Source organism: Ictalurus punctatus, chromosome 13 (assembly GCF_001660625.3).
Source record: "Ictalurus punctatus breed USDA103 chromosome 13, Coco_2.0, whole genome shotgun sequence".
Taxonomy (NCBI): domain Eukaryota; kingdom Metazoa; phylum Chordata; class Actinopteri; order Siluriformes; family Ictaluridae; genus Ictalurus; species Ictalurus punctatus.
The window spans coordinates 18,214,230-18,286,318 of NC_030428.2; the positions used below are offsets into that span (position 1 = coordinate 18,214,230).

A 72,089-nucleotide genomic window follows, 5' to 3' on the forward strand; every position below is an offset into this window, starting at 1 on the left:
TCTGGTTTTTATTTAATAAGACATTGTTTATTTTTTTTTAGTAGATATAGATGTTCATGGCAATAAGAGTGTAAGCTCGCTAACTTTTTGTTGGGGCAAGCTAAACTGGCTATTTTGAAATCCCACCAGTGCAAGAATGAAAATCAAAATGTTGACTTGGTGACGTTGCTTAGGTCTTTGGTGGAATCTGAAGTAGTCACTGAATACACATTTGACCAGCAAACAAAAAATGTGAATTTCTATAAAATGATGAAGAGTGTTAAAGAGGCAATTGTTAGTGTTCATGAATGTGGCACTCTTGTGTTTCACTGGTAATCAATCAATCAATCAATCAATCAATCAATCAATCAATCAATCAATCAATCAATCAATTAATTAATTCTTATATTTATTTTTTTATTTCAAAAATGCATATTTTAAATGTAATGTTTTAAAACAAAAGTTTTGAATGTCAAGTCTTTCTCTCTCCAACAACACATGCATACACATTCACTTAGTGGCCACTTCATTAGGTAAACCTACCATATCGGTGCACTTTGTACTTATACAATTACTGACTGGAGGCCATCTGTTATGCACAGTTTGTCATCTGGTCCACAAACTTCGCACACACAGTGCAGATGTAGGATTCAAACTCCCAACCCTGGAGGTGTGAGGCAAATGTGTTAACATTCTCTCTCAGTAAAATGAGAATAGAACTGTAGGTAAAAGGATAAAATTAGTTCATAGTCCTACACTGTCCATCTCTTTCAGTCCTTAAAAACAACTATTAGCTTACTTTCTCTTCTCTCTGTCAGACTTCCCATTCTCTCTACATACTAAAAATCTGTGGTGTGAAAAGCTTGCTGTTTCTTTAATGCGCTTATGCAAGTTTGAAAGGCAGCCTGGCAGTCAGACAAGTGTTAAGTGATTATTGCTTTGGACAGGATTCAGGTACACAGTTTCATGCATGTCATTTCTCACTTGAATGGGGATAGTGTAATGATGGAACCAATCCCAGATAAAGGCTAAGAGATAAGAGACAAATCTTCAAAGACTGTTATATTCCCTTAACAAAAAGAGACATTTATGTTGTATGGGGACTAATAGCCTATTTGAGAAAGATATAGATCTCCAAAGATAATTTCAATGTAATTACATTAGGGAGAACCTCTTTCCTGTCGAGGGAGAGACAGTTAATAAGAGCCAGTTTAGTGCTAATCTCACATGAACTCTAAAAATACAAAGCATTATATATAATATTATAATATAATATAAAGCTTCTTTTATTAAACGATATACAAACAGACTATGAACAGACTATAATTTTTGGCACATCAGCATTGCCACTTCTGTATGTTCCTGTACCCCACAATGCACCTCCCTAGCTCATTATGGCAGTTTGTACATAATTTAACTAGTATACTCAGCAAAAAGAAACGTCCCTTTTTGAGAAGACTGTATTTTAAAGATAATTTTGTAAAATCCAAATAAGCTTTACAGATCTTTATTGGAAAAGGTTTAAACAATGTTTTTCATGCTTGTTCAATGAACCATAAACAATTATTGCACATGCACCTGTGGAACATTCCGTAAGACACTAACAGTTTACAGGTGGTAGGCAATTAAAGTCACAGTTACAATAGGACACTAAAGAGACCTTTCTACTGACTCTGAAAAACACCAGAAGTAAGCTGCCTAGGGTTCCTGCTCACCTGCATGAACATGCCATAGACCTGCTGCAGGGAGGCATGAGGACTGCAGATGTGGCCAAGGCAATGAACTGCAACATATACAGTGTAAGACATCTAAGACAGTGCTCCAGGGAGACAAGAAGGACAGCTGATTGTCCTTGCAGTGGAAAATTACATGTAACCATGTGTCCTCCCAGACGTGATCGAGAACTTGCAAATGACTTGGTGGAAGAGTGGAGTAACATCTCACAGCAAGAACTGACAAATCTGGTGCAGTCCATGAGGATGAGATGCACTGTAGTACTTAAAGCATCTAATGGCCAGCAGATACTGACTGTAACTTTTGATATGGACCCTCCATTTTTTCAGGGACTCATTATTCCAGTTCTGTTCATCAAATGTCTGTGAAACTTGTTCAGTTTATTGAATATTTTTATGTTAATACAAATATATAGATATGTTAAGAAATTTGCTGGAAATAAAAGCAGTTGAATGTGACGTGTCTTTTTTTGCTGAGTATATAAGCTAGCCAAGGTTAGCACTCATTGTGCTGAAATAGCCAAATGTTACCCAGCAAACACTGAAGAAAACTTAAATGAATGATTTTTTTTTCTATGTAAGACAGCTCAACAATTGTACATACTAGGTTTAACTATAAAATAACTATAAAATAATGGAATTCAAATATTCCTACTACATAATCAAATTTCTTTCTCCAGGTATCATGTTTGCAAATACAGTCCTTCAGTCCTTTTTATTTATTTTATCCTTATTCTAAATGAGTAAAAATAGCGTTTTGTGCCTATATGTTATGTCACATGCTGGGAAAAATGCTTTTAAATGTATATGCATAATTGTATTGCTTAAAATGTGTAGTCAAATATACCCAACAAGTATGGTCAAATTTATTATATAATTGCACTTTTTGATTATTTAGATAGATAAGCATTTCAATGCATTTGGATATTAATTATCCTATAATTTTAGGTTATAGATTTTCATAACCCCTACTATTAATCTGTTTTGAATATGCAATGGCAGCTGGTTCTCCTTTCACTACCGAGCTATTACTATAGAGGGCGCCGTGTAGCATCTGAAGGGAATCCGGCCTTTCCTCTGGTGTAGCATCTCTACTCACATTTTCACTGTGTTTTCTGCACACTGTCATTCTGCTTTGTGACACTCACTGACTGAGAGTTGTCTGAGAGCAGAGCAATCTAAACACACAGAGACAGAACAACAAGCTTGCGCCACAATGAACGGCTAGAATACAAAATTGTAAAGATAATTTTAAAATCGTATCTTAAAGATCATTTTTTAAAAACTCTTGATTATAACAAAGCTGACTATATTCCATTATGTAATAACAGCCATTTCATTCTACCATATATCATGATCACCATAGCAGGAAAAATGACTTCTTACTAAATTTAATATCTGATTTGATGTTGAGAATGAATCAGGTGATGATCATTAAAGTTAGAAGAAGACAGTGTGTGATGAATCTGCTAATCTACAATACTTCTTACATTCACCCTTTAATTAAAGCTATCCCATAGAACGTAATTAATATCCGTTTGCATTCTTAAACCTGTCCTGCATGGACAGACCACCCAGTTGAATGTCTGTGGTTGGACTGTAATACACATTGTGTTAGCTGTAATCCCTAAACTAACACACATCAGATGGGGGTAGATTATAGGGTCAGTCAAGTGGAAGTGGAGGATGCATAGACATCAATGTTTAAGGCTGTTTTATACTACATAGACTGAGGATATATATATATATATATATATATATATATATATATATATATATATATATATATATATATATATATATACACACATATATATATATATATATATATATATACATATATATATATATATATATATATATATATATATATATATATATATATATATATATATATAGAGAGAGAGAGAGAGAGAGAGAGAGAGAGAGAGAGAGAGAGAGAGAGAGAGAGAGAGAGAGACAGACAGACAGAGAGAGAGATGGTAAACCCCCTAGAGGGTACAATGGATATAAAAAGTCTACAAACCCCTGTTACAATGGCTGACTTTTGTGAATTAAAATAAAGACACTAAGATAAATCATGTCAGATCTTTTCTCACCTTTATTGTGCAGTTGGAAAGTATAGAAATAAAGTGAAAAACAATCAGAAGCTTTTATAGGAAATAAAATCTTACAATAAGCTGATTGCTTAAGTGTGCACACTCGTAAACTAATACTTTACTGAATCACCTTTTGAATCCCAGCACTACCAAGCTGCCACTGCTAGGCCCTTGAGCAAGGCCCTTAACCCTCAACTGCTCAGTTGTATAAAATTAAATAAATGTAAGTCTCTCTGGATAAGGGTGTCTATCATATGCCATGAATGTAAAATGTTATTACACCACAGTTTATTTAGGTCTGGGCTCTGGCTTGGTCATTCAAAAACATCGATCTTCTTTTGATTAAGCCATTCCTTTGTTGATTTGGATGTATGTTTTGGGCCATTATACTCAAAGGTGAAATTCCTTTTCATCTTCAGCTTACTAGCAGACACCTGAAGATTTTGCACTAAAATCGACTAGTTCATCCATCCATCCATCTTCTATACCGCTTTATCCTTTTCAGGGTCACGGGGAAACCTGGAGCCTATCCCAGGGAGCATCAGGCACAAGGCGGGGTACATCCTGGACAGGGTGCCAATCAAAATCGACTAGTATTTGCAGCTATTCATGATTCCCTGCCCCTTGATAAAAGCCCCAGTTCAGGCTGAAGAAAAGCAGACATAAACCATGATTTGTATAGTATTCTTTTGTTGATGTATTTTTTTTTTTGCACCAAACATATCTTTTGGAATTATGGAATTATTATAACTTTTGCAATTGTTCTCATCAGACCATAACACATTTTGCAACATGTTTTAGGGTCATTTATTTGAGCTTGGATGTTTTTTGTGAGAAATGGCTTCCATCTAGTCACCCTACCCCAAAAGCCCATACTTCTGAAGAATACGAGAAATTGTTATCACATGCAGAGAGTATTCAGTACCTGTCAGATATTCCTGCAGCTTGTTTAATGTTGCCATAGATCTCTTGGCAGCCTCCCTGGTAAAGTTTTTTTGTTCTATTGTAAATTTTGGAGGACGCCATGTTCTTGATGATGTCATTGTGCTGCTCCATTTTTTCTCCATTTTCGTTGATGATGGCCTTCACTGTGTTCCATGGAACATCTAATGTTTTGGGAAAAAATTGTACCCCCTTCAACAGTGAGACCCTGTACAGGCTTTGTAAGCTCTTTGCGGACCATGGTTCCATCAGTCAGATGAAACCAAGAAGATGTTAAAAAAAAATCCTATGGAAACAGCTGGTTTTTATTTGTGGTTAATCAGAATAAATTAATTGATGACAACTGTATGATAATTACTTTTGAATATGAGACTGAATGCAATTTATTGTGTACATTATGAACATAGCCACATCCCGCACTTATGGAACCAGGTAATTGCAATTTTTTTATTTGACCTATTTTCACTAAAATGTTTCTGATTGTTTTCACTTCATTTTTATACTTTGTAATTTCAAATTGATGCTGGGAAAAGTTCGGACATGATTTATCTTAGTTTAATATTTTTCATCACGAAAACATGCAGTTTTAACAGGAATGTGTAGACATTTTATATCCACTGTATAAGAAGTTGGAGTAATGTGATTTAGGGAAGCAGATGAGTACTACAGAGACAGTGGTCCTGCTGTGTGTGTGTGTGTGTGTGTGTGCGCGCGCGCGCACATGCGCGTGTATACGCGTGTATGTGTGTGAGATGTGAAGACTGTAGGGAATCCAACTCATACTTCATTAGACTCCCAGGTGTAGATCATTAAATATGAACTAACACACTTGCATGAGTGCATTTACGCAAACGCGAACGCACGCACGCGCACACACACACACACACACACACACAGCTTCAGTTTATGAGAGCTTAAATGAATGAGTGCATGTGGAGGAGTGGAAGAATTACAAAGCCTCTATAAATAGATACTTTGAGTCATGCTGTGGGATCTATATAAATCCATGCCAACTATTCTATCTAAATATCTTTATCCTCAGAGAGCAGTAATTGTAATTCTGCAAGACACACAGTCAATAGCTATCGCCCCAGAGTACACTTCTTCCCACATAGATAGCAAACCACGGTGTACTCCACCCCCTTGCAAATAGTTTAGAGAATGGACACTTCTGTATGATAGTTACAAATTCAAGACGGTTAGACTCTTGGGATTTTTTTTATTTATTTATTTATTTTTTACGTGATATTATTTGGCTTGTTTCATTTCAGGGAAGACTTGATAACCTGTGCTAAAGAATCAAGTCAGAAAATGTCAAGAACTTCCCGCAGAGCTCAAGGGGTTCATTAAGCTCCTAGACTCTCAGCATCGAATGTAACAGTCCCAACTACGAAAAATGGTGTCAGTGATTTTTAAATTAAGTCAGAAATCTCCAGCCTCTGTAATGTCCCAGGTCCTATAAACAGGTTTTACTAACCTGTAGGTTCTGTAAATGGGTTCTAGTACTCTATCTTTGAGTTTCATGTTACATCACACTGTATATGCCATTTTGAGGACTGACTGCATCAGTGGTATTGTGGCTGTTCATTACAAAGAATCATATTCATATATATTTTTACATATACATATAATGCATCTTCAACAAGCAGCCAGCAGCGGATCCTCCCTGTTATACTGCCTTGTAGATGTTAGCTACTTAGATAACACATGTGTGTGCTAAGGTTATGGGACAACTGGGAAGTCTATCTAAGCAGCACAAATTATTAACATTTGCAAAAGAGAGACTTATTGACCCACACTCCCTATAATGATTAAAAGTTTTTTCCCCTCCTGATGAAATACCCATGGGTTCCTTTAAATGAAAGCTAAGCTCTTTCTCCAGAGCAGAGAGAGGGGGTGTGTATGAGATAAACATACAAATCAGTAAATGTCAATTTAATAAGGTCAGGAGTTTAGGGGAAAGTAGACAAAGATTACAACCTCTTTTATTGGCTTTGTCAGAGTACCATTTATTCTCTTCTGAAGTAAGTTGAGTAATTTTTGCCATCTATTACCTCTAGTTATAGTTGCGTTATGCAGCAAAACCAGAAATTTGTCCCAAATATGGCGGTGGCAACTGAAAAACCATGAGTCTGAAATACAAGGAATAAAAAGCTTCCCATCTTGTACTTGCATTATCACTTAGATGTTTTAGACATTGATGTGACCAGGTTTTTATACATGGTGTGGCAAAAGGTGTCATGATCTGATCATATATAGGACAAAGTTACATTTGCAGAATATATGATTTGTCCCTTATTTATTGGTGTCATAGTTGTTATAAACTTTCTGATGCTCAAGGGATTTGGTCAAAATACCCACAATGACGACATAATTTAACATAAGATAGATATACAGGGTGTCCCAAAAGCCATACAGAGGGGAGTATGTTTGCCAGCACCACGTCAGTTATGTCTTTGTCAGTGGATGTTCATGGACGTCCACTTCTCGGTCGGTCCACAACACTTCCAGTCTTTTTGAATTTGTTAAAATGTTTGACAACAGTGATATGATGTGCTTGCCATGTTTCCTGTTAAAGTCCATCACAACCTTGTGACAGCTTCCCGGTCCAGCCATGAGAATGGTTTCAATACATTATTTTTTAATCAAAGGCATTCTTAAAGGCTGTCTGAAAAATATATATAAAATAAACTAAGTATGAAAAATTTTGAAAGATATTCTGCTAAAAAGTGTTAATGTCCCCTATGTATACAGACTTTTGGGATACCATGTGGTTCATTAATTCATCAGCATTTAGCAATTCATCTGCATGAATTGCACAAGAGTAATAAACAGCAGTAAATAATTACAGGACATTTATTTGAGGTCAGAATAAAGGTGGCAATGTTTATTTTATGGCTTATTAGCATAGTCAGCACATGTCCATCTGTTTTTGGGGAGTACCTTAAGAGTGAATACTGAAGCAAGTGGTTGTATTTGTTTACATTTTGAGTTTCAAAAGAGCTTCATCTAACCATCACAAAAATCTCTGACTAACATTATTACCACAATGTAACACAATAAAACAAAGCAAACAAGCAAAACTTCATTCAAGGTTTTTGCCACCAGCTCCTTCATCCAATTCAGTATGAGAAATGAAACTAATGTCTACTTTCAATTACAAACAATTCCAAAGAATAGAGTTTTTATATTAATGAGAAGACTGATTATGACAGTGCAGCAGAACATCCAGTTCCACTGATGATCCTCAGTCTGCTTTTTTCACTAAGATGCTTCTCATCGATCCATGTATTGATCAGCAGAACGTGGTTGTTCACCAAATTACTTCAGATTGATTTTTCCTTCCTTGTCTCTCATAGCAACACCACTGTCCAAAAAGAGGGTAAAACTGGTCTGTCAGAGCGAGGTCCTCTAACAATTTAGATCTATATATAAATGTAAACACATGGTAAAGTAGATCAGTAATGTTTCAGAAATGCATGTAGATAGGGCCAAAGGAGAATGGAACAGAACATCTGGTGAGAAGAGAAGAGAAGACAAGACAAGACAAGACAAGATGAGACAAGACGAGACGAGAGTGTGGAGAGGCCGGCAGTAAGATGGAGTAAGAGAGAAAACAGACACATGGAGTGGTACCTAGAGGAAGAGCATCTTTTCTGTTCTCAATCCCTTTAATCTCACAAAGAGCTTCTTTGTTGCTTTGTATATCTACTTGCTTAAAAACCAGTGGAGACATAGCATCTACCCCCAACCCTCCATCTCTTACTTTTCCCCATCTTCATCCCTCCCTCCACCCTCTCCCTTGTCCATTCGCTAAATGAGAGCTAGGCAGGTGCATGGCAAACAGAAGCTCTGTGTGTAAGCCCTCTCGATGATCAAGCCTCTCTTCTCTCTTTTTCTGTCTCTGAACAGGTGCATGCAAATCCCCTTTTTGGATGCCAAATAACGCTGCCAAATGTCGCAAACACTCCAATTTCATATTTTTTCGCATCCTGTTCATAGGTTTGTGATATGCAAAGAGCTAACCTTTGCTGTGTGACTCTGATGTTCACACATGTAGAAACAGAAACAGTCTTATTGACAGCTTCAATCATTATAAAGCCATTATTTAATGACCTTTGACCCTCAGTCTATGTAATCTGCCTAGATTGTAATCTGATGGTTTATGACCAATTCACATTAGGAAAAAGAAATCTTTTAGAGTGAAAGTAAAGAGTATCCTCTGTTTCAAAACCTGCTTAACATTCAGCCTTCATTATTATCATCACTGTTTGCTACTCACTGCCTCTCAGAGGAGTAACAGCATCCAGAGAAAAGAACTCTAGCTTTTGGCAATATAAACCAATAGAGTAAAGCAGCATTACTTAAATCCAGTCTGACACAAACTAAGCACATATCATTCATTTCATTCGATTTTATTTTTCTCACTGTGAAATGCATCTAGGAAGATACTACTCTCTTTCATGGCCTTCTAGAACTTAGAAGTAAACACTGGACGAAAGTGATTGAGATTTTGGTGATTGAGAAAGCAGTCTCTCCAGGATTTTGCAATTTTGAGATTATAGAAATGAATGTAAAATCAAGCAAACTCCACAATTTTCAGAGGAGCTTGCAAAATGATCGTAGACTTTCCACATATTTGGGCCAAGACGCATCATGTGACATCATCACAATGCGCATTCAGCCAAAGCCCTCTATAAGTCAAGTGCGTTGAACATGAGTACAGCTAAAAGTAAGAAAAGTAAGTAAGTAAGTACATTTTATTTATATAGCACATTTAACACAGCAAAGCTGGCCAAAGTGCTGAGCAGAGAAAGAAAAGTAAAATAGTAAACAGAATAAAACCAAATAAAGACAGACAATAGTAAACATTACATTCAAAATTAGGAGAAGAGATACGTTTTCAGCCTCTTTTTACAAATAATAATTGAGGGTGCAAGGTGAATGTCCACTGGCAATTGATTCCATAAACAAGGGGCGGCAACTGAAAAAGCTCTATATAAAAGGTCTCATTTACCACCAAACATGACAGTGAAAGACAGTGCAATAAAATTTCATGCAATTGTTTCAATTCAAGTAGTTTTTCGCAAAAAGCACCAAAACATTCTCACAATTTTTAAATCAAACCCGCAGCAAAATCAATCGCTCAAAAAAACAAACAAACAAACAAACAAAAAAAAAACACTCCGCGAAATTCTGCACTGACTGACAAAGTTTCCAACATATACGGTTTAACCATAATATTTATGATTTTTGATCCTTTGCTATGATGATATGGGAGACACCTGAAAACAATGCTTTTCTGTTTTTTCAGATAGTGATTAGACCAAATGTGAATAAATGTCACCCAGGGGAAAAGCCAGGAGGGACCTTCACAATATTGCATTTTGTATATTTTATGTTCCAATTTGAGCAGACATTTAAAGTGATTTATTGGAGGTTTTCCTGTCATGTCAGTGTAAAGATCTTTTTTAATTTAGGATTTTTTTCTAAATCTATATACTAGTGCTTAGATCTTCAAAAAGAAAAGTCAGTTAATCCTCATGTGCAACATGGACCAGACTGCAGAGCGAATATGCAGCTATTTAAATTTTCTTATGGCTGTATGAAGTAAGCTCATACACTCTGCTGGTTGTTCACAAATACAAACCTTCCCACAGATTGTGTTTAAAATGTTTGTATAACTTTGAGAATTGAGCTGCCCTGTCCACTAAAATACACCAAAAGGGTTTTAGTGTTCAAATTCATTTTTTTCACTCTGCCTGTTAGGATTGCTAGGATTGCTAGGAATTTCTTGTTAGAACTGTTGGCAGCTCTGTTTATTCATGCTGCACAGTTTCTCTTTACCCATCAGTCTCCATGTCTGTCTAGCTTTTCATTGTAGGGCTTGCATGAAACATTGATCTGCTTCAGTGGATCATTAATGAAAAAGAAGAGAAGACTTGTCTCAGCCAGTGGTTTAATACAAACTCAGAGTTGGTAACCAGGAGAACTGAGAAGATTTCTGATTGGCTGCTGTTTTTGTTGGACCAATCACAGGGTCGGCAAATGCAACGTTTGTAAATGGATCATTGTAGCTGTTTGTTGATGCAACATGTGCCACCTAATATGACATACACCCTGCTGAAGACATTTTCCCAGGGATGTGAATGATGCACTCTTTACATTGTTTTTGGTCTGAAGGTCTATAATAAAGACCTTCACTAATATTGGCACCCTTGGTAAATATGTCTATATACATGTAGACATATATAAAGAAAAATTGCCTTTATTGTTGAAAATTTTGATCTTTTGTTCAAAACATTCACAAAAATACTCTGCACTCATGGATATCAAACAATTGCAAACACAACACAGGTTTATAAAAAAAGATATCTTTGTTAAATATAGGTGTGCAACAATTATTGGCACTCCTATGAGCACTCATATTCATATGAGAAAAATATATTTGAAGTATATTTCCACTGATATTTTACATTTTTTAGTACACCTGGGTAACTAGGAACAGGAAATTGTTCAACCATGACTTCCTGTTTCACAGGGGTATAAATATGAGATGACCACATAGGCCAAATTCTTTTAGTCATTCATAACAATGGGTAAGACCCAGGAATATAGCTATGATGTGTGGCAAAAGGTCATTGAGCTTTGCAAAATGGGAAGTGGCTATAAGAAAATAGCACAAGCATTGAAAATGCCTATTTCCACCATCAGTGCAATAATTAAGAAGTTCCAGTCAACTGGAAATGTTATGACTCAACCTGGAATTGGACGTGTGTCTATATTGTCACAGTGCACTGTGAAGAGGATGGTTTGAGTGGCCAAAAATCTCCAAGGATCACAGCTGGAGAATCGCAGAAGTTAGTTGCATCTTGGGGTCAGAAAGTCTCCAAAACTACAATCCAAAGTCACCTACATTACCACAAGTTGTTTGGAAGGGTTTCAAGAAAAAAGCATCTACTCTCATCCAAAAACAAACTCAAGTGTGTTGAACTAAATAAACAAAAATAAACTCAAATTATGCTTTTCTTTGTTCATTAACAGATTCAGTTCAATAAATATTTAAAATTTTAATGTAATTATTGTAAGCCCTTGTGAATGAGCTGTTACTATATGATATACTGTTAAAAATGAATGAAAAAATGAACAGTTTCTGACCAATAAGATTAGAAAATTCAACACAGATATAGTATAAAGATATTATGTTTTCTGTTTAAATACAAATAAAAGTGCGTTTACAAATCACTCGTCTTTATTTTATTAGCATTTTCCAAACTGTCCCAACTTTTTTGGAATTGGGGTTGTATAAAGAATATACTTACATTTCACTTATGTTATTGAGATAACTAATATCTTATTAGTTTCCAAACCATTTATGTGTTCAGTAAAAGAATGGCTCATCAGCAGCAAAACAGCTCAGCTTCTAACCGATCAACTGGTATTGCCAGGGCTCCTGACCTGGACTGGATAAATTGGATAGATCCAAAACAAGGCATTTATTCCACACTTTCCTGTTTCTGTTTGATTCTGTATCTGACTGCTCCAAGTCTTTTCTTTGTTTGCAGATTCAGAGCGCTTTTGTTGACTTGTTGACTCATTGTTCGAAGTTTCAGGGTTTATTGACCAGGACATTTTAAATTCAAACAACCATGTTTATGTTCCTCTTTTCTGCCAGGGATGACTGACATGATGAAAGTTCTATACATAGCAGTGCCCTTTCGTAATATCACTATGGGCAATGTGTAAGCATTGTACCAGATGAGTATCTGGCAGGAACAAAAAAAGCATCAACACCATTAATACAGATGTTTTTCGTGTGTAGTGTGATTGCGATAATAGTCATGGGGAATTATAGTGTCTGTCTTTTTTTCTTTTCTGACCAAAAGAAGGAGCAACTCCTTCAAATCCTCCTCCTCCCTATTTGTCTCTTGGGACTAGCTGAAAGGTCATGTAATTCTTCTCACTCCTCAGTTGACAGTGAAGTGTAAGTCTTAAGAAAATCTCTCCCTCTTGCTCTCTCAAAAGTTTTTGAATGGTGGCCCTGAAGACTCAAAATATGGAGCACTGAGGCACTTATAATAGAAATGCCAAATAAACATGACTAATTTGCTTGTGTAAGCTGATAAATTGAACAAGTTGGTGTTATGATTGTGCCCTGTGATGGACTGGCACCCTGTCCAGGGTGTACCCCGCCTTGTGCCCAATGCTCCCTGGGATAGGCTCCAGGTTCCCCGTGACCCTGAAAAGGAGTAAGCGCTAGAAGATGGATGGATGGATGGAAGTTGGTGTCATGCTGCTGATTAACAAAGAATAAATGTGTAAAAAATATTTTAATCAGCACGTAAGCGTTGATTAAATGCAGTCAATTAAGTCCAGAGATACATCAAAAATTCTTGTTTTATTCCTTAATTAGTAAATTGTATTATTTGGTCTTCAAATAGTGAAAACAGCCTTACACATATATTATTTAATTGTTATTATTTCATGTTAACTGCTGTCCTCCTTCACTGCTCTTTATTTTCCTCTTTTATGTATAAATGCTCCAAATTACATCTTCATTCAAAGATATAATCCTCCTTTCAGTGGTTTATATCATTACACATCTGCTTTTTTTGTCAAAGCTCTTCTGTATTTCTGAAGCAACAATTATATTCACCATGGTATGTATGAACATCAAGGATTATTTTTATTTTCATTTGTAAACTCAGTTTTTGTGCATTAAACTTGCATTTTGACCTTGTTGTTAGAGTGATTTGAACCGAAAGAGACACCCCAATCCTATACAAATGATACACAAATGGTGCAGTGGATGCCTTTGGACAAAACTTTAGCCAGTCTAGTTGCCAACTGGAACTAGACCCTAACCCTAACGGTGCGCTCACACATACAGCGACTTGCAGCGACAAAGTGACTGGAAACCATTAATTTTCAATGAGACCTGGCGACTTCTGGCGACATGAGTGACAGCGACTGCTGGTGACTAAAGTTGAGAAAAATTTAACTTTTTTCTCAAATTTTTTTTTCGCAAATTTGGAGCGACTTGGTGCACTTGGTGCAGCGACTACCAAGTGGGAGTGAAGACAGTAGAGCACACGTGAGCCATAGCCACCCCTGCTGACTAGAAGAAGTAGCACCAATAGTAGCAATCGCCAATTAGCTTAGCTTATGGTCTTAGAGTGTTTAAAGCTAAATAATAATAATAATAATAATAATAATAATAATAAACACCCACTTTTTGCTGCAATCGAGAAAATCCCAGTGTAGCTCCTATCTTGGGGTCCTGGCCCACAGCTCCTCGGCTGCAGCCTCCATGTTTCCTGGATGAAATGTCCAGCTTGTTATGGTTTTTTTTGCCCAGGACCAAGCAACACTTCACCCAGGAAACATGAAGGCCGCGACTGAGGAGCTGTGGGCTGACTCCCAGTCAGCATTGAACAGATAGCGAATGACACCCTAATGTTGGTGCTACACTGTTGTTATTATTATTATAATTTTGCTTTAAACATACTAAGGCCATAAGCTAAGCTAAGCTCTTTCACTGCAAATAGATAGCTGCAGTGGCGAAGAACACACACACTGTTTCTCCTTCATCTCGTAGGATATGATTCATATATATACACATCAATTGTTGAATTTTATATACAATTGCTCTCCCTCTAGAATGTTTCATTTTAGTGGCAATAAAAATTGTTTGTTGTCAAAACTGGAATACTATTTTTGATACATAATACATGTTACTATGGCAACCAGTAACAGGATCAGCTTACATTTGATGTTGGCCAAACTGGTCTGAGGCAGGTTTAGCTGGTTACCACCTTAGCAGAGCTGGTCAGTGCAGTTCAGAGACCGGATCAACTCTCAGATGGAGAGAGCTGCACAACAGGTTTGGCCAAGTTGATGAGCCAGAACTGGTAAACACACACCCCACACAAACACACACCACTTGAGGCATCTCGTCTTTAATCCCAGCTTGTGGTTTGCACATCATGTTTCCCCCCTTCAGATCAAACAGCATGCTGAGAGCTCAGGCCTGGAGTGACAGTGTGACTCAGTGTGTCTACACTAACATAATCGAAACCACAGCATCTCTCTGTGACACACAGGTGAGGAGTCCTACAAAACATACAATTTCATCTAACGAGTTGGCCGAAGATCATCCAGTCACATGAACGCTCCACATGCACTGTGCAGTACGAGACCAACAGCAATTGCCTGTTTTCAATTGTTTTGTCATGTTTAATAAATGAGTTCATAGAACAGTGCTATTAAATTCTTGAATCACAGGTTAATAATAACACACTAGTTCTACTGTTATCAGTTCAATAGCAACAGCTGGTTCACAGGGATTTTTATGGTGGACAGGTATCCATAACCACTACTCTGTAAGTAATTTAATGTTGCTTCCAATTCACTGTAATGCATACTGAAAGTCTTGCTTTTGTCATCTAACCCTCACAGACTTTTAACCACCTTTAAACCCCTCTTGCTAAGTATGACATACATATCAGTTTGTCACCTGCCACAATTAAAAGAAAACATGACTTACTATATACGTGTATATATGTAATATATATATATATATATATATATATATATATATATATATATATATATATATATATACACACATACATACAATATATATATATACACACACACACACACACACATATATGCATACATACATACACTCTGGTGCATGAGACACACAGCTCAGCCCATTAGTTAAATAATGAAAGAGATCAACTTTAATGGGATTTCTACTCATCAAGCACTCCAGTGATGACATTTCGCTGAGACAGGCCTCACACCACTGATTTTCTCTGCTTCAGGCCGACATTTGGCAGTAGTGACCTTCAAACCCTCCAGGAGAAGTGTTCATCAACTGAATTAATAGTCAGCCTGTGTGTGTGCCTACCATGTCTTTATATCTTACTGGGGACCAAATGTCTCCACAAGGATAGGAATATCTGAACGTTTCAACCTTGTGGGGACAAACCAAATGTCCCCCACAATTGTTTTTTCTTTACAAAAAACTAAAATACTCAAAGGGTTTGTTTGGGTTACTGAGGTGAAGGTTAAGATTTAGGTGAAGCATAGCATTGATTAGCTGCATTAATAGTTGTGTCAAAAAAGGTCCTAACAAAAGGATAGGAAGATAACTTTGTGTGTGATGTGGTCACTCATGCTTAAAAATAGCACTTACAAAGATGTACAGACCATAAACCTGGTCAGCACAGGGAGTGGAACTCCTGTAGCCATGATAGTGTCCTTCCTTCCTTCATTCTCTCTCTCTCACACACACAAGGGATCATAATCTTGGCGTACTGAATAAGAACTAATCAGATCTCACATAAGCACAATACAATGCAACTGAATAAATGGAGGTAAACAAGTTTATATGCTTTATGTGCTTCTATGACTCACCTGCCTTTAAAAGAACCTACTATTTTTTTTTCTTCAAACTTCCACATAAGCTCCCATTCTGTTGTTGTAGGTCTGTACTCTAGGACATTGGCTTTTAAAATAAAACAGAAATGATTAAGGGCTTAAATATACTGAATACCTTAGCTTTACATGTACAGTAGTTGAGCTATAGAGACCTTAGAGTCCTCTTAATATCATCCTTAATTTTGCAAAGCTGTAATTAGTCACAAATCCTTTGCAAGTGATGACTGTTAACAGGTCTTACCCATTCCTACGAGCTGAGAAGATGCCATTTGTAAAGTTTCAAATGAGACAACAAACAAGAAGTTGCCTCACAAATTTTGGAAAAAAAGATACTTAGGAAAAAAAAACCCCACTGCAAAATCAAGCATTTTTGGCTGCAATAATTAGAAGAAAAAGAAAAAAAAAACCTCCGCGAAATCCTGTATGGATTGCAAAGTAATTAGACTGTTACTTTGGAGACAGGTTTAATCAGCTGTGTTATTTTGACATGAGAATGTATGCATTTGTTTACAGTTTCATTTATTAATTCAGTGTGGTGGTGGTACAGTTGTCCAACAGGTAGTGCTGGTGGTCCAGGGTTCTATCTTGAGCTCTAGGTCTTGTCTCACAAGCTGACTATTGGTTAAATAACTAATCTCTGAGCTTAGTTAGAGCTCAGAGAGGATTTTCTGTGTTCACAATGGTGGGTTAATTTTTACTAAGTTACATCTCTATAGTAACATGCTCATGGGCAAATTCAGGCCTGTAAACAGGCTTTGGACCAATCAGCTGTTAGCAGAATTACATTTCAGAGAATGACAAAATCATATATTCGGCAAATGCAACTTTCTCCTATATATGATCAGATCATGACACCCTTTGCCACACCATGTATAAAAACCTGTACACATCAATGTCTACCACCATTTATTCAGTTGCGTTATGTTGTGCTTATTAAGATCTGATTAGTTCTTATTCAGCACACCAAGATTATGATCCCTTGTGAGTGAGTGAGAGAATGAAAGACAGTATCATGGCTACAGGAGTTTCACTCCCTGTGCTGACCAGATTTGGGCAGAAACCCAAGTTACACTCACTTCCAGAAATGGGCTCTCTCTTACTGTCTGTGTGGAGTTTCCCAGTGTTCTTGTTGTGTCTGTGTGGGCTTTCTCCAAAAACTTTGGTTTCCTAAAAAATAAATAAATAAATAAAAATTAAGATCTGTGGATACCATGAACTGCCCATGAAGTCCTGCTGATCAAGTGATTGATCACTTTGTACTCCCATCTTAGTATCTGGGACAGGCTCAATGTCAATCAATGAAGATGAATAAATAACTGAATTAAGTATGTGGAAAATTGGGATTAAACAAAATTGTGCTATGGGAACAAAAATGTAAAGAGTAAGGCAACCATCATTCACTCATTTGAACAAAAGCACACAAAGATCTCTTCTCACATATAATAACCTGGGCTTTATTATCAGATTTCTGTGTGAATGGTCTCATCTTTTCCCCTCTTGATTTTCAATATGATTATCTTTTTTTTCCCCCCTCTCAATAGTTTAATTCTGTCAGCCACCAAGTTGGACTGGATGGTGGTTCAGTTCAGCCAGTGGATTGAATATTGGAGATCCGGGCTCTGGGCAATACAGGACCACAGAACTGCAGCCTTGCCCGAGAGCCATCCTCTTCATGGAAGAGATGAAGAAGCATATTCCCAAAGGAAGGCACACCTTTTTAACTTGTGGATTTAGGAAATGAAATAGTCTGGAGTCTGTTGGAGCTGGATGGCTCCTCCCGCTCCTATATCTCACGTGCCGTTTAGCTGAAATAATGACACGGGCACAGCAAGAATGGAAAGTCATTAGCATTCACTCATCAGTGAAAGGTACTGACATGGACAAAAAGTCTTCCACCATGCGAAGCACAAAGTCGCTTCACCACAAGAACAGAAACAAATTACACACACAAAATAAAAGATACAAAAATAATTGCCTCTTATACAAAGAAACTGTTATGGAAGGAGGAAGCTATATTTCAGAATATGAAAAAGGAACTGAAATTATACAAAAGCAGCAATAATCCTTACTTAAGTCAACATAAAACAAACACCAACAAAAAAAACAAAAACAGTGCTTAGCTGAAGTGGAAGCCACATATGCTTCCGAGTGAAGGCTTCATGACCTGTCTATCACTTGTTTTGGGATTATTAGTTAAATGGAAGCTTCCTACACACCACCCCACCCACCATTCTCAAACCCTCAGAGTGACAAACCTACATAGCCCATTCTAAACAAAGCCAACAGGCAAGATAACACAAAGGGGGATAAACAATTTAAAAGACAACAGGATGAATTAAAAAAAAAAAAAAAAAAAAAAGTTGCACTCATATGATTTGCAAAGATCCATCAGAAATGGAGAATGAAGAACCTGATGCTGTTCACAAAGTTAAAACAAAAAAAAACAAACAAACAAAAAAACCTGTAGCTACCCAAACACCAACTACACAGGAACAAATGACGGTACAGTGTTCATGGAAAAAGAAACGTGTAAACACAGCACAATAAATAGGTAAAACAGCAGGTTTCCTCACCATGCACAATGCAATGACTCGATACTCTCGCCTGCAACACGGCTCACTCGCACTCTCTCAGCAATATTTCTCCCCTTCTGCCCCCCCCCCCCCCCCCATTTTTTTTTTGTTTAATTTCTGTATTTCCCCAAGTGCAAAACATCACAAATGAACAAATCTGGATTCAAGTAACATATATACAAGATTTTGGTGGGGTGGAGTTTTTTTTTTTATACAAATATGCAGTTACTGTACATTGAATATTTGCCATATTCATAATTTACATTTGAATTTTCTCTAACAATAATGAATATATATTAAAAAGGGGGGAAAAAAGATGAGATTTGCTGTCAAGGCCTGACAGTTGCTGTGGAAACCGGCTGTCTCTTTGTATTCCCAAAAGTGATTGGTGCACAGCACCAAAAGAATGTAGTGGGCAGGGAAAAGATCGCCCAGGCAACGGTTACTACGTCACCTCCATAGCAACTGTGTTCTCCGCTATACTGTTGAGGGACTGCTTTTCTTGCTCATGATTCTCCCTGGGGGAGGAAGGAAAAAAAAGGACAATCAGTATATTTCCAAGTTTCCTTTCTTACTCTGGGAGTTTACATGCTAAAATATAACTTAATGATATATAGTTAATGAGTGAAACAAATCATGTGGTGTATGCGCACTCACCCAGTGGTGACTTTGGGAAGTTGACAATTGCTAGCAGCGGCTGCAAGTTTTAAGGCAGCAGGTGGCATGCCACCGAGACTTCTGGGCAGATGGCGAGAGTTGAGGCTGGCGATCTGGGGTGTGGCAACGCTCAGACGCAGACTGTTCCCAATCAGAAGCTGAGGGGCTGAGTTGGCAGTACTGTTCCCATGATTACTGAGCGGATTGTGTGTATTGTGGATAGAAGTGGTGGTGGAGTTCGTACTGTTAGAAGCAGATAAGCTAGCAGGGACAGAAGTCATGGTCACTGGTGATGGGCTTGTGAGCATTGAAGCAGATGTAGTAGAGTGTTGTAAGCCCTTGTAAACTCCTGGAATAGAATTAACACAATAAGACGACTTGAACACAATAAGATGATGGAATAATTACAAAAAAGGTAGTAACGAGAAGGCACCAGGTGTATGGTTTTGTTTGACCGGGCCACTAAAATACAGTTCCTGGTAAATCTGTTTTGTTTGAAGGGGTGGGAATGTGAAAAAACAAAACAAGAAATCTCACTTTTCTCAGCTCCATTCAAATCTAATTTATGAACATGTGACAATTTCCCCAATCAACCTCTTTTTTGTGTACTGTGCTTCTTAAACCTTTAACATGAAAACCAGAATTAAGGTAAGTCAGGGTAATAGTGCTAGTTAGTGACCGCAGCAAATGCTATATTTTGGTGGCACATGCTACCAAAATATATTTTTTTGTTAACAGTTTGTGTTACTGTTGTCTGCACCAAAATATGCTCTGTGCCACTTCGATATTGTGCCAATATTAAACAATCCATACTGAACTCTCCATGTTGGTCACTATGCACACCTATATTATAAAACTAAACCAGTGTGGATATGCAATCAAATAAGATTTTATTGCCCGTTTTTTTTGTTGGCAATCTAAAAAATAATTTGGTGTGTGTATCCATTCTTCTCACCTGAGGCCTGGAGGATGCCATTGACTCCACTTCCCACAACACCATCCTCTTTGACTTTTAGGGTCAACAGCTGATCAGAGGTGACCAGGGCAGAGGCTGCAAACTGGGCACGGGCTGAATCCAGCGTCTTAGACACGGAGACTAGAGACTAAATATAAATGAAAAGAAAGTTACTAAATGAAAAAGAAATACAATGTCTGCCTTATATCAGTCTTTTACTCGCACACACACCTGTGTGTTGTTGGAGCCTTCACTGGCCTGCTGTTGGATCTGCTCCAGCTGTTGCTTCTGCATGAGAGCCAGCTGTTCCTGGTGCTCTTGGAATTGTTCTGCTGTGAACACTGAAAAACACAAACATGACAATCATTAGCACAAAGAATAAATATTACCACCAAAGTATGTTATCCAGCATGTCTGTGTTCACCCTCCTATCCCCTTAATTGTGACCAGTCTGCCTGTGCATTAGCCATCTAGTAGACCAGCTGTTTTACTGAGCATCTGAAATGCACAAAAATGTAAACGTATTTAAAGTGGCACATTATGCCAAAGCTGTGCTACATTAAAGAACAACTTACCACCACTGCACAATTTATTTATGGAAAGCAACACACTGGTACTGTGTTCTTTTATTTTAAAAACAAGAATAAACAGCCGAAATCTAATTTAATATAAAGCAACAGCTCTTGAAAATCTATTAGCCAAGTTTGATCATGTGGACCAATACAACTCCATTCACTTTACGAGTGTGTGTATTCTATATGTGATGGAACTTTAACTCACCCTGAACTTTTTCACATTTCCTCATAAAAGTGGAAAAAGAACCCTTTAACCTCATCAGCATTAGCATCTGGTTGGCTGTTTGCAGTCTTGGATAAAATGTTTTTATTATACACTCACTTGTTTAATGAGGTTCATGTTCAAAGTGAAATCAAGATTTGAGCTTGTGCTGCTGGGAATAGGGAGAAAACCAAGCATCGTCTGCTTTCCCCTTTCCTTTTCACATTCATAATCAAAACATTTCCACTGTCATTTTTCATATGCCGATAATGCACAATACTGAAGTGGGTGTGAATACACAACACACACAAAAGAAAGTAGTGAGGTTGCAGATGGGTTTGCTAGTCACAGCCTCCCAAGATACCACAGCATGACCAAGCAGCAGACAATTTGCACAAATTAATTTTTCAACCCACACACTCTTCTTCCTCTCCAATTATGCCCACATACTGAGTCAAAGGTAAGGAAGATTAACAATGTTTACAAATGGGAAAACATACAATTCCTGTTTGTAGTAGTTTAATGTACTATTACTATGCACCATCTCAAAAGCTCAGAACCAAACTAAATATCATGGCTGTAGAATGCTCAATTTTATTATGATATTCTTCTCCAATAAAGGTGTTAAGGGCAAGAACTCAGACAGGTGAAGCCTGTATGTGTGAGTACATGCATACAAACTCACCCAGTGAAGAATTTATAGTAGCAGCTCCTCTGTTTGGTATGTTAATGCCTGATCCTAACGCTGTGGTTAAGGAGCGGCTGAAGCCTCTGAGACCGCAGTGGGACGAGCTACTCCTTGTGTCCGATTGGCTTTTTAGTGTCCGTGGTTTAAAGTGTCTCCAGCGGCAGCTCTTAATGTTTTGTAGGATTTGCCTCAGGTCAGGTGAGGAAGCAGAAGTCTGTGATGATGATGTGGGGAAAGAGGTGTTGCTATAAGAGGAGCTCTCTGGGAGAGGAGGAGGGGGAGGAGAAGGAGAAGCTGCGAAATCCCCTTCTGTGTGGGAATCTAGACTGTGGAAAATGCCGTCAAGTTCCGAGTGGGCCCGGTCCAGGAGCACTCTGTACATCACAGACACAAGGCATTACACATTTGGACAGAAGCACCTATGAATTAGCAAAAGGGTTCTGGCACTGTCCTGAACCAGGACCATACAGTTCAAGGACAAGTTTCTAGTTTGCATTTCCACCACACTTCAGGAACTGTGACCATCATTCAAAATAATTTGTGCAACAAGATGACATTTTAACATGTGGAAAAAGTACAGACACAACAAACATGGAGGCGGTTGAGATCAAAGTTGTGATATGAATCCTTTCTACTTTATTATATGAATATGGTGTTAACATTTGCCATACATTTAACACCAGCTATATTCGACAGGTCACACACACAGTCTTTTCCCCTCTATGAGCGGCATGCCACTGTATGCATGTTCTTGAAAAAGTTCCTAAAAAGGCTCCTGTGGTGGAAACGCGGCACTTGTTTCAGAGAGACTTGCCTGCCACCTCGTCCCACCCGACGTCGTGCCAACCCCAGGCAGCGGCGTGGTGCTGAAAGGCTGGTGAGGGAATATCGGAATCGTGGATCACATGACCCACCCTCAGCCTCACTACACCATGGCCAGCCACCCCTCTGATCCAAACGAGCCTAGAGAGAGAGAGAGAGAGAGAGAGAGAGAGAGAGAGAGAGAGAGAGGTGTACACAGGTTGTTTTAAAGCAATATCAATAAATGTGATGAATTACATTTTCATTTGAACAAAGCCTTGACAAATGATTAAAAACTAGCAAAAGATGAAAATGAACGAATGAGGGAGGAGAGGGGGACATACAGAGTGGTAAACACAGCCTGCTTTTCTTCTGAAAGCAAAAGCTCCATCAGGGTCATTCTCTTCCTCAGCCTCCGATGACCCAGAATGCATCTGCACAAGGAAGAAAAAGGGGAAGAAAAAAAAGAAAGAAAAGAAAAATCAGTATAAACAATTGAAAAAAGTTAATGTGTTCATAGAAAACTAAAAGCACTAAGAGTAGCACAAATTTTCATGAAGACGTCTTAAGATAAATGTGGAGTCGAAATGCAACGATGCATGCACTCCACTCATACCTGAGAGAAAGGATCTTCATCTGAGCTGGGAAAGTCGTATTGGTTGAGGTCTTTGAGGTTGAATAGGTGGGAGCCAGACTGCTGAGGAGTGGAGAATGGTTGGATCTTGGGCTTTTTCTCGTACTTCCTCTTTGTCCGGACCACCTCAATCTTCTCAGGCTGATGTAGTCAACCAAACAAACAAACAAAACAAAAGCACAAGAACCTTCTATAATTTTGTTTTACAGCAAATGATCAAGAAATTCTCAGTCTGTTAATTCTGAACTATGGAATTATGACTCCTGGATCTATACATTTACTTCACAGATGCGGCAACATCCATTATGTAGCCAAGGTTTAACCGCGGTACAATCAGATAAACCCTCACCTTAGTCCTATAGTCCTTGAGCTCAACATGGTCCTGGTGACGGTACTGGCTGCTGCTGGGTAAGGGAATGATGGGAATCTTGTAAATCGGCTTGGCCATGGCCAGTGCCTCCGCCATGACATCAGCACCAAAATCGGGTATGCTGTTCCTGGAGATACACATCATAGCGCTAGTCTTAATCTAATATCTTGCCCTCTTATGAAATATAATTATAAATATAAACCAAAATGCTTGGATTAGTAAGCTTCATAAACATCAAAAGCATTTCCTGCCTGTCTATAAAAATGTTAAACATTTTAGATTAATTAGTGTGCATGGATGACAGAGTACCTTTTCAGAATCAGTAATACATTAGCTGAAATCATTAATGAAACCAAGCGAAACAAAGTGTAGCATAAATTAGACATAAAATGACAGTCTATTTACTACAGTCACCTTATGGTTAAAACAGGTCAAGAGGAAAAAAAAAAAAACACTAGCCAGATACATGGTGTGTATTGTAAGAAAATAAGACCATAGCTGAACCGGAAAGCTTGGCCAACTTCCTGGACACAAACATGTGCTACGCTAGAAAATCAAGCATAAATCTTGATTCTTTTATGTGCTTTTGTGGAGGCTGAGCTTATTAAAACAAGGTTTACTAACGCTTTCTCCGAGGACACTTACACCCACATGGAACAGCAGTAGTAATTAATAGCTGAAGTTACTGTTAATATGAAGTCAGACTCTATGTGAGGTATGGAAGACTCAGTTGGGAACATTGGAAGAAAAAGTCCACTAACCAAATTCCACCCCTCCCTTTTTATTGCGAATTCTGTAACTGGACCTAGCGTCCTGAACACATTGTAAAATTAAAATCACACTTACTGGTAGAGAGTGAGTCAGTGTTCAGTGTGATGCTCACTACCATCAATCATTTGTTTGGAAACATGAAAAACCAAATATGCCATCTAGTATACTGGTGTCATACCTCTTCTCCACGATCTCCAGTGTGAGGTGCAGCAGCTCTCTTTTGCTCTTCTCACGTTTCTTGATCATTTCCAGGATGGTGACGGCCCTGCTCAGGTCTCTCCTCAGTTTCAGCATCTTCTCATATGATGCTTCGTCATTCTTACGGTTCTGTTATTAAAAAAAAAAAAACAAGAGGAGAAGTTATTCACCAATGTGTGTGGATCCTCAAATTATGGATTGAGGACATATGAAAATTCAGTTTTTATTTATTTAAAAGTTTAATACTCCTAAGTTTTGACATCCTGACCACGCTGTTTAGATGAAATAGGTCTGTACATTTTCACTCATTTTAACTTAAAAACTAAGAGCAGCCTCAGGACACTCACCTTCCTGGTCTGCATTTTCTCAGTCCTGCGCCTAAAGGCCACATAGGGGTCACTGGTGCTGGAACAATCTCTCTTCTCCTGCTTGACTACTGGCGCAAGTGATCCAGTTTTACATGATTTCCTCTTTCTGCTCCAGTACTCAAACACCTCCCTGATCAACTCATCATCCTCCTTAAGCAAGAGCTTTGCTTCCTGCAAAGTCACCAGCTGAAAAGCAAATGACATGGAATAGGTACTTAGGGATTTCACCAAGCAATAACAATTAACTATGTTTTTTTTCCATGAAAAAGGGGAAATTTTATTGACAAATAATAAAAATTGTCTAGAGGGTATTCAGTTTTGCCTTTCAAATTTTTACAATTAGGTAGCAGCCAAGCCGACAATTTTAAGAACTTTAAACTACAGAGAACACAATGAACATGATTGTTGTTGACACCAACAATAATAATTTAAAAAAAAAAAAAAAAAAAAAAAAAAAAAAACCCCATCAATCTTCAAAAAGTGAAGTCTTGGAACTTATTTTAAGACATTACAAATGGTGATACCTGCTGGCCACTGCCTTTCTCTAGCCGGTCAATCATTTGCTCGAACTGCAGCACCCCCACCTCCATTTTTTTCTTCAGCCTGTTCACAAACGCCTCATCCTCAGAGTCCAGGTCATAATCTGGCTGCTCTGCATCCAGACTGAAAGCTGTACAATGATTTATTTAAAAACAAACAATAAATAAATACATTTTAAAAAGCAGCATGTATTGCACGGTTCTTTCTGTGCTTAACAAGAACTCATTAACTTCTGCCTCAAACCTGGCATTTTTCCAAGGTTTACTTTGGAAGCCTTGGATTATGACAATGGCAAAAAAACAAACACAAGCAGCATGCCTCAAGGGACTAAGCAAACACACAGACCTGAGAACTATGGGAGGTTCCAGAAGGGGAATTCCCTGAATACATTATCACTGGAGTTTAACTAAAAAGACATTAATATGCATACTATATTTAGCAACAGACACACACACACACAAAATGGTGTTGAGATGACTAAATCAAGTCAGTGATGCAACACTTGACATTTCAGGAGTTCAGACAAGTGTAGCTGGAGTTAGAAAGAGTTGAATTTGTATTCATATCCCACATGCTGTATTTTTTTGTATATGTATATGTATATATATATATATATATATATATATATATATATATAAAAATGTTGGTGTGTTGGGGTGCTCAGATGCCCTCTGACAACAAGACACTTCCAGTTAGCAACGCATACACTGATTCTGGCCACACACACACCCATACTCACACACACACACACACACACACACACACACACACACACACACACACACACACACACACACACACACACACGAGTGTAAGAAACCAGAAAGACAACTAACAGAGGTACATGATTTCAGCTAAAGCACTATTGAGTATATGATAATACTACTGTACAGCATAAGCCCAATGTTGATGAGATGCAGAACCCAAGACAAACAGTAAATTGTGGACAGACCTGCACTCAGTTACCACATTTGGCTAGCTCCTTAAATGAAAACGAAACGCAGCAAAGGAACCGATCTGCTGTAAACCCTAAGCACCTCAACACATCATGAAAATATTTATGAAGCATTTAATGATTGATGCATTTACAAATCAGTATGATAACTAGCTCCCCAAGGGAGCACACAGCACTGCATGTGTGTGCTATTCAGGACATGCTGCTGAAAAGCACAGAAAACTCACACACAGCAGTAACCCCAGGGATTTTCAACTAGACTAAACTACATTAACATGCAGATAAAGACCAAGAAATCAATATCAATTTACACACACACACACACACACACACACACACACACACACACACACCTTATAAAATGAAAGAGATAAAATCATATACGTTTCTGTAAGAAGATAGTACCTCCAACCTCTTCACCTTCTCTCCTCCACAATAAAAGCCGACTTAATACCAGAGCTTCGCAGTGAAGCATCTAGGTCTTATAACCTTTCTGTTTTTTTGTTTGAGGAAAAAGAAAACTATGCTTTTGTGACTGAACTACCTTAAATACTTCAACGGGTAACACAAAAACAGCAGGCAGGCAATATTCCTGTATGTACAGATTATGGCCATAGACAGAAAAACAATATTTTGTAATTATTCAGCCACATGACCTTAAATATAGCTTAAGGTCATAGAGTTATAATGATCTGGTGTTGATTTTTTCAACATTTAGTTTACTGCGCACCATCTTAAATACCCTGCGTGACATCCCTCAGTGCTGTGTTAAAACCTTTAAATTTGGACATTTGGGGAGGGGAAAAACACTTTCCAGTGTTAAAAAAAAGGAGGCTTGCAGATGAGGAAATCCAGCTAGTGTGAAAATACACCCCAACAATTTGTGAACAGATGGACAAGTGGTTATTACTATACAACATGCACTCTTCACACAGAGCCTTGGTAATTACTACAACAATGGCATCCCACTAAGAAAAACCTTAAAGTGAGGGCTTAAAGGGAAGACGCAGATGGCTTCCAAACACCACCCTAAATGCATGTGCAACATGAACAAACTTCACACACAAAGTTGCTTCTGCATTCATAAGCTCTCCTGTTATTACTGGACTCACTAACTGCCCTTCTGCTTAATTAACATTCATATTAGGTCCACATGCTTGCCAACTCACGCTGTATGTGAATGAGCTGCTTTGGCATCTTGAAGTCGCCGGGGTACAGCGATTCGTAGTAGGAGATGTTGCTCTCTGCTTCGGGCACGGGAATCACCATGTTGTCCCTCTTCTCCCCATACACCTGCTGTGCCGAGATGGCCCGCTGGAGATGGTGCTCCTACAGCAAACCACACACACGGATCAGGACAGAGTTTCAGTACACAGGTTAAGCTGCCAAAAACACTTGCAGGTACAGTTTTATATGGCAAAAACAAAATCCTGCTCTGCTACTTTTCCTTTATGTCCTTCTGTGACATTACGTTAGGATTTAAGTTACTTCTTATGTACTGTAGTATTCTGTATTTCTGGTATGTCACAATCTTGCCTGGATTTTCCACAAAAAAAAAACAAAAAAACCCCACCCCAAAACAAACAAAAAAACCCCCGAGTCACATTTGTCTCTGTCAACCTGTTCCCACAATATCCTGCATGCAATACATCATATAATTAATGGAAAGCCTCATGAAAAAAACAATCATTATAATGTTATGATTAACCATGCACAAAGCTACAGATATCGTTCTTTTCCCACAATTTGGCCACAGAAGGTGTAAATCCTTGGAGAGAAAAAAAGAAAAGAAAGAAAAAAAAAGTGGTGGATTGAAGGACTATGACACCTAAAATAAGAATTATTAATACAGCCACCAAAGGAGATTCAAATGTTTTGGAGCCCAAAGTGATTTTTCTGCTCACTCATGTTCTAATGAAAACCATGCTTTCATCAATGTTCCACATAAAATTGACACCAAAGACATGTTACCAGCTTTCTCTAAGCATTTCTTAAAATGCTTTCAATGCTCAGCAACCATGTATAAACAGTCCAATGCATCTGATATTTCACAATCTGCTCAATTTATAAACTGAAACACATGATTTGTTGGTGGAGATGGCGATTGATGGAGGACTCATGGCTGCATAACACTAGGGCTTCATTGCACAAACATGTTTATTATCCAGTAAATGTGTGCAAGTATATGTTTAAACAGCATCTAGAAATAGATGTATAAGGATAGTTATACTATACAACATAGTTGTATAACATCTAATCTCAAAACACAACTGGTATGTCTTTCTCTCCTGCATACACATGTCCACATACACAACCTGACATCTTTTTGCAGCAAAATTCCCATACCAGGGATGTCAATGTACACAAATTCTGATGATTGTCATTTAAATTAATAATCAATTAATTGTCACCTTTAATACTGCAAGAGGAGTCTACTGCAGTGGCATACAGCCATGACATGGTGTGAGAATGCCACTCAAAAGTCCAGCACCCCACCCAAAAGAAAAGGCGCTTTTACTCCAAATAATAGGCTAGTAGGACTGCACGATGAATCTATGCGATTATGATCACTTGATAAAATAACTTCGTTAATAATCAACTATAAAGACTATAATATATAATGTGTCACTAGACAATGTCTCAGATGCACAATCTGGCAACATAGTGCATGTGAGCCTATTCATATTGCGTGCATCGATGTAAGTAAATAGGCTGTTTTGTTAAAGGCGTGTTATTTTTTAACCCAAATGTGCATAGGATATTGTGCATATTACGGCAAATAATGAGAATATAAAGAGGCGTACGTTTACTCATGAATAACGTAACATGTTATAGGCCTATACCATTTAGTTATTACTTCGGCGGGCCTTTGGCACACTTATTTAACTAAAGCCAAACATTCAATGACTATGCAGCTGTCACTGGTCTCAAAACAGCAGGATGAGCATCTGCATCCCTTTAGTCCAACAGTTAACTTACACCAGCTTGTTAACTTCAAACTGTGGTACAGCTTTAGGGGAAAACTAAAGTTGGCTGTAAAATGCTTTACATCACACAAGTTGCTGCAGTGTTTTGCTCAGTCAGATTTCCCATGTGTTTCACCAGGGAACATGTAATTACTTTTCGATAGCTTTAAAAGAACGGGAGTACTTTTTTGATTAATAAACCTTTCATTTGGCACAATACTGAACCAAAGTCATTTGCAAAATTTAAAATCAGGAAGTACTGGATTTGCTCCTGGGGTTCACATACCGGTTTCCTCTAAACTCTTCTCAAAGTGGGGTCTGGGGATATACAGTAACTGTGGGTCTGGGATTTTTAAAAACACTGATAATGAGTTGCGATTTCCATCACTGTAACAAAGTTGTCTTTAATCTTATAGTTATTAGCAGGTTTAATGGCGTTTGAAATAAATGGGTTTAACCCAAACATCAGTAAAAATAAAAACCTCAGGAATAGACAGAGCCAAGGCTAAAATAAATAGCCAAATATAGCACCCAATAAAATAATGAAACAATCTGAATAGTTGGATTAATGTTCAGAGATGGTAAGAAAAAAGAAACCAAAACGGATCTCTCATCAGCCTATTTTAACTCTGCGGCTTTAGGATGACTTGCGGCTCCTGAAGGCAGGCACTAAGCGCTGACTAAAGCAGCCCTCTGGCTCGGCATTTTGCCTGGGAAAAGCAGGTCAACTCCAACTGGAACACTTCCATCACCTCTTACCCAGTCTCCATAATGACAAAGCATCTCAGCTACTCCAAAATAAACATTCAAAGACAATGCTCAATTGCTGGCTCAAGACAAGAGAAGGATACAGGACTGCTCCATATCACAAAATACCTCTGCTTGCTTAAAGATATATTGAAGCTGATTATTTAACCACCAACACAGGCTTTAAGGGTATATACTTCGTTAACGCTTGCATTAAACCTGATTTGCGTAGGCATTTGGTAATTTTTATGTTGCTAATTATACAGGGTGTCCCAAAACTCTCCATGCAGAGGGGAATAAACAGTCTTTAGCAAAATGTCTTCGTACTCAGTTAATTTTTTTTCCAGACAGCCTTTAAGAACACCTTTGATAAAAGAACATATTGAAATCATTCTCATGGCTGGATCAGAAACCTGTTGCAAGGTTCCGATGGACATTAACAGGAAACATGGCAAGCACATCACACACCACTGTTGTCAAACAAACAAATTCAAAAAGACTGGAAGTGTTGTGGACCGACCGAGAAGTGGACGACCACGAACCTCCACTGACGAAGGCACACCCGACGTAGTGCTGGAAAACATAGTCCCCCACGTATGGTGACTGTTGGGATACCCTGTATATTAAAGCACATGGTTGCATTTTCTGCCAACAGACATCCACACCCATCCAACAGACCTCTTAAGAAATTGTTACAGATTTAACACCACACACGTTCAATTTCAAAGAGAGCTGCAACAACTAATCAATAATCGGCAATTAAAATAAATCAGAATTTCATTATCCATTAGTTGGGTCTATGACATCACTGTGGAAAAACTGAATTATAATTTTTAAAAACCCTTTGCACAATGTAAAGCATAGCCCACAGATACATTAAATATCTTTCATAGGCTTCAATTTGCAAAATGTTTGAAGGACAACATTGGGGAAAATATGAAAACTTTCTTGAAAAAAAAATTAAAAATTATATATATATATATATATATATATAAAATAAAAATTGGCTGTTTAATCCATCTAATCGAAGAAATAATCAACAGATTTATCAAGCATCAAAAATAATTAGTTGCAGCCCTAATTTCAACAGTACTGAATTAAATTTTCCTCATGACTCGGTCCTACAGTCGACATAAATTATTCAAACCCAAAATGTAAGTAATAAGACAACTTGCCAAACTTCAAAAGACTCCCTACAGACTCAACACACACACACACACACACACACACACACACACACACTTCTTACTATGGTTTAAAAAAGGTAGACAAGCCCTTTCACACATGAAGTGAATCCATACGGAGCAAGTTATAGCCCAACATTATACCTGGTTATAAAAGGAGTCAGTGCAAGTGATGCAGCAAATACTATAACAATTTAAGGTTTGCTCTGACTTGCACACAAAGTCATAGGAGATGCACACAAACTAAATTCTGTCCCTGTACCAAACCCTTCACAACATATTTAAACATGTCCTCCCACTCCATACCCAGCTTGTTACATAAAAGGTATGATACTTCTCACAATGTACCAATATCCAAAAACACTGCTGTGAAATCTATACATTGCTTATAGCAAACATTACAACGTAAACCCCGTGTTCATAAACTCAGAGAGGGTTCACCCTTCTTTAAAGCAAGAGATATCTCGTCATCCAAGTACTACACTAAATCTCCCAACGCTATAGTGAAATTCTCATCACAAAGGCTCTGTTCACACCCAGCGTTAACATCCATCTCAGCTGATCCAATCACCAGTGGACAGTGGCGTTCTCACCTGGTTTTTCCATGTTTCTGGAAATGGTCTTCAATAACTACTTATCGCACTTAATCAGAAGCAGGGTTGCCAAATCAGAGTAAAACGACCCGACGTAAATTCAAAACCAGACTGAAAACACTAGCCAAACAAATTAAGTGTTTATGCTTATTTCTTAAAGAAAGCAGCAGTTGCTCAGATGGTTCGATACAACTTTTACTCACAGGGTCATCAGGCTCAGCAGCATTGTGTGCAGAATTTGCTCATCTAATCAAGCTTCATGTGCCTTCAATAGTTTAGTCATTGCTGAGCAAGAGTCCCCTACCAAGAGTTTGAGGAGGATTAAAATGACCAGTCCCTCAAACAGCTCTAATGTACCTGACCAGTGTTTATTAACTCAAGCATAATAACTCATATCAAAAAGATGATAGCAGAATACATGTATCGTAGTTCTACATTTTGTATTTCTACAACATGCCCAAGTGATGGGAGTTTCAAGCTCAAGTGAAGCAATCACAGCAAAATGAGCAGTAACATTTACAAGTAACAGTATTTCTTAATGAAACACTTTTCTTAAACTTCAACACAGTGCTAAAAAGATGCTTAAATAAAAGAACAGCAGAAACAATGAGAAGATGATTTCAGTGGATTTAATGTGGCTGCATACCCAACAACACATTCAACACTCTGCATGATAAAGGGGGCTTTTCATCAATAGTAATACACTGCTTATGTTATGTGAGGTGCACTAAATATTTAAAGGTACTCCAGCCCACAATCGCTCCTATGAAACCGTAGCTTTCACTTTATCTTGAACCAGGGGAGGCTACAGGGAAGTAAAAATAAATAAATAATAATAATAAAAAAAAACACACTACTCAAACACAGACGAAAATCTAAGACACTCAGGCAATGCTCAATTGTGCTTTATCGAAAATGTATCACATTGAGACACCACCTTATTGAACCCAATGAATGTTGTGCATCATTACACTCCAAGTCTCTACTCATGCATCTACACAAAATTAAACGTAAAATTAAAATCATTGTGCCAATATTCAACCTGGCAAAGAACAAGCAGCACATCATTTGTGCTCCTGAAAAGTTTCACACATGCACACTACTACCACCATAACATTTCTACCACAACCCAATACAGAAACAAACATTGTACTGAAGCGATCAATGAGGCATCCACATTTAATGCTACTTATGGAAATAACTGCATACTTTTTATCCCTTAACTTGTAAAACTTGATAATGTTTTCATCAAAAAGAAATAAAGGAATTATGCAAATGTTACAAATAATAATAAAAAATATGCTCATCAATTAAAAGCACTCTAGCACTACCCTGTTCATGGTAGTGTGTGCTGTGAATTATTTATTTGGGGTGACTCATTCGGTTACAACTGAAGCATCCCAAATAACTGTTAAGACTTAGAGCACTCTGGGACAGACAAGAAAACTGCAGCTTTATACTCAAAATCAGCAGATTAGACTATATCAGACAGGCACTAAGGAAGTTCTTTCATGAGCTCCCCATTTCTTATTCCAGTATAAATAAAACAGGTATTACGCAAAGTGTAAAATAATCAGTAATACCTGCTTGTACGGTAACAGCCCACTTCCTCAATTCAAGTGAAAGACCAACCATGTGCCATCAAAGGGTCAACATGATACTGCTCGACACATTTATAAGACTGCAGGCTGCAACTGAAATGCATCAATGGTAACAGAAATAAATATGTACATTAATCATCTTCAGTCACGATGACAAAAGCTTTAAACTGTATTGAGCAACACTAAATTTGCTTTCATGTAGTGTCTCATGCTTGTTTTGCTGTACGTTTGACCTCACTTGTATAGGTTAAAAATACAACCGAATTATGGACAAGATGCCACAATAAGACTGCAGACAATTACAAATGTGATCATCAGTCTAATAATAGAAACACTCAGAAGTGGGCAGACTATAGTTTGCATTTTTTAAAAGAAAATGAATTTCAATAGAATGCCAAAGTTCCCTCATCTTCTATAACTTCAATTAGAATGATGCACAGACCCAAATGTTGATAATATACCAATGGTACGAGTCGTTTCTGTGAAACAACAAGTTCTATCCTGTGCTCACATGCAAGATTTATGTAGGCAGTAAACATCTCAACACTGTCATGACAAAATTCATCAGTGGATCCTGATAAAGTTTTCAGAGCAGGACAGGCCCAAATGCTAATACTAAAATCAGACTGTTACATTCCTACAAACTAGGGGGTCCAATCTGCAAACCATCAAGTCTGCATCTGTACAATCTCATTTCAGGTGTAAATGTGTTCCAACATGTCATTTGACAAAGTCAGTTAATTATCAAGCCCTGAATAAAGTGCGATGCACAACACACAGTGCAGGTGTTTCACCTGAAGCGGGAACTGTGATCAACCCCAAAGATAGCGGAAGAGCTCGTAAATTCCTGGGATCGCATCTGATCTTGTGCTACTGAGCTGAGAACAACTGATTCAAATCTGAGTTTACAAAACTAATGATAATTCAGTATACATGCTGTTGTAATACATGACAAGGAGGTAGAAAAAAAATAACCATAGATCGGCATTCAAGAACTCTCAGGATGCATAAAGAGACTACAAACACTTCCCTAGTTAGTGGTGTTGGAGCTGGATCAAGAATGAATAAAACTCAAGTGAAAATTAAACATTTTCTCTTTAAAATGGCAGAACTTACATTCTCAGTTTATTGAATTTCTGACCATTTCTTACTGTTCTGTAAAAAGACAGTTACCAGACATAAAAGGAAAATCAAAAACATCAGGATGAATTTCTAAAGACAACTTTTTCCTGTTGCTCCAAGGACAAAAATATCTACTTTATCTAAAGCACTTGTCATACACTCAGATCTGGAAATGAGTGCCTTTAGACTCCATACATTCCCAGACCTGCTTATAACCCTGCTTCACTGGTTTGAATTTAGTACTTTAGTGAAAGCGCAGTCTTCCATGTGGATGTGCTGTGGGTGTGTGAGCTCAGTTTTGCCCTCTGTTGTTTGCTCTCCGTCATTACAGCCACAACGAGCTCCTCCGACCAAACTGTAACAAAATGGCTGCTCAGCCATTGTCACGTGACTCCTTTGTGTTTTGCAAGCCGATTGCTAGTCAAACACCACGATACAACACGAATATTTTGCTCAAAATCATAAGATAACGTATTTATGTTATTGCTCTGTCTGAAAAATTCACCGAGGGGTTTCATAAACAACACGATTTACCGCGGAGAAAAAAACAAGCGGCGGCCATTTTGTGAAAAGCTGCGCAGGCGATACTGAGGCGCTCCTTTTATTGAAAAATATATAGAAATTGTGTGTAAAAATGACCCATGGCGTCTTTAAAACGTACCGATTCCTCCTCCTTTTCCATCCCCGTCGGCATCTGCGGCACAGCTCGGTTAATAGAGGCATATTCGTGCAGGTCTGGTAAATCCTCGCAGCGGAAGACGGGTAGGGGCTTGGTAGCGTCCAGCGCCCGCGCCCGAAACGACAATTTACTCATTTTTATATCGAAAGACGTAACATAAACATATAATGTCCCTTTAGATTCCCAAATGACACTGTTAGAGCTCTCATTGAGGAATCTGTGTCGGTCTTCGGAGTCAGTCGTCGGATTTGTTTGAAAAATACGCGTCCAGCGAGAAGAACAGAGCCGAAAAGGCCCGGGGCTCGATCGCTCTCTCTCGGTGTGATTTTGCCGTAGCGCCGCTCTGTCTCCCTGGTTCAGTGCGCCATGGCCAACATGGCGGACATTAAAAACTCTTTAGCTGTGGGTTTGTTTCCTGCGGCCCGACCCCCTCCTCCTGCGACGCGCGTTCACGCGTCACTCATTCCCGCGCACTTCAACACGCGTGCGCGCCCCCGCGCTGGGGGAAGGGGTGCAACACACGCAAATAAAAACGGCTTTGTGTGTGTGTTGTGGTATTTTTTAAAATCCAGCTGCCAAAACTGAATTACATGACGCATTCCTTTATATATTCACACAACACATCTGTTAAATAAAATTATTACAACAATTATTATTATTATTAGATTTGCTAACTGACGATGCGAGACCGATACAAAATACTGTTAAATATTTTTTTTTATATATTAATCATTTAACAAGAGTATTTTGTATACATCTTAAATAATCTTAACTGAGTTATATAGTAGTATGCACCCAGAAATAATCAACACGTATAGAATTAAATTACACACTAATATCCTCCTTTGCAAATATAAATAAATAAATTCAGTACTATAGGACTGAAGAAATAGTCATACACCAGATTTGGTCTATTTTTAGAACTTAGAACAATTTCTGTAACGAAAATATACAAGTAATTGAGGTAAAATGAATTACCCCGTACACGTACTGTACTGCTAAAGCGCTGTAAACGCACACCGCTTGTCGCCCTCTGGTGGTCAAACACGGAAATGACGTCTGGATTAAAAAAAAAAAAAAAAGTGTACTCAATCATAAAATACAAGATTAAAAGGAACTGGTTCCTTTGTTCTCTCTAGTTAATCATAACATTTGTTTATACTAAATATTATGTAATCTTGTATAGAGAATATCTGGACAACAAAAAGCACAGAATGATTATACACAGAGTTATGCCTTGGGATACATCACCCCAGACTAGTGAAGGTGTCATGTCAGCTTTTTTTGGTATTACACCAATGCCATGATTTCACAAAATATTAAATGAAGATGCATACAGAAACTGAGAGATGGTAAAGCTTCTCAAAGAATACAATATAAATATTGCAAAACCAAACAGGCCAAAACTATATGTTGTCAATAATTAGAAAGAAACAAATTGTGAACCTTGCATAGACCCTCATTCTGTCTATAGGTTTTATTTTGTCTCATGGAGGCCTGCCCCCCCCCCCCCCCCCTTTTAAATCCCACTGCATACTAAAAACAACAACAATAAATAAATAAATAAATAAATAAAAAGCAAAATTGATGACTTTTCTCAATCAGAGGTGTGGCTTTGTGTGTGAACTACTTCAGCACCACAAGGTCCCAAGTCACAATTTTCAGACCTGATACATGTATTAAATAAGTTTAGGCTCTTTTCTTGTTTCTGTAATCTATTTTTGTGGGAAAGCACTCAAGTTTTATTTAGGGGAGACATTTTCTGTAACAAAAATTATTATAAAACCTCTGATGTTACTATTGTGAAAAAAAAATGCATTACTTGAGACTTTTTATTAAATTAACTTTTATCAGTTTCTACATTATAACCTGATCTGCCAAAAGCACTGTCAAATTATCTCTGATCATACAAGGACCAAAATACATTTTTAGATATATACTCATCCTCACCTTTAGGCCCATGTAGTCTCAACATATTGTAGATGAAGAAAACCCCATGCAGTATAATATCCAATTTATGCATTATGTCAGACCTTCCAGGACCTACACAGTCAATGAAAAAGTGGATTAGATGCAGCATTTGCACAATGACATTGAAAATATAAGGCAATAAATGTGATGAAAACACCAGCATAAGACAATGAATAATCAGAAAAAATTTAATTCTTGCACATTTTACTACTGAATTATTATCAGTAGTGTTTTCCCAACAGATCATATGGTATAGCACAGTACCATTACGGTTTCTAAACTAATTGCCTAACTAATAGTACCCTGGCTAATAGTAGACCTGTGTCCATTTCCTATCACATAATGGTGGTACCATTGGCTGCATTTACAGCAACAAGTAGTTTAGGATATGTCTGCATTTGGGACATGTCTCCATTTTAACTTGAACATCTGGATCCTTATGTGTTTGCGAATTATTCTTGGCAAAACTGCTAAAGCTCCGTCAAATTGGATGGCTACCAATGGTGAACAGCAATTTTCAAGTCTTGCCACAGATTCTCAGACAATCAGCTATTCTAACACATTTAGGTTCTCTGTCATGAACCATTCCACTGTAGCGTTGGCAGTATGCTTAGGGTCATTGTCTTTGTGGAGGGAGAGTTCACTTGCAGACTGGAACAAGTTTTCTTGTAGGGATCATTTGGCCCCATCCATCTTGCCCTCACCCCTGGCTAGTTTCCCAATCACTGTTAATGAAAAGCATACCCACAATACAATGTGGCCACCACCATGTTTCACTGTGGGGATGATGTTCTCAGGGTGTTAGCTCCTTGGTTCATTAGGCTGTTAAACTGAGACCTTCCAGGAACAGATGTATTTATACTGAGATACACGATACTTACCTGCACATAGGAAGACTGTGTTCCTGATTAATTATGTGACTTCTGACAGTAAATGGTTGCACCAGAACTAATTTAGGGTTTATAGAGATTACATATACAATAATTTATTTTTTTATTTTACAAATATTTTATATTTATAAATAGCTTTGCAAAATCTATTAATTGTACCCGAATTCCAATGTTATGTGCTATTCTGTGTAGATATAGGACACAAAATAAGTGAAATTCAGTTCTGGGTTGTAACATTATAAAATGTGGAAAAGTTCACAGGGGAAAAACTTATGCAAGGCATCATATTTCCATTTCTAAACACACCGGTATTTTCTATTGAACTAAACTAATCAAATTCCACAAAATAAGCATTTATGAGTATTTCTGTCCTTTTAATGAACACAAGAATCATACTAACTGATTTCTCTTCCAACAGAATACTTACAGGCCTGGAATTCTCAGACTGAATGTAAATAATTTTCCAAATATATTATTCATTTGAAAATAGAAGGACACGTTTTACAAAAAAGCAACTTGTCTCTGGCAGTGATTTCTCTTTTAGTCATGTTCATCTAGGCCAAGTTCCCAAGCCTCAGAAACATGTAAAACGAAATGCTCCACTGTTCAAGGGGTTGGGGGAAACTGGTGCAAGTTGCTTAAAAGATTTAATTTAATTCCAGTTTATTGTAGTTATACGCTGTATTTGCGCTCTTGCAGTGTAAATTCTGTTGTTTATTATAATGGAAGTGATCCGTTAGTAACGAGGCTACGTCTCTCCTCACTCGCAGTGTAGTAGCAGTGATAAACAGTGGGAGGGCGAGTAAGATATACAATGACGAATTAGAACGGTATGATCAAAGTAAACACAAGTAAAATAATATGTCTAAAGGCAGTGAGTAACAAACCACAAGGTGCAGTGAAAGTGAGATGATATTAATTTAGGACTGTAGTTCAATTATCAGTGCTTTTTGTGCACCCATGAAAATAATGCACAAATACTATATTTTATATATACTCACACATATACCAATTTTATTTAATTCTGGACGAACAATTGTTAATGTGAAGTTTTATTATATATATAAAGTTTATATTTGTAGCACTCAGTTTGTGTATTTTATTTTACATAAACAAAAAAATGGTACTGAAAGTTTGCCCCAATCCGATTATTTGATAATAATAATAATAATAATAATAATAATAATCATCATCTGCCGATTAATCGATTATGAAAATAATCCTTAGTTGTAGCCCTAAATAATAATAAAACTTTTTTTCATGGAATAAGACACCCAGTGAGATCCTTGAACTCTAGAGAAACTTCAAAGAAAATCTTCAGCACACTCCAGACTGTGTGGCTCAGAAAACCCAAAAGGCACCTCCACCCTTCCCCCACTGCAACTGCATCAGAGTAAACTGGGGCAGAACTAAGATGCATTCTGTGGCTCTGTGTGTGTGTGGATCATAGATTAGAACCCAAAGGACATGGCCCAAAGCCAGGAATACACTCTGCAATGTAGAGAAAATGAGGAATAACCAACTAAAGACGCTAGATCATAACGATGAGTACATAAAAAAAAAACCCACGATGAAGTGTCTAGCACAGTGTAAAGACGGTGAAATGTGGCAATGACTACACAAACCCAGCAGAAGCTCCAGTCCCGCCTGTCTGTAAATCGCTACTGTAATTACATAATGCCATGGCGGTCTGACTAAAGAGGGGGCGATCCCGTTACACTGAATCAACTCAACAAGGAAATCAAGCTCGCTAAACAATCCGACAAGAATTTCATGCTCTCGACGATGACAATGTCGTTGTGAAGTCGGTTTTTTAATAGTGTAATTATCATGCCCGGTGATGCATGTGTGTGTGTGTGTGTGTGATGGCTGAAGCAAATATTCACGGCGTCGCCGCCTAGTCGCTTTTGACAACAATTAGACAACGATCAAGGCCCTATATCGCAAACGAGGCCACATTTAAAGCGTCGAAATGAGAGCAAATCAACTTTAGAAAGACAACCACAATGCAAAAACAGCGTGGCTGGTATATGGTGGACACTGGCGCGTGCATCCTCCTGACGCCGAACACGGAGGAAGTTGGACGCGCGTGCTTAATATGTTTGCAAATAACATTACCGGAAATGTAAAGAAAAGTGAATAAACTAGTAAGAAAACACAAGTCAAAGTTTAAAAACGTCCACCCACGTCCCCTTGTACAGTAGGGGACCCCTTAAACCACACTCCAGACATCCATATGAACGATCTTTCGGAAGTAAAAATGATAAATATACCGATTTAAAACGTAAAATTGTTTTCCAATCTCGAGATTTTTTTTAAGCCACATAAAAAAATATGTGGGGGGGGGGGGGGGGGGGGAGTCGCAAGCTCTTGTTGAAAGGAGACTAGAAAAGCCGACTAAAAACATATTTACCATTACAACCATACTGTTGTTGGCTTGTTTATTTTAACAACAAGACATACATAATATTTCTGGTACAGACTGGTCACTTTTCGCTTGTTATACATTTAAGGAGAAATGGAAGGTTAGAGCGACACCATGGACCTACCAAGACATTCCTATCGAGGTTAGCCACCTAGCTAATGTTTAGCTCATTCTAGCGACATTCTGCAAAATTCCTTAGACAAGACCTCGTTTTTTAACAAGAAAAAAACTTAAATATGAACGTGAGTGAGATACATGATATATTTTCCATCAACAACAACAAAAAAAGACTTATGTTCACAAAAAGAGCAACTTACCCATTTTAACCACTAGGGTGGACGGTGACAATTCTGTTGTATATGACAAGCAACGGCTGCATAGTTAAGACCGAGAGCTCCGACACAACAAACGCTTTGCTGCAAAATCATTACAGCCATTTCCTCATCCATCACAAGTGCCCAGTAATCATTTACCAGAAAGACTAAAGATCCAGATCAGTTTCACTCACTAACTGTCGACCAAAAAGTAGCTCAACACCGTTTTAATGATCACTTCAGCTGAGAGACTCGTCGTCAGTCATAGGGTTAACAACTTCTCTCCGAGCGATTACGCGCTTCCTGATTGGTCGCACAGTCTCACCAATCACCTGTAGAGAACAACAGCACCCGGACGGCAAGTGGCTTTTTTTCCCCAACCACATTCAGACAAATCCTGCCTCCTGCAAAAGGATTGGGTACTACCTCTTAACTGACTGTCATAGCCCCCTATCTATTGGTCAAAATGCTTGTCAGTATAACATTCTCGCGGAGGAGGCGGAGTCTGTCGGAATGTGGTTGGGAAGCAAACAAAACATAACAACAAGCTACCGGACGACCATATGGGAAGAGTAATGTGTTGATGTGTTGTGCACCACAGAGCCACCAAGCAAGTGAAAATAACAGAAAATAAACCTGCAGAACGAAACAGTTATCACATTATTCACCTATTTCGGTGAATCACGTCGATACGAATACAGACAGACCATAATAAGTACACATTTTAAGCTAATTCCCAGCTTGACCTTGTGGCCTACTTTGGCAGCCATGTAATGCACATAACAATGTGCAGTAAGTCAATTGTTATTTATCGGAAGCATTTCAAACTTATATGAAAACCTGAAAATGGAGTGTGTTTGACCTTGGTGCCACAAGAATTTGAACACTGAAAAAAGTCATTTGACACAGGCTGTCTTGTTTAGACATCTTAAATGTGAACTCTAGACTGGTTTCACACAGAAATACTGATATAGTTCTATGCAAATCTAAAGAAAAGGTATGTGTTTAGCAACATTTTCACAGAACTGCAAATGTGGGGAAAAAAAGGTCAAATTTAGAACCCTTAAAGGTTTTTCAGTTGTGTATTTGAGGGAATTCCTACAATTTTTTTTGTAAAACCCTATTACTGAGTTCCAAGTGGTAACCCCCTTTTGGGAACTAGAACCCTTGACTATGCAGATAACCCTTGAAAAACCATTTTAAGTGTTAGGCAGTATGTTGTGTCAATATAAGCTGAAAACTAGAAGCACATATTAACATATTTAAATGTAAAAACAAATAGGAATGTACATATTTGTACAGATGCTCCTCTATATTCTGATGCAATACACATACAGTTGAGGCCTAAGGTTTGTATACACATAGGCTAAAGACATTTAGCCTTAGTTTTTCACAGCTTCACACATTTCAAGTCAAGTGGCTTTTTATAGTCATTTCAAGCATATACAGCTGCTACAGTACACAGTGAAATGAAACAACGTTCCTCCAGGATCATGGTGCTACATAAAACAAAAAACTACATGAGATGACACAGAAATAAATAAGACCTACACATTCTACACAAAGTGCATATTCATGTTACCATACGTTTCTTTTGGCAAGTCAATTAATGCATCTCCTTTGTTTACATCAGAGGTAATGCTAAAACAATGAATTAGAAACAGAACTATTTCAGCTTTAATTCGGCAGTGGTGGCTTGGCGGTTAGTCTGGGTTACTGATCGGAAGGTCAGGGGTTCAAGCCCCAGCACTGCCAAGCTGCCACTGTTGGGTCCTTGAGCAAGGCCCTTAACCCTCTCTGCTCCAGGGGTGCTGTATCATGGCTGACCCTGAGCTCTGACCCCAGCTTCCTGACATGCTGGGGTATGCGATGAAAAGAATTTCACTGTGCTTAATGTGATTAATAAAGACTCATTATCATTAATTCATCCATCCATCCATTAATCCATCCAGCTTCTACCGCTTACTCCTTCTTCAGGGTTGCGGGGGAAGCCAATCCCAGGGAGCATTGGGCACAAGGCGAGGTACACCCTGGACAGGGTGCCAGTCCATCACAGTACACTACGGACACTTTAGACACAGCAATCATCCTACCACACATGACTTTGGACTGGGGGAGGAAACTGGAGTACCCGGAGGAAACCCCCACAGCACGGGGAGAACATGCAAACTCTGCACACACATGGCCCCGGCGGGAATCGAACTCCGGACCCTGGAGGTGTGAGGTGAACGTGCCACTAAGCCACCGTGCGCCCCATTATCATTAATTCACTATATCAGTATTCCAATGGATCAAAGGTTTAAATGCATCAAGTTGACTCTCTTGAAACAAACTGGAAGAGTCCAGAAATTGATGTAATGACTTTTAGAAACTTCTGATTGGCCAAATGTCATAATTAGGAGTTAATTGTACCAATGGCTTGTACTTTTAGAGACAGTGCTTTTTTGCCCTCCATACCATGAGAAAACTCAGGGAAAAAATGCAGACCTCCAGAAGTACAGTTTCTCACTTAGGAGCAATTTCCAAATAACTGAAGGTACTATAAGCATCTGTACAAACAACTGTATACAAATATAAAAAAATCTTGGAACCAGAGAGACACTGCATCATTCAGGAAGGAGGCACAATTAACTCTTGGGAATGAATGTACTTTGGTCCAAAAGGTTCATTTGAACCCAGAGACAACCACAAAGGAACTGTGGAAGGAGTTGGAAGCATCCGGTACGAAATATGTACATCCATCAGGATAGTTCTACATCACCATGGCCTGAAAGGCTGTCATGCAATGAAGAAGCCCCTATGCGAAGACTGGTATAAAAAAGCCAGGTGATCACCAGGATGAAGACTTAGCCTTTTGGAGGAGTGACCTCTCTGTTTGGACATACAGTACATAGAACTATAGTATATATGGAGGAAAAAGGGTTAGGCTTTTAATCTGAAGAACACTATCCCAATTGTGAAGCATAGGGGTGTCAGCATCATGTTGTGGGGGTGTTTTGCTGGAAAAGGAACTGGTGCATTTTAAAACATAGATGACATAATGAGGAAGGAGGATTATTTCGAAATACTACATTGCTAAAAAAAAAAAAAAAAAAAAAGCAACACCTCAAGACATCAGCCAGAAAGTTAACACTTGGTGACAACAAGGTCTTCCATCAAGACGATGATCCTACTTTAAGCATATCTCAAACAACGTTCATAAGCATAAGAGAACAAAGTGAAAGCATTGTAGAGGCCATCACAAACCCTGAAGTAAAAATTAGTGTTTGAGCAAAGAGGCAGACCAACCTTACAGAGATACACCAGTTATGTCAGGAAGAATGGGCAAAAATTCCAGCAAAGTATTATGAGCAGCTTATGGAAGGTTATTGTGAGAAGCTTATGGAAGTGTTTAATTCAAGTTAAGCAATAAAAAGGCACTAGCAAAGTGTATGTACATTATTTGGACCAACTGAAATCTTATATAGTTAATAAAATATATAGTAAATATAGTCAATAAAAGCTGAGATAAATCTGTCTCTTAGTCATAATTTTGATGCTGTAAGTGACTTAACATAGAAAATGGGTGGTCACATGAAATGTGTGGAGTTGTGAAAATTTCAAAGAGACTTTGAATAGACACCCCTCTTCTTTCTCTTTATTTATGCTCTCTAGTTTACATGTTCTTTGCCATCTCTGCAGTAAAATCATGACTGTTTTAGGTAAATTTTTCTAGAATCCAGAATACTTCACAGTAAAACAGTCACATGATTTTTCCTCAGTGTTGCCAGGTTGGTGTTCAGGTTTCCATTTTAAAAATAGACAAAACCTGCCCAAACATAAGCATGCACATGCACACCCATGTTTGTCTTACTATCCAAGTGAGGGCCTTCTATTATCATAATTAATAAGGCAGATAATTCTAATTTTTTATTAAATAAAACATTTTTTTAAAAGCAGCCAAATGTCTTTACCACATCAAAACTATCATATATTCCTATTTCTTACCTTGTGCAACATTCAGCATTCCACCAGGAATTATGTCCCTCCTGTAAAACTGCATTCCTCTGAATAAAAAAAAATATTTGTTTCTTATTGTTTTTGTAATAGGTGATTGGGTGGGAAGTTGTTAAACTTTAGTTACATGAATAGCAGTGCAATTCATGAGTGTGACATACACTATATGGCCAAACATTTGTGGTCACCTGACCATCGCACTCATATTTGGACATTTCCCAAACTGTTACCACACATTTCGAACCACACAATTGTATAAGATGTCTTTGTGGGCTGTAGCATTACAATTTAACTTCACTGGACCTAAGGGGCCCAAACCTGTTTCACCATGACAGTGTCATGCTGTGCACAAAGCGTGTCCAAGAAGATATGGTTTGCCAAGGTTGGAGTGAATAAACTCGAGTGGCCTGTGTACATCCCTGACCTTAACCACAACGAACACCTTTGGGATGAACTGGGAACGCTGACGTGCCCCAGGCCTTCTCGTCTGACATAACTGCCTGACATCACTAATGCGTTTGTGGCTGAATGGGAAAACCCCCACAGCCACTCCACAAAATGGGATATTCAAAAAGCACATACTGTATGTGATATAGTAAGGTGTCCAAAAACCTTTGACCATATAGTGTATTTTAAAACTTGTTAAAATCATGGTACAACAGTCATGATTTTTTAATTTAAAAAAAAGTAGTCCATTTTAGTGGTAAACTGCACAACCTGGCAACACTGGTTTCCATTTTCTACACCACCTTGTGGTCTGTTGTTGAAGTGCTCATTGCTCCAGCTGTCTGGAGTAGGAGTTTTACTTTGATATAGGGAAGAAGAACATACTATATGTCCACTTGTATGCTAAAGTGTGATATAAGACACTTATATGAGTTCAGTGTGCCATTTAGATACTTTATATTTGTTTGGACTAATAAGGTGATGAACTATAATTAAAAGCAAGCTGCTGAGATGCCTATGTGCCTCTAGGTGGCAATTCTGCATGACATGATCTGGTAGGATCATTCTTAGATTTTCAACTTGTATTTTATTCATTCGGTAGTTTCCTATGACATTAAAGAAAATCCAAAAATATTTCTTGTGACTGAACCTGACACAGAAGTATAAATAGCCCATACTGGATATTCCATACTGTCACTGTACCAGTGTTATTATTGCTGTGTAAGCTGTAGTATATTGGTATGCCTGCGTAACAAATTAATAAATGATTGCATGCTACAACTTGATCATGCATCACATCACATATATCCATGCATGTTGATTCACATGGTTGAGTGCATATATTTTGTGCTCACATTCATTTACATGAGAAGTTTATCATTGTCCTGAGATATTACAATAGCAATATTTTATTTTATATGAACTTTATTCCTTCCAGACCATATAATATCACATACTAAGATAAGTTCCCAAACAGAAATTTGAACATTTCCATTTTAATTTATTTATTCATTTTCATTTACATGTGATTCATTTTCATGTGATTCATTTACTGATTTGCTTCTCTTTAAATCCAGGTTTAGACTGTGATATTACAAAGGTCTTTACAGATTATTACTTGCCACACTGTATAAGATCCATCCATCCATCCATCTTCTACTGCTTACTCCTTCTTCAGGGTTGCGGGGGAACCTGGAGCCTATCCCAGGGAGCATCGGGCACAAGGTGGGGTACACCCTGGACAGGGTGCCAGTCCATCGCAGGGCACAATCACATACATACTCACACACATTCATACACTACAGACACTTTAGACACACCAATCAGCCATGCATGTCTTTGGACTGGGGGAGGAAACTGGAGTACCTGGAGGAAACCCCCGCAGCACGGGGAGAACATGCAAACTCCGCACACACGTGGCCCTGGCAGGAATTGAACCCCGGACCTTGGAGGTGTGAGGCGAACCACTAAGCCACCATGCGCCCCCTGTATAAGATAACCCCAGTAAAATTGCCTGAATTCTATAATATAATTTGTTCACCATATTAGGTTTAAATAAAACTCTAAAAACAGATTCTCAATTGACTAACATTACTCTGTTCCAATTCACATCCTTCAAAGCACTGGCATGTTTTGTTTACTCTCACAATCCCCCAGACACACACACACCCAAACTCTCCATAAAAGAAAAAAAAAATGAGACAGCAGTGTTTCCCACAATGACCAAACGTTGTCCAAAATGTGAAAACAACTTGGAGAATAAGCTGAACTAACCAAAAAAATTACCAAGACAAAAAGTTCCAGTAAGAGAAAGCCCCTACTGACTTCAAGTCTGATAAACAGTCTGCGTACAATAACAAATATAATGTCCTTAACTTTTAAAGACTTGTACCAAATAATATAACAGTGTAGGATGTAAAGCCGAGGAAAAAAACACTAATACAATTAAATAAACAGAAACTCTAACCCAGTCAGAGCCTCAAAACAGAGAACCACATTAATACAGAAGTAGATTTAAGAGGAGTGAGTCCACAAAATCTAGGTGAAGTAATGCAACGATGATATCTTCAATAAAAATCCAAATACTGTAGAGCTGGAAGGCCGAGTGCAAAAAATAAAAATAAAAGAAGAGCGAAAAAGACGCCGTTGTATAGGTGATGCAGTTCACCCCGATATCAAGAGTTTAACACAGTCTCCTGTTTCCTCCGCTGAAATAAACTCCTTCTGAACACCATTATGTAATGCGAAGCCGAGCTGGGTGAAGTATTCCATAGCGAGCACCCTCAATACCACGAAGTTGACGCCGAACCTCATTAAATGCAGCTCGGGCCCGGGCTGTCTTGGCTGTGTAGTCAGGGAAAACGGAGATGGTAAAATCCCTCACTTTAATCCGCTGGATCTCTCTCCCATGGCGTAAAATGTCAACACAGTCACTGTGATAGTGGAATCTGCACACAATAGCTTGTGTTCGTTCACCAGGCTTGGGCTTCGGCTGAAGGGTCCAAAACCAGCTCCTTCTCCAGACCAAACGCCTCTTTTAACAAGGCCGCTACAGTAGCAGTTGTACATGTGTCAGGGCCTTCTGGAACTCCCACTATCCTAATGTTATTGCGCCATGACCTCGACTCCAAATCCTCACATTTATTCTCTAATTGAGTCATGGTCGGAGTGAGAGACTCGATAGTAGTCTTCATGTGAGCTATGTCATCGGTGCAACCAGAGAGAGCGTGCTCCATTTCCCCAACAGTACCTTTCAGTGTTGATATGGTGGCCTCGGTAACGACTTTATCACATTTGAACATTTCCATTACATCAACAAGTTCCAATGAATTCATTTTATCATTTTGATCTTGTAATGATATAACAGGATCTTGCATTTTATAGATTTATGTTAACATGTAAGTGCCATACTAACGCACCCCATGTTTGTAGCCCCAAAAAGAGGATTGTGTGATATGCAGGGACAATTTAATCACAACCAGAGTTTCCCTTTCTGCCTAACAACAGATTAGATTCTTAATATTTTACAGTCCTGGGCATTTTGGTTCAAAGAATGTTCAATCTGTCAAGTTTGAATGCTACAGATTCTCTGTGTCTCGAGATATATTGATCATTAATGATACATTCTGAGTTCAAGTGATCAATTGCTATATTGTCATTTTTGAGTTTTGAAGAGTATATTATCTCATACCATCTCAAGCTATGGCAAATATGACCTCAATGTGTGACACAGATGGGAAGTCCCCGGAGTAAAAAAAATAGGTTCAGGAAAGGCCTGTATGCCATCTATGTTTTTTTGATAGGCAACAGAAGTTTAATAATGCCCTGAAATATTGTGACAGACATTTTAGTGATGAGGTGGGGAGCAGGTGGGGTGGTGTATGAGAGTGCAGAGTGGAGGGTGACTTGAAATGATTCGGGTGAATGAGAAAGATTTCACACTTTTATAGGGTTATCATAGGTGCACTGTCCTGAAGAGGATACAATAATCATTTGCAGTATATTGTCATTTCTCTTTAAAAGCAGACTTGATACAATACTAAGAAAACATGCACTGAAACCTGAAAATGCCAAATGCCAGTCAGACCACCCTTCACATATTCTCCAACTGCAAAATATCATGAATCTAAATATTCCATTTTCTTTTAATCTTTTATTAAGTTATTTATTCATTCATATTCAGTAACCTCTTTATCCTGGTCAGTGGATCCAGGCTTGATTTTTGGATGTGCAAGGAAACCTGAGAACCCATAGAGAAGCATCATGAACATGGGGAGAACATGCAAAACTCCACACAAGCAGTAACCTGGGAAAAGGATCCAGACTGACCCTGGAGCTGTGAGGTGACACTATCGGCTGCACCTAACCCATTGCTCTGTAGTGTTGCTGATTTCAGTAATTCTTGATGACCCATTATTCGAAAAAAAAAAAGAAGAAAAAATTTATATTAAAAACATTATTATCTGCTTTGGAAAAAAGCTATGGTGATTTGAACAGGCTTTAAAATATGCAGGACTGGAGCCAAAAACCTCTGTCAACCCTTTTGACACTTCCAAACTGTGGGCAACAGTGTGCCACCAGGTTTCCAACCTCTGGTGAAAAGGTAGTGTGCATCTGTATACAGACTAGCAGTGAATGTGCCTCCACCCTATGGCAACCTAAGGGAGAGAAAAAGCAAGAGAAAGAACAGCAGCAAGCTGTCATATTAAAACAAACCTGTCAAAAACTATAGAAGGCCAAGCCCATGTCTCCTATGTATTTCCATTATCTCACACAGCTCGTTTTTCTACTGCAATTTATATTTTCCTCTGTGACCTCACACACTACAGTATAGTCTGCATCATGGCATCCAGCTCTGCCTCAAAAGTATCCAGAGTGACAAGATGATTGAAGAGGCTGCTACTGCTTATCAGAACCACAATGTTCCAAGAGAGAAAGGTTACAGCAGAGGGTAGAAGCAGCTGCTCAGTTATTTTGTTGTGAAGGATCTTATCTACAAAGGCTTAAATTTTTTTATTCATTAAAGAATGACAAAAAAGTTTTTATCCATTTATAGTTACATTTAATTTGATTGAATATCCACAAGTTAGTTCCTGTTATCACTTAAGTTACAGTTGTTCCCTCAACAGCCTCTCTTTTCACTCTTTTTCATATTAAATTGTTATTATTTTGTCTTCTGGGAGACATATAAATACCTTATTTAGCTTCTGAAGGGCAGTACCAAATGAAAAAAATAATATCTTTAAACAAAACAATAACAATTTACACTGATCATCCTGTTCAAAAGTTTACATCCTCCTGACTCTTAATGTAACATGTTACCCTCTTGAGCATCAGTCAATGCTTGCCCCTTATGTAATAGTTGTGTACGAGTCCCTTGGTCGTCCTCGGTGTTGGAAAGGGGTCAAATATTCAGAAGATGCTGGAAAAGCAAAGAATGTGCAGGACCTGCAGGATTTTTCCGAAGCATGGTGGGCAGTTTAACTGCTCAAGACAAACAAAGGACTAATGAACAACTCTCACAAAACATAAAAACAGTCGTGGATCATCCAGGTAACGACACACATTATTAAGAATCAAGGGTATGTAAACTTTTGAATGGGGTAATTTTATTTATTTATTTATTTTTATAAATAAAGTTATTATCTTGTCTTGTGGATTATATGTAAACATATGTTATGCGAAATAGCTTATTCACGACAGTACTAAATAAAAAATAACATTGGATTTTTATGATCCCTCTTATTTTGTTAAAAGTGTTAAGATTTTGCAGATTCTGCAAGGCGCATGTAAACTTCCAACTAGAGATGCACCGATAATACATTTTTGAGCCGATTCCGATAACCAGTTATTCAGAGTGATATCGGCCGATACCGATAGGTCTGCCTTTTATGCCTTCTTTTAAATGAATAATAATTAATTCCACAATTCAGAAGGAAATGCAAATAAAAACTTTATTCTCTCCATTTCAACTAGTTGTTTCACAGTAACTGGTCTCATAAACAAAAAACACATTACTCAAATTAACATTAGCACATTAACTAAATTCTCAAGATTAAACTAAGATGTCTTAACTTACTGAATGTTATTAATTCATATTAACATTGGCTGAAATCTAAAAAACCTCCTGTTAGTCTCACATTCACTCACCACAAACAAAAGCATTTCTACTTCATCACTGACATCAAACTGGTAATATAAACTGTTTTATATATTAACATTAACTGGATATGAAATACACTACACTACAAATATATTTTTCCGTGCAATATATACTTTTTGTCAACTTATCTTCATTTAAATCTTTCAACGGTGTACTGGTGTTTTAATTCAGTGTGAGCAGCTCGAGCAACGAAGCAAAAAAAACAAAAAAAAAACAATGGACTTGACGCCGAAACTCCCACTTCACTGCTGCTCACTTCCGGTCTAAATTTTTTAGCAGTGCAGAGCTTACAGTGGTTACAAATTGCAGTTTTGTCATCATTCCACACAAGAGATATCATCTTTACACACAGCACGAAATTTATGTGTTTTCCAGCCCTCTTTTGATTGACAGGATTTAATCAGCCCTGATCATCGGATGTTTTTAAACTAAAGCGATTATCGGCCGATACAACTGTGCATCTCTACTTCTGACTGCAACTGTATTTATGTTTGACTTATTTAAACATTACAAAATTATTGTTTAAAACATTTAATTACCACCATCATAAGAGTCATAATAATAATAATAATAATAATAATAATAATAATAATAATAAGAAGAAGAAGAAGAAGAAGAGGAAGATGAAGAACAAGAAGAAGAAGAAGAAGAAGGAGGAGAAGAAGAATACTTATAAGATAAGATAAAATGCATCATTATCTCATGAGAAAGGTCCGGTGGATAGCTAGCCACACCAGACACAGAATGACAATGTAGTTACAGATTTTCACAGAAATAAGTTATGTTTGTATTAAATTAATGGTGGAGTGTATAAGAATTAAACTTACAGTATGATATGCAGGTGCTAGGGTAGATTTAATATAGAGTGCACCCAGAAAGTATTCACAGCGCTTCACTTTTCCCACATTTTGTTATGTTACAGCCTTATTCCAAAATGGAATAAATTCATTATTTTCCTCAAAATTCTACAAACAATACCCCATAATAACAACATGAAAGAAGTTTGTTTGAAATCTTTGCAAATTTATTAAAAATAAAAAACAAAAAAGAACATTTACATAAGTATTCACCGCCTTTGCTCAATACTTTGTTGAAGCACCTTTGGCACCAATTACAGCCTCAAGTCTTTTTGAGTATGATGCTACAAGCTTGGCACACCTATTTTTGGGCAGTTTCTCCCATTTTTCTTTGCAGGACCTCTCAAGGTCCATCAGGTTGAATGGGGAACATCGGTGCACAGCCATTTTCAGATCTCTCCAGTGATGTTCAATCGGGTTCAAGTCTGGGCTCTGGCTGGACCACTCAAGGACATTCACAGAGTTCTCCTGTAGCCACTCCTTTATTATCTTGGCTGTGTGCTTAGGGTCATTGTCCTGTTGGAAGATAAACCTTCACCCCAGTCTTAGGTCCAGAGTGCTCTGGAGCAGGTTTTCATCAAGGATGTCTCTGTACATTGCTGCATTCATCTTTTCCTTAATCCTGATTAGTCTCCCAGTTCCTGTCGCTGAAAAACATCCCCACAGCGTGATGCTGCCACAACCATGCTTCACTGTAGGGATGGTATTGACCAGGTGATGACTGGTGCCTGGTTTCCTCCAGACATGACGCTTGTCATTCAGGCCAAAAAGTTCAATCTTTGTTCAATCTTTGGTCTGAGAGTCCTTCAGGTGCCTTTTGGCAAACTCCAGATGGTTTGTCATGTGCCTTTTACTGAGGAGTGGCTTCCATCTGGCCACTCTACCATTCAGGGCTGATTGATGGAGTTCTGCAGAGATGGTTGTTCTTCTGGAAGGTTCTCCTCTCTCTCCACAGAGACACGCTGGAGCTCTGTCAGAGTGACCATCGGGTTTTTGGTCACCTCCCCAACTAAGGCCCTTCTCCCCCGATCGCTCAGTTTGGCCGGGCGGCCAGCTCTAGGAAGAGTCCTGCTGGTTCCAGACTTATTCCATTTACTGATGATGGAGGCCACTGTGCTCATTGGAACCTTCAATGCTGCAGAAATGTTTCTGTACCCTTCCCCAGATCTGTGCCTCCATCCAATCCTGTCTCGGAGGTCTCCAGACAATTCCTTGGACTTCATGGCTTGGTTTGTGCTCTGACATGCATTGTTAACTGTGGGACCTTATATAGACAGGTGTGTGCCTTTCCAAATCATGTCCAATCAACTGAATTTACCACATGTGGACTCCAATCAAGTTGTAGAAACATCTCAAAGATGATCAGTGGAAACTGAATGCACTTGAGCTCAATTTTGAGTGTCATGGCAAAGGCTGTAAATACTTATGTAAATGTGCTTTTTTTGTTTTTTATTTTAAATAAATTTGCAAAGATCTCAAACAAACTTCTTTCATGTTGCCATTATGGGGTATTTTTGGTAGAATTTTGAGGAAAATAATGAATTTAATCCATTTTGGAATAAGGCTGTAACATAACAAAATGTGGGAAAAGTGAAGCGCTGTGAATACTTTCCGGATGCACTGTATGCCTGATAAAATAATTATCATAACAGTGGAGACTCATAACTATTCATTGGTGAAGGTGTGAAATAAACTGCAAATGTAAAAATGTAAGTGTCTGATTGAATTAAATGCTTTTTAATGTTTCAGATACATGCACAGACAGGCACACAGGCACACGCACACGCACACAGACACACACAGACACACACACACACACACACAATCGGAGGCTGTTTTTGAATGATGTATGTGTGTGGATGTTGTTTTGCAGTAGCAGCATTGAGCCCCTGGGTTCCTGCAGATAATGTCTGGGACAGTTGTAAGATATGAGTGTTTGTTGTGTCTCACTACCACCAGCTGGGCTGAGCTGAGTTGAATATACAATCCTCCATCAGCAGAGGAGGAACAGAAACAAACATGTTTGCTTCCTTTGCGCATACCCCTTTATGCTGGTTTGTCTGTGTAATAATAAGTGATATATGAGGGATACTCAAATGGATGAAGGAAATGGAATGGACTTCAGAATATAACCCATATAAAGCACAAAAGTGCTGCAGGAAATGAGAGAACTATTCACAATGCCAAGAACCATAACCAAGAAAGTTTGCAAGGTTATTCTTAAAGGGCTGTATTCAGATTGGGCAACTTAATTTCAAAAGTAACGTCAATTTTTATACACTGAAAATGGTCTGTATTCAGAAACATCTCTTTAAAGAGACTGCATCTATTAGAATATTACAGCAATAACTGATTCAGGATCAAAACGGTTACTTTTTATACAGTATCTAGCCTACCTCTGCACACCAGCATCTGAAATCGAAAACAAAAACATTCACAGAGAAAGAAGCTGTGCAAGTCACCTTGCTTCTAATAACAACTCATGATGATTTACAGAGAATCAATGTTTTGTTTAAAGAACTACAGCTGACTCTAAATTTCTCTCATATTACCTCATTTTCCTCTCCAAAAAATTAATGGCTCAAAGTATTTTGATTTCAAAGGGAAGTATAGACTCTTTCATGTCAGAAAATTTGCAGTTACAGTTTGTTCACATGATTTTACTCCATTTACATGGATTGCCTGCCATACAAGTCTCAGTGTAAGTTGCTACTATAGAAACAATGAGTGTAGTTCCATATATTGGAACATATTACAATAAATGCATTAATATAAAACTGTAATTTGTCTACCATCCAGGACTACTGTCAGAGCCATGCTGTTACAATTTTTTAACACCTACAGATCAGTCCAATTCGAGAATTCAACAGCACTGTGGTATAAAATGAATTAAACCAAAACATTAGATCTGTCTTTCTAGGTTTCAATAAACCATTTCACAACAATACTGTTCAAACCTAAGCAAACATAAATAGAACTGGAGTCTCACCTTGCCTAAGAGTGATTCTGAATGTCAAGTTTCAAAATGAGAAGATACACAAAGGGATTTAGAAAAGGATGCAATTAGTAACACAATATGCTACGAGAGTAGTAATCCTAACTGGACTCACACATTATAAGTGAATCAACCACAGTAGCTTACTGTCAGATCCCGTAGGTGACAAATGCTGAAATTTATTCAGATCATTAATTTGTGCAACATGTGATATTCAATGTATGGAGCATTACTCCTAACTTCATGTTTGTAAAACCTTTCCTGAATTTTCCAGCAGGGGGCAATAGTTTCTTATTTTTTAAAATTTGTTTTTATGACTGTCCAGTTGCCATTAAGCAAGTGACTAAGCTTTTTCCTTGGACAGCGATACTCAAACCACACCAGCCTGTGATAATCTAACTATACTGTATTAGTGAAAGGCCTGCAAGGTGAAAAAGGTATATGATAAATTTCCACTGTTTCAGGTCTGCTGTTTCAACTTCCAGAGCATAGCAGCACAAAAAACTCAGACCTTTATCTCATTTTATCCCAGTTCAGTCACAGCTAATTCCCACCTGATAGCTCACACTCCCACATTCTATACCACATCTGATCACAGCTAACTATGCTTTTTTGCACTCCCAGCCAAAAATGGCTGTGGCATCACCAGCCAGGAAGGAAGAACAAATAATTGGGGTTACTTCAAGGGACTGCAGTTCCTCAGCCCATTTAAGAAGTGGACCATCTGTGCTGTAAAACGTTCCAAATACAGTTGACACACTGACCAAAATGGCTTTGAATGCAGCTCATGTTTGGCATCCACATAAATGTGTTATCCAATCAGACAGCACATCTTTAATCATAATAATACTACTAAAAACAACAACAACAACAACAACAACAATAATAGTAATAATAGTAATAATTATAATTTAGATTCCCACTGCTGCCCTGTGTGTGTGTGTGGAGTTTGCATGTTCTCCCTATGCTGCGGAGGCTACCTCCGGGCACTCCAGTTTCCTCCCCCAGACCAAAGACATGCATGGTAGGCTAACTGGCATGTCCAAAGTGTCCGTAGTGTATGAGGGGGTGTGTGAATGTGTATGTGAGTGTGCCCTGCAATGGATTGGCACCCTGTCCAGGGTGTACCCTGCCTTGTGCCCCATGTTCCCTGGGATAGGCTCCAGGTTCCCTGTGACCTTGTAGGATAAGTGGTATAGAAAATGGATTGATAGATGGATTTTCATAGCAGTTGATCAGATGGGAGATTTTTAGAGTGCAGGTTATTTATTCATACAGTCAAGAAAGTAAAAATCATGAATATAAATGAAAACCAACAGCACAGATTGTACAGTAATGAAATAACACACCATTTGCAGTTAGGCTACATTTGATCCTATTTGCATTTATTCCCTAATGAACAGAATATTTAAAAAAAAAAAAAAACTTTTAACAACCTGCTAACTTTCATGAGTTTATAGCTTTTTGATAAATCAGCTATAATTGGAGGTGCTTAATCAACACTATCTGTAGCATTTTTGTCCCTAATATAATTAATTCATAATAATTAAACATGACTAAGCCTCTGGCAAGCACTTAAGTGTATATATATATATATATATAAAATTAAATTAACACATATACTGTAAGTTAAAGAGCAATGCTTTCATGTGTAGCTGGAGCTATTTCTAAGGTACACCAAATTTGACAATTTTGATTAGTCTGATTTGGTTGGTGCTTATTCATAGTCTCAGGAGCTTTAAGCAGACACTGCTACAGTGTTTTGAGATCTGTTGCTAAATAATAGTCTAGAATCAGGATGTAATTGTGACTGAAAACTCACGACAGATCGTGACTCGGGGACAGAGCATGAACTGGAGCTATAATTGGAGGCGCATTAAGCCCGCTGATGGAAAATTTTGTGATATTGGCCAATGGAGGTTCATGTTAGAGGAGCAGGCAGCCATGTTGCGCAGCCAGTGGTGTTTAAGAGCTTGCTCTGCAGACATTCGTTGGTCAGGGTTGACACTCAGCACATGATCTATGAAGTCTTTTGCCTGGTCAGAGATTGAGCTCCATGGCTGGGTGGAAGACAGAGAGGGATGTTAGAAAGGTGTTAATCAGTATAAAAAGCCTTGCAGATCAAATCACTGTTTTTTGTTTTGTTTTGTTTTGTTTTTTGCACTGTGCCTGCTTTAATATTCCTGACTAAAGTGTTAAATAATTTTTACAATTAAGAGATTAATTGGACTGGGTGTATTAGAGTAAGAAAAACCGAAAATGAAGTGTGTAAGTATTTATATATATGTATAATTAGCATACAACAATCTGTTTTGTGTAGAAGAAATAAGTGCATTAAACAAAAATTTAAAGGTGTAGGCAAGAGTAACATCAGGTAATTTGACCTGCTAGCAAGAGCAGCCTACTGTAATAATATTTGTTTCTACATTACAAAAAATTAAGTTATAAGAAATCCTGATTATACCTGCCTTAATATTGCACTGCTCATATACCAATTGCTTATACAAGCTCTGTTTAACATGAATACTCCATTAGTTCATATTTTATTATGAGCCTCACTAACTAATACTAACAACTCACATGGACGGTAGCTGCAGCAGCATTTACTCTTTCAGTTTTTAAGTTCACAAGGTCAAAATATCTAAATAAAAGATCTCTCCATTTGACATCAGCTAGGAGATACTTTTTTAAATGTCACTGAATGCAAACAGCATTGCAACTTAAATGAAGCAGGGATGATATGATGTGAGATTCACCCCAGATTCACCACATAAGTGTCAGTACACACTGTGGCATTCTCGCCTTGCCACCATCTGAATGTGGGAACATTAGTCAATAAATGTCACCAGTTCTGAATGATTCTGTGATTTATCTAATTTTTCTCTAAAGAGTTAATGAATAGCCAAGAGTCTGCAGTTAATATGAAAAAGAAATGTTTTAGAATAAAACAATAAGTCGAAAAACAGGCCTAAATGTAGCACTAGAATGGGCCTGCACTGGGCCAGCACTTTTAAAAATTTTCTTCCTCCTCTAATACACTGATTGAACCTGGGAATGAAGTGGTGAATTGAATCAGATGTCTTTCCAATGGGTACCAAGAGTACTGGACAGGAACATAAGTAATGTGGACCACTTAATGGTCAAAAGCAATCATCACAGAATAGTTACTTGAGTGTAAACAAAAACATCGTAAGGCTGCCTCCCAAATCACATATCACTGTATTAAATATTCCATTCATCTTGAGTAACCACTTTATCTGGTCAGGGTCACGGTGGATATGAAGCTATAACAAGAACGCTGTGTGTGAGATGGTAATACGCCTGTCCGTGATGAGACTGAATAAGAGGACAATCACTGCAGGGCACCATGCACAAGCAGATCCACACACTCAGTCACACGTAGTGGCAATTTAGCATAGACAGTCCACCTACTGGCATGTTTTTGGGAGATGTGAGGAAATCCACATGGACATAGGGAAAATGTACAAAACTCTATGCAGCCACTAACCGAACGTCAGTATTGAACCTTGGACCCTGGCTGTGAGGTGGCAAATCTTACTTGATGCACCACCATGCCAAACAATACTGTACAAAACAGTATGTCAAAACAGTGTTCCAAAATAGTGGCACATTATTTAGAACAGTAGTGTGTGGTTTGGGATGTAGCCTGAAACAGGTTTTCTACCAGATACTTCAATCTTTAGTAGTAGTATCTATAGTGATTGTATTAACTGAATACAATAAAAAGCTTGATTGTCTACTTTATGTCTCCTCACATAAAGCTAAATAGCGATTAAAAGGTAAATTAGGTCTTAAAGACCCTCCATTATTGCTCCTGTTTTTTAGTGGTTACTGTTAAGACTAGTGTCAGGTGGGAAAATTATGTCACAGGCCCACAACCAGCAGAGAACACCTCTTACTTTCATGCATATTGTTATATTTTTTGGGAAACTAACACAGGATCTAGTTTAGTAACTGTACTGTAACTTACTAGAATACATGGTGGTAAAGCAGAGTTTGAGCAGGAAAATCAGATAGCCCTTGTTTTACAGTGATTCCATTTTTTTCTCTGAAATTGAACACTCTGTGATTTATTTATTGCTACTCAAAGTGTATTCAATGATTTTTCTGAAGCAAAATCCATATTGTTGGAGTATGTTAACCTAGGACTAGTATTACTGATTACGAGCAAACATCCTCACCTCTAAAGAAAGTTATTACTATATATTTTGTTAGGGAAAGTAGTAGTTGGGTCTTTTAAGTCCATGTAGACAATTTATGTTGTACACTGTAATAAACTACACCCTCTCAAGCATAAACACTTAAGGTTTTGTTCGTAATACACACCTAAAACATACTCATGAAGTTGCAATAAGCAAAAAGGTATAGTTTACAAATCTGTGAATCCCTGTCTCAGGTATCCCCCCCCACACACAAACATGCATTCCCGTGTGCAAACACTCTCTCTTGCATCGTAATGACAATTCATCATCCATGAAATTCACAATTACAAGTCTGTTGCTGATGAATAGAATTCAAAGAGCAGGCTTTACTCTCTCTCACACACACATACACACACAAACACACACATACACACACACACACACACACACACACACACACACACACACACACACACACACACACACACACACTGCCCAATTTCAGAGAGAAAAATACAAAACCATAAGTCATTCTATGCCATTCCTCCAACAAAGGCAAGCACCATTAATATGTTTGTTGAGAAGGGGAAAAATGAAAAAAACAGTCTCACATCAATAAAACATTGAGAGAGCTGAGTGACTAACTCTAGACTGCTAATCCACCATCTACCGTTCTTGTTGGATAGTTGCTCATTCATCAGTGAAAATATCTGATCTGAGGTGAGGGTCTTAATGTATGTATAAATGTATAGTTTAACTATAAAAAAGGCAATTTAGTTTTAATTACTCACCACAACACTCACACATTGACATAGAGTTCAGCTGATAGAATAGAACATAGCATAGAACTTAAAATACACAACATAATAAATAAGACTTATTATTTTATTAGTTTTGGAGTAATTAAAAAAAATCTTACCTTGCATTTTTGAAACTTGTATAAAACACTGACTGCTTGAATAACAGTGAGTGAATTCATTAGATTAAATGTGCTATTTGAGTAGAGAGATATGAAAGAACTGCATTTGATGTTATTTATTTTTGCAAGAGTAAAGCAATTCATCATAGTATCTAGTCATAGTAGTGACTATTATTTCATAGCACACAGGTGGAAATGAAATTGTGTATGTGAGTGTGTGTTAGCATATTGCATAAGGGACGTGATAAAAGCCTTATGGTAATTCACAATGTGTCACTTTTCCTTTCTTCCTCTCTATCTGCTTCCTCTGCTGTTATCCACTTCACCTCCTTCCTTTCCTAGCACTTTTGAGGGCCAGGGTTTATGCCTGAGATATAGCATACTGGATAGACCTAAGAGAGGTAGTGTGTGTCAGGTACATCAAGGGTGTTTACACAGTTGACCACACAGAGACAAACACACACCCTATTTGCCCTCTGGTTTAGATGTGGCTGTTTACTCATCCCAACTTACTGCTTTATTGCTTCTTTACGGCTGTCTTTTAACTGCATCCTTAATAGACCTACATAAGTGGCACTTAACTACTTTAGCTAATTTACATTTCTGTTTTACACAATCACTTCTACACAGGAAAAACTCCTTAAACTTTCAGCATGTTATTCAGTTATTCACATTAAAGCATTATTTAGTAACTACAGTGAAATAGCAAATAAGTATGCTGTACATGAGTGATGTAAGTCTGGACCTGCTGACATGTGGCAGGAGTTTAAGGGGTTAATCAGAACGGAGCTTAATATGAATGCATGGAATGCAAGCCAGAGATGAAATACTTGAAAGACTGACATAGACATTTAAGAGGACGAGACCCATTATATCTGGGAAATTACTAAGAATCAACAGAAGGCAATACACAACATGGAAAGAGGATGACATCTTACTGAGTCGTATCTAATTAGAAATACCTAATTAATGTTCCAAATTCACATCTGTATCTGGATTCAGATTAATATCTGAAATGACAGGACCAAAATAATTAAAAAAAACAAACGAACAAACAAAACATTTTGAAAACACTGTAAAAACACCAGAGGTAAAAATGGCAGCAGTCAGCATGGTCCATGAATTCTGCCTCTGACAGTTCTACATAATAGTTCATAAATGGTATAACTACAGATGTTCACAGGACTGTTTTTTTTTTTTTTTTAATTCCACTTGTGTAGTTATTATTTTTGTTTGCTCTTGCCCATGATATTTCTAATGAATTTAGTTGGTTTAATTTTCCAAAATATAAACAAACTTGTAGCTATGAATTACCATACATTCATGTCCTTATTGGTCCTGTGAGCTTCAAGCATCTTTGCTATGTTGTGAAGAATCTCAGTCCAGAGGGGATCTGAAATAGATGCCCTTTCTGGAAAGATGATCTTTCTATTAATGTTTGTATTTGTATATTTGTATTTGTTTGAACACATTATCTGTCCAATCTGAATAACGTATTTGTATTCAAATTACATTGCTACTCTTTACTTTAGAGCATATTTTAAAGTGGCAGAATTAATGCATTATCAGAGTAAAGTTATAATATAAGTTAATAGAGAGAAAGAACAGTAAAACGTAGAAAAAATTGGCCTGTTGACCATTCATGCCACAAACAACAATGGATGCAACCATTTATTAATGAAATCTAAAATGCAATAAATATTTTGTATGTGGGATTTGCTTTACATCATATTCTGTCTAGGTTCAAGGCTGTGAGTTTAAATTATGCAATATTTCAGATAAAATTATACTGCTAACATCAAGGGTTTTGAATATGAAAAGTAAATTATTAATTTGTTCCATAGTGTCTTGCACTGTGCTTCACAGATTATGGCTTAAATTATTTTCCCCAAACATAACAAATACAATGAAAATAATGCCTTTGTAGAATAAGGCACCCATAAGCATATGTGCATTTAAAATGTCACAGACATCCCTCCACACATCTGACCTTGCTATTCTCTTATACAGATGGTATAAGAGAATAGCAAGAGAGGCATGGTTAAATAGAAATAGAGATAGAGAGAAAGAGACAGAACATCATACATCACGGCACTCACTTGGCCATGGAAGGTGTAGCTGCCTCTAAGAATGGCTGTGAACAGACGAGGTCGGCTGCGCTGCTCGAAGGGCATGGAACCACTCAGAACGATGTAGGAGATCATGCCCATGGCCCACATGTCCACTTCACAGCCATATGTACTACCAGCCACCATCTCAGGAGCCATGTACTCTGGGGTGCCACATAGTGTCCTCAGTGCCCAGTGTTGTGACCTTTGGCCTTCAGAACTAATGTTGGAATATTCGTTTACCTGGCAATGAAGGTTTGTGGATTTGTAATGAATTTTAGCAGCTATGTCTCTTCTACTTTTAACACAATAATTTTGTCTTCTCTCTTTTAGTTTGCCATGTGAAAACTGCATTTGTATATTTTTAGTAACTCTGTCTTCTTTTCCTTCTGCCATATTGAAGTTTGTGTGTTTATAAGTTTCTAACCCATCTGTCTTGCTTTCCTCTATACAGGCATTTCGAGTTCTTTTAGTGCCCTCAGAAAATTTAGGAGCACTGGTCATCTCATCCATCACGCCATCACTGCCCCTTTCCATTCCTTTAAATCCCAAGCTTTTATCTATTTCCCTTTCATCTCCTGTGCTGATCCGATTCGTATATTTTCTCCCATTTCCTCTAATGGCTACAACTGTCCTCTGGCTGCTCTCATCTCTGGCTTTCCCATCATCTTATAATCTGCAATTATCTTCAGCACCTTTAGCCTTCCTCTCTACAATATCACAACTATCAGCATCATCAGCACTCCCATCATCTTCCATGTCTGACCGAGCACAACCGGCAATATCTACACAACTGCCCCCTGTTACCACATCATCACATTCCACCATCTGGCTTTTCTGACTCCAGCAGGCCAGGCCAAAGTCGGTTATGATTAGGCGTGAGTCCTGCCCTGGATGGTAGTGCAGCAAGTTTTCTGGTTTCAAGTCCTGGTGAATTACTCCCAGTGCATGGATGTAGCTTAGTCCTCTGGACACCATGATAAGTGCTTTGGTGGCATCATGCTCTGTGAAGGAGCCTCAAGAAACTACACAATCCAGCAGCACTCCTCCTGTGGCCAGCTCTAGGACAAGATAAACATGGTGAGGAGTTTCAAATACCTCCACCAGATGAATGATGTTAGCGTGGTGGACCCTTTGCAGAATCCCAAGCTCAACATGACATGTATCATGACCCTTGTGCTCTCTGACCTCCAAGAGTTTGATAGCAAAGGGCTGGTGTGTGTACCTGTGCTCAACACGCACCACATGGCTGAAGCTTCCCCGACCAATCAGAGCCTTGATGTCATACCTGGAAAATATTAGCCATTGGTATGAATCCTTATTATATGCATTCTGCAACTGTAGTCAATAATTGAAATTTCCAATTGAAATGCCTACAAATGCAATATTTACCACTATGCCAGAGTGATTACTTTTCTGTAGTCACATGACAAGCTCGGATAAGTTTCTCTTGGGTTATTAAAATTCAAATGTCTTGTAATCATTGAATGCACAATTACCAGAACAAGTCTTTTAGCTTTATGGAATTCACATATGCCTGACTGAAAAGCTCTCACACAATTTCCAGGACTGTAAGAAAGCTATTCTCCAACATCCCCAAGTTTTAAATACTTTGCAGCTGGCTGTGAAGTGAACTGTTACAGACGGACAGCAATTTTAATCATATTCCTAGGAGTCATGTTTACCTGACAAATGACACTGAGCTGAGGGCAGGCAGAGGGGAGCAGCTTACAAATATGAATGCGGCTTACAATTATGAAGACATAACATGTTTTTGGAGATGGTAATACCAGGAGGAGATTAAAAATGAAATGATACATGCATTTAGAGATCAATTTTAAACATAAAACCAAGCATAGATTAGATGAAAAGGGTGCTGAATGATACTGCTTATATCTTTCTGAAATTAATTAGGAAGCTGAATGGTTTAGTTCTTGTTCAAATTTGCCAATGCAAAATTAAAAATAACAAACTGAATAATGTAGGTAATACCTTGAAGTGATCCGGGGATCAAACCTTGTCCGAAACATTTCCTCACATTTGTTTGCATGTCTGTTTCTAGTCTCAGAGTTGTTGCTTCTCTCATTGCTGCATCCACTCCACAGGTGAGGCTGTTTTTTTTATACTTGCAGAACTCTTTATCAAAGTCCTTGTTTTTGTTAGATTTCGTTTTCATGAAGCTAAAATACCTATGCTTCTTAGGAGGCTCTGACATTAAACCTACTTTACTAGAACTATTACCCATGGTTCTTCTTCATTCCAAACAGTACAAAACCCCAATCCATTTAATGAACCGCCCAGTGGATGTGGAACCACCAACATCAACAGCAATTGGTTAGTTTTGTGAACAAAAGATAAGGAATCAGTGTAAATGAAAGTTGTATAGTTGTCAAAGTTGTTTTGTGTGTTAGGTCACATTGCAATGTGAGAACATCTGCACTACCTGCAAACGTCACCTTGGTGTTATCTGTTTGATCCATTTGTTTGATATGGAAAATGGCAGCACTTGTTTGTCACTAAGAAAACCAAGTACAGTTGGATTAACTTAAAAAACAAAACAAAAAAAACTGTACAATTACAGTATGGAAGGTCAAAGTAAGTGTTAATATTTGTCTTAAAAAACAAACAAACTCTAATACAGTATATGAATAATTAGTGGTGTGGCACTATGAATCACCTTTGCACAAGACCTAAGATCGTCTCATTCATGATAATAATATGTTAGCATGCATTATCTGCTTAGTACAAAATTCAATATAGCAAACTTGCTAGCTGAGTCAACTTGAGAACATCATGTTAGTGTTATGCCATTCATTAGCATGGATATTAGTAGTTTATAGCTACAGCAACATTTCGCAAGTTAGACATTTCACAAATGGTAGCTATCTAATGATAATGCACATAATGCAACCCTTGGTCACTGAATTTTGTAATGTTTTGGATTCCTCTGGTCTTATTCAACATATAAGTCAGCCAACACATGTCCTTGGTCACACTCTAGACCTTATATTGTCATATGGAATCCATGTTTATAATATTATTGTTGAAAATGCTTCATTCTCTGATCACAAGCCCATTGTTTTTAATGTCCCTTCTGTGAGCTCTGTCGTTGTGACTATGCCTTTATGCTATTACTCCTGTTTTATTCATTCACTTACTGCCTGTCAGTTTAGGGAAAGTTATCTAGTGCTGTTGAAACATCTATCTTGAATGCTGCAGAGCCTTCCTCTGGGCCTGATGATTTGATTACCTTATTTTACATATTTTGTTCTAACATTTTAGATTCTATGGCACCTTTCAAACTGAAACAACCAAAGCAAAAAACTTATTACTAGCTAGACGATAATACTCATTCTCTCAGACAGGCTTGTCATAAAGCGGAGCAGAGTGGAAACATGATCGTTTAACTGTGTCCTTTGAGATTTTTAAAGATTGTCTGTTTAAGTTTCGGAATGCAGCAAATTCAGCTAGGTGAAGGTATTTTTCTGATTTAATTACCACATACTGTCATAGACCTAAGATTGTATTCATCAGGATTAGTTCAATAATTAATCCGAGTTGCCAATTCCGTGGGGAACCCTCGGCTGAACTTTGTGAGAGATTTTGAATGTTTTTTGCTGATGAAGTGATAGCCATTCATTTTTCCTTTACTTCACAGTTTTCAGACCTGTCCCTGAATCCGCTAGCTGTATCGGTTTCCTTTTATTATTTTCAAAGTAACTGTATGATCTGTTTAACCAGATGAAAATAACTTCCACCTCACTTGATGTTGTTCCCACTGAGATTATAAAAGCAACTTTTTCCATAATTGGCCCCAGTATCCAAGTGTTGATAAATTCATCTTTGAATGCTGCGGTGTTCCTGAATTGTTTTAAGCATGCTGTTGTTCAACCTTTGCTTAAGAAACAGTGTTTGGATGAAGGCTGCTTTAATAATTATCGAAAAGTTGTGCAGTCACAATTGATCCTGCTTTTAAATTCAGCTAAGTTATTGCAACCTTTCCAATCTGGTGTCACTGCTTATCATAACACAGATTCTGCTTTGTTAAAAGTGTCCAATGACATTTTACTTGCAGTTAATGCTGGTAAAAATGCTGTTTTGATGCTATTAGATCTTACAGCTGCATCTGATTGGTATGAAGGGTACTGCCTTAAAATGGTTCATTTAATATCTTAAAGACAGGTCCTTTTCTGTAGTGTTGGGTAAGTTCCCCTCACCTTCAGCTCCTACTATTAGCAGTGTACGTCAGGGCTCCATTCTGGGCCAACTTCTTTTTAACTTATATATGCATCCGCTGGTGAATATTATTAGGGGGCACAATGTCTCTTTCATTTATATGCTGATGATACCCAGTTGTACATACCGTTGAAAGCTGCCGACTCCATTCAACCATTGTTGGACTGTCTTCACGATATTAAGAAATGGTTAACAAATAACTTTCCTCAACTTAATGAGGACAAAAATGGAAATAATTATTTTTTGTCCCCCGAGATTGAGAGATGGTCTCATTAATGAGTTTGGCAATCATTTCCCTTCAAATTCTTCCCAGGCTAGGAACCTTGGTGTCATCCTGGATTCAGAATTATTCTTAACCAAGCAAATAAATTAAGTTGTTAAGAATAGTTTTTATCAATTACAGATTATTTCTAAACTTAAAACAGTTTTGTCTTTCCAAGATTTGGATAAGGTTATTCTTGTATTCATCACATTGCGTTTAGATTATTGTAATTCATTGTACTTGGGTCTTCCTCAGGCATCTCTTGCTTGTCTCCAGATGGTTCAGAATGCAGCTGCAAGACTGTTGACCAGGGCAAAGAAATATGATCATGTCACCCCAATATTAGCATCGCTCCACTGACTCCCAGTCCATTTTAGGATCCACTTTCTAGGATCTGTTGTTTGTTTTTAAAGCTCTTAATGATCAAGCTCCTTCTTATCTCAAAGATCTTCTTATTCCACATTTATGTAGCAGCTTTTTAAGATCTTCTGATAGGATTCTTTTGAATGTCCCTCGATCCCACATAAAAACTATGGGTAATAGAGCTTTTTCAGTCACTGCCCCTTGTATATGGAATCAATTTCCACTGGATATCCACCTTGCACCTTCTATTATAATTTTTAAAAAGAAGCTGAAAGTGTATCTTTTCTCCAGGCAATTTCGTCTAATTTTAGTATTATTTATTTATTATAGTATTGGTTTTCTATTTGGTTTTATTCTGTTATTCTATTTTACGTTTTCTTACTTTGTTCAGCACTTTGGTTAGCTTTGCTGTATTTAAATGTACTATATAAATAAAACTTACTTACTTACTTACTTACTTACACATAGGTATACAGTATCGCATGGATAAACTTGAGGGTAAAGAAGGCCAATGGGCCTTACTATAAGAGGGACAGATCCACACACTGTCACACACTAAATTAACTAAATGTTAGATTCAATATTAATTTTACTAAGTTACACTAAATATTAATATTAATAGTTTATAATTTATTTTTATTTCTTACTACCGAAAGTTTTTTTTTCAAAACTAATTGACATGCAGTAGTGCTACTTAACAGTAAACATAAAATGAGATGTTCTCAGTTGTAACCTTTAAGAAACACTCTGAACAGAAAACTCATTGTGCACTGGAGTGCCTTGAATACAATCAATTGCAGGCAAGTTTAATTAAATCTCAACACTAAGTTAAGCAACATTCCTCTAAAAGTGGAGTCCCAACTCCCTACTGACAGAAATTAATGATCAGTCTCTATTAAAGGTGACTCATTGTCTTAATGAGAAACTTGTGGCCTTCCCTTATGGCACACAATAGACTGAATAGTTAAATAGCTAATTGTTCACTTTAAATTGTTCATAGGAGCCTTTACACAAGAAATTTGGTATTCATGACAGTCCTGTTATTTCATCCTAAAAGAACTCCTGAGTTTGTGTGAATAGGTATAATGATATGAACTGATTTATATTGGTTTATTATCATTATTATATTTTTTAAATATAAAAAACCCTGCAATTGAAATTGGGTTGTATAGACTGTTTATATACACTGTAAGTCATCATATCACATCACTAAATGAAAATGAGTGGTGTGCACATGCTTTGGACTTAACAAGAGATTCATCAACATGAGCATATGAGTACAAAGAAATTTTTTGGAAATTTGGCAGGAATTTTTGTTCAGTTTGGCTTACAAAAACATTTACACACACTTTACACACTCATTTCTAAAGAAATTTATAAATGAGGCCCAGTGTCATTTTCAAAATTTGAACAGTTTTTACTGCTCACAAATACCCATAAATAATCAATGCAAATGACATCATACATATTTAAATGTGGGGTGTCCCATTCATTTTTGAGTTAGGTACCATTGACAATGCCAGAGAGAAAGCAAAAAAGGAATGTTGGGGAATGCAAATGGGAAGTTGTGTCGGAGATCGAGAAAAAGACAAACTTATTTAAAACCTCTATTTAAAACTTGATAAATAAACTAGAGGAAATGAAATGCTGAAATATGATTGACATTATAAAAAGCTTGGTAAAAATATATCTTTGCATCGGTCTCAGCTATTCACAATTGATGCATGACATCCTCACACAGTCTGTGTGAAGACATGCTTGTCTGGTGGGTAGAGATGTGAATTGGTTAATTAAGTTGTTGGTTAGGGGAGATGAGGACTTGGAGCCCATTCTGCAGTGCCACATTGTGGAGCACAATACACACTCTGACAATCTGGCAGTTTTTTTCTGGTTGGTATTGCAGTCTCCCACCTGACACATCTAGACAATACCATTGCACTTTAAGCAGAATGGCATGAGAGAATGAATCATTGTATTGCCTCTTCTCAGCTCTATGTGGGTTTGGGAATAAAAATGACTTATTCATTAAAAGAATTAAATTGCTTTTGATCGATGACATTTTGACTAGGTGCCCCTATAGCAACATGACAGTCATTTTCTCTGATTACGTTAGCAGCAAATTGCACTTTGCTGTTGGCCTGCTTACCTGCCTTGTAACAAATTCTAATGTACCAACTTGTTCAGTTTAACTATGCCAACCAATATGACTGACATGATAGCACTTAAGGATGACTTGGACATCCCCCATCCATTCAAAGGTTGTTAAGAACTGTATGTGGACAGGTGTTGCACGTTGATGTCTCTGAACTTGGGACCAACTCAGCACATAGTTCCAAGAGAATGGCTCTTGGAAATTTAAATTTGCTCATTAGTCCGTCATCATGGCAAGGAAATCGTTGTGGTGTCTGAATACACATTCTCCCTTATTGTTTGGTTGGTGTGGTCTTCTAGCAATACCAAAAATTGCCATTGTGCCATGGACAATGCAACATTCTCTAGCTCATTTATATCATTATGTAGTCTATTAATAGGTTTATGAATCTGTGAAATTACTTCACAGCTGTTTGCAGCCTGTAATTACCCACAATTAATACCAATATATTACGATTTACTATTTCATTTGGATACTGGATTAAACTGTAGACTGCATATAGTTAACTGGAGCAATAAATATCAATACATAGAAGCAGATTAACCCATTAACGAGTTTAAAGAAAGAAATAAATAAACTCCTAAAAATTATGTTGTGCTTTAATGCTTCTCATGTCCAAGTAGCCTATATACAGTTATTATGGAGCAGCTTAAGTGCGGAATTTGAATATGTCGTGTGTACTTGGTGGGAGCACCTAATGGCATCTAAGTGATTTTACTTTGAAGTGTTTAGGAGTCATGGGGAAAGCATCAGGAAAAAATGTCAGGAGAAGTGAATCTTGTACCACAACAAACAATGCACCTGCACACACTGTGTTGTCTACCAAGCAGTTTTTAACCAGAAACAATGTGCTTATCCCAAAATTGAGTTTGAAAGGAAAAAAATTCACCACCATGGAAGAAATCCAGAAAGAAATGCAGGAGGCTCTAGACATGATGTCAAAAAATGACTACAGGAAATGTTAACAGGAATGGGACCGGTGTGTCATGTCACAAAGAGAATATTTTGAAGGGGGTTAAAGGAGAAATGCTGTCAGTTTTATAACACTATTTGTTATCTATCTATCTATCTATCTATCTATCTATCTATCTATCTATCTATCTATCTATCTATTTATTTATTTATTTATCTATCTATCTATCTATTATTTAGGATTAACAATTTTAGAATTCCCCCTCATATTTCATTTGTCCTCTAAGGACATGTAGGGCTCTCAGCTTGAAGTGCAAATACATCTTCATACACTTCATTAGGCTGATCCACTTGACTTTCTTTTAATCACTAAATCTAAATAAGCACAGTTAACTTCTTCCAAAAAGACCGTCACTATGAAATGGCTGAAGTGAAGGATCTTTGCAGAAAGGGCCTTCTGTAAAAAGATAACAAAATGTATCTGACTAATGGTATATCTAATAATAGTATATCTAATAATTATATTAATAATTAATATAATTTTAATTGTGTATAGTACAGTGCAGTATTGGGAAGCCAACATCACACAGGACCCGAAAACTCTTTGGCTCTTCCTAGCTTTACTGATCTCCAATGTAACAACAGCTGAAAGTTTAGGAAAGCCCATATGCTCATTTGCCATGATCTTTATTACTTGGAAAATATTCCTTTGCAGTTTTATTCAAAGAGACTGATTTTACCAGCTCTTTGCAAGCCTCAAATGAGCTATTAATTGTTCTTATGAAATGAGTTGTTGAGTTTGAGAAGTTGAATAACATCCATTTGTTACCATTCCTTGGCAGAGACAAACGCGGACTGGCAATCTGGAGTATGTGGAACAGACGACACGGAACGAAATCAAGGTCAGAATAATCAGGCAATCGAGTTTTATGGGGCGTGGCAGAAGCGTAATCAAAAGACAAGCAAATATTGAAACCAGGTAAACGGATATGAAATGAAGGCTTGGTGCACGAACAGAGACTAGGCTGCTGAGCATTTACTTCGCAAGTAGCTGATGTTAACGAGGCCCTTTTATAACTTTTGATGTAGTGCAGGTGTTCGTAATCAGAACTCCGGCGAACTCGAGCGCGGGCATGGCTGGGAAGTGTAGTCCTCGTCCGCCATGTCCATGGGTGGCACTACCTGCTGGGTCTTCTCTAGTATACTCTAGTCTTCCTCTCCTATGACTGGAGTTCAGAATGTCGCGGACGTGGTAGGCTGGGCGGCCATCAATTTCCAACAGTTCCGGTGGGGAGTCTTCCAGCACCACTGTGGCCAAGGGGCGCGGTATCACAGGTTTGAGGAGCGAGACATGGAAAGACGGGGCGATGTGACTGTGTTTTGGTAGGTCCAGGCAATACATGACCTCGTTAATCTGTCTCAGGACTCGGAAGGGGCCGATATATTTAGGTTGAACCTTTTTGCCCTGGAGGGGTGACCTTAAATCTCTTGTGGAGAGCCACACCCTGTCCTCTGGTCGATAATTGGGGTGATCCCTCCGACGCCAGTCGGCGTTTCGTTTGGCGGTGTGGAATGCCTGCACCAGCTGTTGATGGGCACATTCCCAGACCTGTTCGCTCCGGCGGAACCACTCATTTACTGCTGGTGAGTCCATGTGGGAGGTGTTCCAGGGGAACAATGGTGGCTGGTAACCCAAGACACACTGAAATGGGGTGAGCTGGGTGGCGGAATGCCGTAGCGAGTTCTGAGAGTATTCCGCCCACGGTAGGAAGTGGCTCCAGTCCTCTGGGTTGGTGAAACAGAAGGTCCGAAGAAACCGTATGACCTCTTGGTTGGCCTGTTCTGCCTGTCCGTTGGCCTGGGGGTGGTACCCGGAAGTGAGGTTAACGGTGACCCCCATCTTCTCCATGAAGCTGGCCCTAACACGAGATGTGAACTGTGGACCCCTGTCAGTCACAATCTCCTCGGGGATGCTGAAGTACCGAAACAGATGTTGGAAAAGGAGTTCCGCCATGGTAAAGGCAGATGGGATGG

The 72,089-nt window shown here is 38.0% G+C and overlaps 2 protein-coding genes across 5 annotated transcripts; both read right to left on the reverse strand.

The window, feature by feature from the left end:
- Nucleotides 1-17,634: 17,634 nt before the first annotated feature.
- On the reverse strand, nucleotides 17,635-41,267 carry epc1a (enhancer of polycomb homolog 1 (Drosophila) a). Of its 4 annotated transcripts, none has more exons than XM_017483115.3 (16): nucleotides 40,987-41,267; nucleotides 37,334-37,426; nucleotides 36,375-36,442; nucleotides 27,661-27,820; nucleotides 25,521-25,666; nucleotides 24,976-25,182; nucleotides 24,609-24,757; nucleotides 23,639-23,786; nucleotides 23,272-23,430; nucleotides 23,000-23,089; nucleotides 22,669-22,817; nucleotides 21,852-22,228; nucleotides 20,621-20,730; nucleotides 20,390-20,537; nucleotides 19,435-19,783; nucleotides 17,635-19,295 (listed from the first exon to the last, which is right to left on the reverse strand). In XM_017483115.3, exons 1-16 carry the CDS (start codon nucleotides 40,988-40,990, stop codon nucleotides 19,223-19,225), a joined length of 2,430 nt encoding a protein of 809 aa, XP_017338604.1. In that variant the 5' UTR covers nucleotides 40,991-41,267; the 3' UTR covers nucleotides 17,635-19,222. The 4 variants fall into 4 exon arrangements, with proteins under 4 accessions (XP_017338604.1, XP_017338606.1, XP_047015211.1 ...); XM_017483117.3 differs by having other exon boundaries at nucleotides 36,362-36,442; XM_047159255.2 differs by lacking the exon at nucleotides 36,375-36,442.
- Nucleotides 41,268-56,799: 15,532 nt separating this feature from the next.
- Nucleotides 56,800-64,160, reverse strand: si:ch211-27e6.1 (serine/threonine-protein kinase H1 homolog). Its single transcript, XM_017482810.2, is given in 4 exon segments — nucleotides 56,800-57,000; nucleotides 62,122-62,342; nucleotides 62,973-63,418; nucleotides 64,123-64,160. Coding segments are annotated over 4 exon segments (906 nt in total).
- Nucleotides 64,161-72,089: the final 7,929 nt, after the last annotated feature.

What these genes read in the sequence shown, in the direction of transcription:
- epc1a (XM_017483115.3), bottom strand. An exon ending in GCAGCTCATTCACATACAGC is followed by an intron (nt 25,667 to 27,660) that starts GTGAGTTGGCAA and finishes ATCATTGTACAG; the next exon opens with CTTTCAGTCTGGATGCAGAG. An exon ending in AGAAAGGCAGTGGCCAGCAG is followed by an intron (nt 25,183 to 25,520) that starts GTATCACCATTT and finishes TTTGCTTTTCAG; the next exon opens with CTGGTGACTTTGCAGGAAGC.